Source organism: Cynocephalus volans, chromosome 12, assembly GCF_027409185.1.
Source record: "Cynocephalus volans isolate mCynVol1 chromosome 12, mCynVol1.pri, whole genome shotgun sequence".
Classification (NCBI taxonomy): Eukaryota; Metazoa; Chordata; class Mammalia; order Dermoptera; family Cynocephalidae; genus Cynocephalus; species Cynocephalus volans.
The window spans coordinates 67,138,447-67,210,535 of NC_084471.1; the positions used below are offsets into that span (position 1 = coordinate 67,138,447).

The following is a 72,089-nucleotide window of genomic DNA, read 5'->3' on the forward strand; positions in this document are numbered from 1 at the left end:
CTCGCTCCCTCCACAGGGTGTATTTTGAATTGGGCCTGACCCCAGAGTCAGGACCACCCGTGGCCTGGCTTGGTGGGGCTAGCGCCATCTACACACCCTGGCGCCAGAATCAGGTGAAGACACTGGTGTTACTTGTGTCCAAAGTCGCTGGACACCCTTCCCTAGTCCTCTGTCCTACAGGAGACTCCTGTGCCATCTGTTCTCCCCAAAGGACTCACAGCTGAGGACCTCCACCCCCAAGCAAGTCATCCCATCCGTTGCCCTGCTTTGCAGCTGGGCCATCATCCCAGTCCTACAAGACTTCTAAGAGGTCTTCCTTACGTTTAACTCAAGTCCCAGACTTCTCAATGGACATGGAAGTTCTTTCCACGGTCTGACTTCATTCCCTTCTTTTGCAGTGTCTGGATCTGGTACTGGATAGGAACTTCCTGGAATTGAGCTAATGGGCCATGGGCTCCTTTGAGTTGTGCTATGCTGAAGGGGAACGGGAGGGTAGCGATAAGCGAGGGGATGTCTTCCTAGAAGCTCTGAACCTATTGCAATCTCCCAACGTTCTAAACTTTTTTTTTTTTTTTTTTTGGTGGCTGGCCAGTACAGGGATCTGAACCTGTGATCTTGATGTTATAAGGCTGCGTCCTAACCAACGGAGTAACTGGCCAGCCTCCCTAACGTTCTTTAGCAGTGAGCACTTCCTGAAACTTTCTCCATCCTTCACCCTCCCCTCTGGATTTTCCATGATGAAAACTGGGGGGTGGGGGGAGGAGGATCTTGAGAAGCCGGTGCCCAGGGCTCAATGCCCAGTGCCTGCCCAAAGAGCTCTAAGGCCTTCCCTCCCTCCCTCCCTGTCTCATGTCTGAACTGAGTCCCTTCTGTGCTCATCTCATCTTTGGCCAAGGCTGGGAAGTCTGGTTATGATTTTGAGGGTGTGGAGCACCTGATTCCAACCTGGTAGGAGGGAAGAGGCTGTGAAGCAGTGTGTGGTGACAATATGGGTCCCCCCAGAGACTGGCATTTGGGAAGGGGTGAAAGTGGTTGGGACTGGGGAGCCTTGATCTTAACTGCTATTGGTTGAGTTGGTATCCAATAGGCAGTTTCAGAAATGAGAGCACTGGGGTCCAGAGAAGGGCTGGAGGTTTGGGGGGTGAGGTGGGGGGCGTTCCCAGGAGGGAATGGGTAGGGAGGCACTGGGAGAAGAGGAAAGGCAGGAGTTAGGGGAAGACCTGAGGAGAGCAGCAGGGATCAGAGGCTACTGGGGAAAGCACAGGGCTGAAAGTCATTCTATGTATTTTGGCAAGATTTGATTATGTAATGGAGACACACAAGATAGGGAAATTTTCTCATTTCTTTGTAGCCTGCATCTAGCTCTTAACATCTTGTCCTTCCCAGTATTCATTAAAGTCTTTGGCTGGGCCCTGGAATGCATGCCATGGGGGTAGGTTCTAATCTCTAAAGGTGCCAGTGGAGAGACTGGGAGTCAGAGAAGAGGAACCTGACTGGATCCCAGAGAGGTGGGTAGGGCTAGAACCTCACACTCAGGCTGCTATTGATGCCCTGCCTGGGGCAATGTGGGGAAGGAGGGGAAGGAGTCTGCAGGAAGGAAGCTGATGAGAAAGGCTGAGAGTGAAAAATTATACAGGAGGTAGATTGATGGGGAGTGAAAAAAGAATAGGTGGTTTATGGAGCTAGCCAGGCATCCTGATGACCAGCTCAGAGCAGCAGGAACTTCAGAAGGGAGGAGGATAGAGCACGGTGTTAGAACTCCAAAGTCGGGCCGGCCCGTGGCTCACTCGGAAGAGTGCGGTGCTGATAACACCAAGGCCCCGGGTTCGGATCCCATATAGGGATGGCCGGTTCGCTCACTGGCTGAGCGTGGTGCTGACAACACCAAGTCAAGGGTTAAGATCCCCTTACTGGTCATCTTTAAAAAAAAAAAAAAAAAAACAAAACTCCAAAGTCAAGGAAGGGATCGGATCCCCCCGCTGGCCAGCTGCCAGGAGGGAAAAAGGGGAGATAGGGGAAGAGGAAAAGGCCAGGCTGATGTTAATAAGGGTGAAACAATTTCAGGAACACCCTCTGACCTCCCTCCATGCAGGTTTTCTTACCTTGACTATGCAGAAGGCAGCCCATCTTGGTACCAAAGGCAGAATCCCCTCTTCCATTATCTGGGGTGATCCCATGCCTGAAACTGAATGCACTAAGATCCCTTGGGTGTGGAGACTATAGGAGGGGCTTTGAGGGTGTGGGGCTGTCCTGGCTGGACGACCACTGGGTCAGGAGAACTTGAGTGGAGGGTTTGGGCGCTGGGAACCAGGAAGAGCAGGGCAAGGGGCAGAGCCGATTCGAGAGGCGGGTCTCCTGGCCACGAACAGAGGGTGTATTGTCCAACGTGGAGGTTGCTGCAGCTGGGTGGGGAGCAGCACAGCTCGTCTCTTCCAAACTTCTTTTTGGGGAGGCGGGAGAGTGAGGAAAGACAAGTCCCCCTCTTCACTTGTGACCCTGGGGGCTACAATGGTTGCTGAGAAACGAAGCTTTATTTGACAAATAATGCTTCCCAGGAGATGTGTAGTTCTCTTGCTTCCTGAGAAACCAGATGCTGTGAGCTCTCGTAGCACTTGAGGTAACACTGTTACCTCGAACGGGGACCCTCATTGCCTTAGGATCCAGAGCACAGTGCTTGATTTCATTTAGGAGAAACTAGATTATAGAAACTAGATTAGATTATAGAAACTAGCTTATATGGACTGGAATGCAACATGGGATAGGCAGATTAAAGTCTACCCTTGTGAAGTAGGATGCCACTCCTGCACTCTTCTACCTTTCTGATTTTCTGAACCAAGATTTACAGGGGGTTGGTAGTAAGGACTGACTGGTCCTGGGATCCATTCCTGCAGCCAGGCTTCTGGGAGGGTCCACACAGCTTTATGGCCAAGGATGTGGCCACACCAGAGCCTAGCTTTTTCTTGACTTTTAGAGAAACTTTTTGGGACATAGTACATAGGGAGTTCCTTCCTCTCTACCATTCCAGTGTACAACCAACATAAACTTCTTTCAACAAACTTTTCCTACGTGTCTGCCCCCTTTCTATCATTTACCCAGACCTGTGTTGCCCAGCCAGGGGAGCGGCTAGAAACGAAGGCTCGGAGAATGCCTGAGACCAGAGCCTGTGGTGGAGCCACAGCAGGCAAGCATCACACCTTTTTCTTCCCACCTGAAGCCACACCGAAAGGCTTTCACATCATAGCAGTCACTGAGCCTCTTATCCCTTAACTTTGCCAATTTTGGAGAACAGAGATCAATGCACCAGCTAGAAACTAGAAGAGCAGCTGCTCCAGTTGGCTTGGGAAGGCCATTGTGTAACTGGCCCCATCTCCCTTCACACCCCCTCCTTCCCCTTGGCTCCAAGTTCCCAAAATTGTTGACTGAGGTTTCCTGGGCTCCTTTCTATGCTCCACCCCCTTGTGACCTTAGGGATTCTCTGCCACTGTTCTAACCCCTTTCCTGCCTTGCAACAATGACCTGTCTGTCCCTAGCTGTTTGGAAAATTCCCACTAAACCTGAGGTATGATTAAGAAAGAGAAAAGTGGCCTCTGTTGTGCTAATCCAGACTGGTCTGCCAACTGGAACTCCAATCCACCAGTGCAATTTGACTCAGGAGAGCAGCACCTCTCGGGACTGCTGAAGTAATGGTGGGGCTTGTAGAGGCACTGCCCCAAGGATGTCAGGATTTATTCTGAGTTCCCGTATTTTGTGATTAAAATAAACAGTGCAGGGCTGGCCCGTTAGCTCAGTTGGTTAGAGTGCCGCCTTGTAACACCAAGGTCCTGGGTTCAGATCCCTGTGCTGGCCAGCTGCCAACAACAAAAAATCTCTTAAACAAAATAAACAGTGCAGGAAATGGACTACAGGTACACTCCAGGTGATAAAAATTAACTGAGCAAAATGTGCTGGAGTGGGAGATAGGATGCAAATCCTGTTCCTGGGCCTCAATAAGCAATGAAATAGATTTCCCTTGTAACTCACCCTCTGATCTTGCACAAAATGATATCCAGTGCTGAATGAGAACTTCTGAGATGGTGGAGGAAGGAGGAACAGGCTGTCAATGGAGAGGCCAAGAAATAACAGGGAGTGTGGAGTGCATGTAAAAAAATCTCAGCATTAAAATGAACTTTAAAGATCAGATTTATTTGGAGAAAACAAAAAACCCACAACCCAAAGGATGGGATTTTACATCTCAAGACATCTCCCAGATATTAAGTCTACAGATTACAAATCATTTTCATAGAAGATATTTTTGTACAAATTTTACACGTATTCAGGAGCGGGACATAAATCAATCCTTGTTACTATTTTAACAGGAGGGCAAAGTAAGGGAGTGGGACAAAACAGCTGTTTTGAATAAACTATTTGGAAGGAGTAGACATGAAGAGGGCAAACCCTACCTTTTATCTACAACCAATGGTTTATAAGAAACCCCTTTCAACCTTGGATATTTCTCTCTAAAAGCCCACTTCCTAGCTACTAGCCACCCATGCCAATTATTTAAAGTTAATTCACTTGGTATACCTTTTGACCACTGGGTAAATGATTCATTATGCCCACTGCTGCAGCACACACAAACCCACATTCCTTGAATGGCTGGATAGAGTCTAACCTAGGACTGCTGGGGAAATGGGCTTGCAAACAAGAGAACACGGTGTCACTTCTCTGCAGGTACCAATACTGCCTACGATGGGGAAGGATACCATCTACCAAGTTGACCCTTACAAAGATGCATATAAAAGCAGGCAAGTTAAGCTACTGTGTTACAGAAGAAACCAGGACCTTGTTAAATAGTTCTCTCCATTATTGCTTATTCTCTCAAGGGAAGCTTAAAAACAAAACAAAAACCACCACCACATATTGGTCTAGGACACATTACAGATCCAAGCACTGGTGTGGGATTTAAGTGGAGAAAAAAACTATAAAAAAATAAACAAAAGAAATCCAATCAAGGGTGTAAGAAAGCTCCCAATTTAACTGTCCCTACTTATCCAACCTTATTCAACACACAAGACGATCAACTTGAGAGTATTCTGATCTATAAAGGGAGTCAAAGCAGCAGGAGCAGGCACGAATGGAGGGAAGGAGTGAGTGTCAAGAGCCATCAAGGAGCTAGCTGATTTGCCTGAGAAAAGCACTGATTTCTCATTCCACAGCTCCCAGTGGCTGATATAAAATGCCTAAGAGATCAGGTATGTGACAACTTAAATAGATTGCTTTTTGGGAGGTAAGAGTAACATGAAGAACATAAGACAATGACAGGAGTCTAAATTTTTAAAGGTTCAAGGTTTCAACAGATTGTGGATATATTTGAACTTTTGGCAAGGATAGTGTTTGGGAAGGGTAAAACCAGGACACTCTAAAGATTGGGAATTCCCACGACCCTAAGTGCTTCCTGCTCCAGGAAATTACCATTCATGTGTTTATTTGAGGTCACACCATTTTCCCCTATTACCTGGTACAAAAGAATTGACTCCCAAAAGCCTCTTTTCAAACCACGATTTTCTCATTTATTTTGGTCCCCAAGCAGTCCTATTCTTTAGCGGCCTGTAGTCTCACTCCCAACTACCCCCCTGGGGGGTAAAAAAATGAAGGAATTCCCCCTAGGCTGGCCCCAATAACTCAGACTTAAATAGGAGGAGGGGCTGGCAGCCTCCTGGAGACTAAAACAACTTGAGAGACTAAATCTACCTTTCCAAAGATGGAAAATTTATTCAGATAATGTTTGAGAATTCATATTTGCCACAATAGGATAAGAATAATCAAAAGGTAGAAACCTCGCACTCTTCCTTATACTTCTCCTACTGCCCAAACAGATTCCAGACGTTGTATCACTGTCATTACCATTTCTGCTAAATGGAGGCCCCTAGGCACTAATCACACAGGCAACTGCATGGTGTCATGAAAATGCACCACAACTTTTCCATTAAGAAGCTGTACTCTCTTTCTTCTCTGGCTACATTGACGATTCTCCAGTTACTTCAATACTTTAAAAGGCTGCAGCAGCATGCAAAAGAATTTCATTTCATTAAAAAAAAAAAGTTAAGAAAGGTCTCCAGGAGATGGTGAGTTTTATTTTGTCTTGTCTGGATAGAGGTTTGATTTGCTCTCGAATGTTCCAGGATGGAGAGAGACTTGGAGAAAGCACAGGATGTAGAGGTCTATTCGGTGTAATCTTCCCCCTCATTTTCGTCTTCACCATCAACGGAGAGAGCAGCGTACTTGCTTGCAGAACTGAACTTCTATAATGGATGAGAGTGACAAGAATATGAAGGCCTTGAAGTCTCACATCAAAAACCAAGAAACAGGAAACTGATACTTTGGCAGATGGGGGATGACAGTCCAGACTAAATCCACTTCCATGCTCATCAGCGTTCTCCACTGGAGAGAAGTTAGGGAAAGAGGGCCAGAGGCACATGTGTTCACATCACTGTCCCACACCACCTTTTAAACTTGCAGAAAGGATGAGCATGGAGAAAGGTGGAAACGGAAAAAAGCAAATCTAAACTTCTTTCACTACTTCGAACAAATACCAATGCCTTATTTCCAAGCACTCTGCAGTCCCAAATGTAAAGGAGGCCACTGACAAATGTGAGTTATGGGAAGTTGAGAGCAAGCCTTTAACACTTACGGAGGCTGGATTTTCTTCAGATTTCTTTGGCTCAGGTGCAGATCTGGAGTCTTGATCCTTTTTGCCATCTTTCCTGTAGAGATGTAAGCATAAAACCACATCATTGCATTATTTCTAGATTCTCAGAATTGTAGCTGTCTATATGTTGTTCACAGTGAGAGATGTGGCAGTGCTTGGAGAACCAAGAACTTCCTAGACATGTGCATCTAACATCAGATAAAGATCTACAAATGATCGGAAAAAGAGAACATGCATACCTATCTGACTCCTTCCAGTGGTCTCTGTTCCCTCCATCTCCTGGACCACGGCTGATGTTCCCAGTTTGGCCTTTTGGGACACTCATCCCATCTACTTTATTTTCATCTGCTTGGGCAGAAATGTAAACACAAATCAAAGGCAAGTAAATTAATCACTCTTCCTCTCCTAGATGTCCCTTAAGCTGAAGAAAATTGCGCCCATATGTACTGAGAGGTATTAAACTTCACCCTAACCCATATTGGTTTCCTAAAGCCCTTCTTTGCATGACCTCTATATATCACACATACACATAAAAACCACACAAGAGCCATGAAAAAGTTCCACTGTAGAGTTACACCATCATGATAAACAAGCTGGAAATGAGGGCTATGACGCTGTATAGTGACCCTGGCCTTGCTGATGGTGACATTTCTAATCTGGGCTGAACATGTTTATTTCCTTCCGATTTTTTCCCCCTTCAAAGAAATGTTCTACCAGGAAAGGGCAGGGCATCATGCTTTCTCCAAAGAGGCCACTCCTGCCCTCTACTGGCAGGGAATGGTAGATAATCCAAGAACCTTTAACAAAATCTGGAGCAAGATATACTGCAGTTCAAAATTTCTTGATTCTGGAAGACTTTTTATATAGGCCTTTATCTAGGCAAAAAACCTGTTTTCCTTGGTATGGTCTCACCTTTCCTTGCTGGTCCTTCCTCAGATGATTGAGCTGGAGCTACTTTTCCACCACCACTAGAAGGAAAACATGTAATCACACTCAGTTGTTTCAGGGAGAGAATAAGAAACTTATCACTCGCCGAACAGTTAAGCTTTATGGAAAACAAACACACCTGTATAACATTACAGAATGTTAAAAGATAAGAAAGACAATGAAAATAATAATTGAACACTCAGTAAATCCCATATACTTGAGAATCATCACAATCATGCAAGCTTAGTATACATCATTCTCTCTATAAATGAGAGAAGACTAGAGATCTAAGACTTAAAGAAGTGAAGTAACCCCCAAGGTCATACTGCCAACATGTGGCAGGGGGATGCCTGATTTATAGTGTTTGCAGATTTCTGTGGCATTAATACTGTCATCACAGCTGATTTCAAGCCACCAAAGTCATGTCAACTGGCTATCAAAACTCCAGAAAACTGAACAATTGGCTCTCACGAGCCAGTTCCAGCACACCACTGAATCTGAACTATGAGAACAAAAAGACAACATAACTTATAAGATGTTATATAAGGCCAACACTGCATAAGTCATTTCCCACCGTGATACCACAATATTTAAGATTCTGTGGCTACCCAACTGATATTTCCATGCTGACTCACCTTGTAGGGGACTGCTGCTCTGTGTCTGAGCTCTGAGATCGAGCAGGAGGGTTAGAACTTCGCTTCACCCAAGCATTCTCCTTTGGTGGAGGGGCTGGCATTACCTTTAGAGGTTGATCAGGTTTGGGAGGTTTAGAAGTTGGAGAGTGACAGTCTTCCTCCTTAGTGAGTGTTTCATTTTCTAGAGACTTCTCACTCTCTCTCCTTCGTGCATCTGTGAAGTCAGAGTGGGAAGGTCAAATGATCAGGAAGAAAAAAACAAAAAAACTTATTGCACAGGAATCTAGGAGGCTCTCAAAAGAGTGAAAAATGGTCCACATCCAGGTTTACTGCTTTCCATCATTATTCTTAAAGGGAACCCTAATTTGACTCCCCATAAATGAAGTAACCCCTAAACCAGTGGTTTCCAAATGTCAGTGAGAAAAATGTCTTACTGATACACAGAGAAGAAGGAAAAATAATGTGTACACACTCTAAAGGATAGCATCTGACCTTTCCTAGGAATGAGACAGCATCCTTTATTTTAGGATTTATAGCCTTTCCACATTCTCAGTGTTTTAAAAAGTCCTTACTGGGCCGGCCTGTGGCTCACTTGGGAGAGTGTGGTGCTGATAACACCAAGGCCACGGGTTCGGATCTCTATATAGGGATGGCCGGTTAGCTCACTTGGGAGAGCGTGGTGCTGACAACACCAAGTCAAGGGTTAAGATCCCCGTACCAGTCATCTTTAAAAAAAAAAAAAACCAAAAAACATCCTTACCTAAAGAGTGGTATGTATATGCGTATGAAGGGACCTACGATGAAACCCCAAACATAAGTAACCACTGCTCAATTCCAACTTAGAAGCTCAACACACACACATGGATTGTGATACAATGACATTTATACACGTATGGAAAACAGAACATACGTGTGTTTTTTAAAGAGAGCACTTTCCCTTACTGGCTAGCTGCCAGGAAAAAAAAAAAAAGGCATTAAGTATCTCCTTAAAACTATGAGCCTGTTTTGCCAAATTCTTTTGATATTTTAAGTGCAAGCTCCATAGAAGTAGGTATACAAATCAATCCAACAATATCATACTTCTACATAGCCACAAAAAGGGTCATTACATTCTGTTACTAAGAGACTACTTCAGTATGAATAACTTCCACAAAACTCCTACAACACTTGGATGAATTTCCCAATCACTTCAGCCTTGAACTGTATTTTGAAATGCTCAAGTACAAATCAATTTAGAGGTGGGAGGAAAGACCTTAAAAAACAATGGATCACAGCAAGAGAGAGGAAATATTACCATTGAACCATTCAGGTACCCAAAACACTAAAAGTGTTTGTGATCAATCAGTAGTTACTGAAGAGGAATGAAAACCAAAATATTACTCATAGAGAACACTGCTCTGGTCATATACAACATCAAAAAAGGCTGGCCCTAATTCTGTTGGTGGGGAAAAAAAAAAGGCTGGCCCTGGGAACAGCTCACACAGAACTCGAGGTCTATGACTGCTCTGAACAAACAAAATTCTAAGATGTCAAGACATAAAATGTAGGAAAAAAATCTAACAGTCAAGTATATTCTTTAGTGCAGATGATTAAAAAGATCATCTAAGTCTATTCCATTTCTCAGATTTGTCAGAGTAGGAGAAGTGAAACTCTGAACACCCAATGCTAACTCAAAGAGTTCATAACTGTCCTCAATACTGCAAAGTCTCTGCATAATTTGGATATGAATAGTTTATGGAAAATGGCAATAATATGATACCCACCCTGGTCTGACTTACTTCTGCCAGATGTGGCTGAGGTCCCAGTCTGCGATGACTCACTTCCTGTCCTTGACCGTTCCCGTTCCTGAGTTTCTTCACTTCGCCAGCTTGGGTGTCTATACAAATGAAATTTAATAAAATATATTATGTCCGGCTTGAAGGTCACCTGGACCCATGATGATCCCTCAAGAACCATCACTTATTATTAATATTTTATCACACTTGCTTTTATCTATGGGTGCATGTGTATATACATTTATCTTTTCCTGAAATGATTTGAAAGCTGCAGACATTAAGATACACTTTGGTCCAAATACTTCAGCCAGAATCAGCTAATAAGGTTAAGAACACTCTCCTACATAATCTACAATATTGCCCTCCCTTACTTTTAGCATAATTCTACAAGTCATTAATATCAAGGCCTAGTTTTTCAGACATTTTATTATAGGAAGTTTCTACCCTATTGGATATAACGTCACCTTTTAATAATAAATACTTTAATCCTGAAATAACACTTATTAAAGCAGGGGCTGGCAAATTTTTTTCTTAAAAGGCCAGGTAAACTTTATTTACAAAAACAGGCAAAGGCCATAATTTGCTCCCTCCTGTATTAAAGTGTCACCAATTTGTATTTGTGGTTCGTTTAGCCCAGTAGGCCTTTTGCAATTTGTGAGGGACAGGGAACAACTCTTCATTACGTGAAACCGTACCATATACTACAGACTGCCTAACACCCTAGCCCATTAAATGCTAATCAGCAACAACCAGTAATAACCATATAAATTTCCCAAATGCCCCCTGGGGATGCAATGTCCCTATTAAGAACTGCTGGATTCACAGATGGGAAATCCATAATTGAAGATACCCTTACCTCTCCCGAGGCCGTCGTTCTAGTTTTGGCTCATCCAGCTGACGCTGCAATTTCTCTTGTTCCTTCTGTAGCCGTTCTTCTACTTCTCTTTCTCTAGCAGCTGTGTCAACAGGCTTTGCCCCTCCAAAGATAGAAGCCGCTCGACTGGACTGGGAGGTGCTAGCAGAGGAATCATCTTCCTTAGGAGTACTCCGAGGCTTTAGATTCAGTTTGGGTCTTTGGGGGGGACCTAAGTTAAATGAAACTCTAAGTAATGGTTTTCCAAATCATCAGAAGCTGATGGCTGAAAGGCAGATTCCCAGACATAGCTCTTATGAGATGCTATATGGGATAAAGGTTAGTGGCATAGCCAATCCAGCAGAGAAGGCAGATGAGAGATCATTACAAAATGGGTAGCTTAATTAATCTTTCTTCTACCACATCCATGTGGCAGCACCAACACCATGGGAAAGACTAAAAATGGTAAAAATTTAAGTGGTAAATTAATCATTTATCATGATTACTTTTACTGGGGAAGAACATTTCGACTATGATAAACTATGGACCAAAGTATATTGTTCAAAAATCTGGTCTGGGAGATGGGTATCTTCAGTAGGTTCAGAAGAGCTTGTAAAAATACAATAGGGGAGACTCTAGTTGTTATACTCATCTGTGTGTAATATAAATCTGAAAAGCAAGTCATAGGACAAAGCATGCAACACTGAACATATAAACCTAAAGGAGTATGATTTCTTTTTTATTTTTTATTTATTTTTTATTTTTATTTTTTTTATTTTTTTTTAAATTTTATTTTGTCGATATACATTGTGGCTGATTATTGCTCCCCATCACCAAAACCTCCCTCCCTTCTCCCTCCCCCCCTCCCCCCAACAATGTCCTTTCTGTTTGCTTGTCATATCAACTTCAAATAATTGTGGTTGTTATATCTTCTCCCCCCCCCCCGGTTTGTGTGCGTGTGTGTGTGTGAATTTATATATTAATTTTTAGCTCCCACCAATAAGTGAGAACATGTGGTATTTCTCTTTCTGTGCCTGACTTGTTTCACTTAATATAATTCTCTCAAGGTCCAATGATTTCTTTCTTAATCCAATTGTCAGAATACTTTAAAGATAAATCTAAGGAAATTATATTTCTGAAAATCATTGTTTAGCAAGATTTAAATTTTCTATAACGGCTTCAAATTGAGTTTATAGAGTTTTTGAGACACATTTTTAATCTGTCTTTGTGAAGGGGTATTTGTCTTCAATTTTATAAATAAAATAGGGGCTCAGAAGGAGTTGCTCATATAAGGTATATAATATTTTGGTAGACCAGAGAATAAATCCATTACTGAAGCAACTCTACAGCTCCTCCCACTATGTCCCCTTCTTCCTTTAAGAATTTCATTTATCCACTTAATAATTTATCCAGCACCTGTATGTTAGATACTGTGTAAGGCCAGAAATATGATGGTTAGGTTTCTCCCTGCCTACAAGGAGCCCAATTTAGTGGGTGAGTCAGAGCAAAACAGTGTACATTATGCTAAGTTCTACAAAACAGATTAATCTATATGAAAGATACCAAATTGGGACTGTGTTTGGGGAAGCCTGAGAAGGGTTCAAAGTGGTAACACTTGAGCAGTCTTGAAAGCTGAGCATGTACCTAACAGGACAGATGTGGAAGGAGTGGGAGATAATGCCAAGGTAGTAAACTGTAGGCAAACAGCGAAGGCACCTGTACATTAAAGGTAGAGAAACAAAGGGATATCTTTCAGGCCATGGGAAGACTAGGAAGGTCTAAAAGGAGGAGAATAATCTTGATCTTGTTCCAGAAAGACAACCAGGGCCAATGTGAAGAATGGAGCAAGGCAGGGAAATCTGCTAGGAGACAAATGCCCAGTAATGTGGGTACAGCAATGAGGCCCCACCAAAGGTAGTGGCAATGACTCAAGACTAGTGGGGCTGATCTCAGAGGGAGTGTGTGTGTGGGGTGTGTGTGAAATCATACAAGAAAAAAAAAAAATCAGGCATGCAACTATTAGGGGAGGTAAGGAACAGTGTGAGAGAGGGAAGGGTCAGGAGTCAACGAGGTCTTGAGCCTCCATTTTTCTCACTTGTAAAGTAGAGATGATAACATTATCTATACTGTATAGAATTAGGATTAAACAATACTTGTATGAGCATTCAGTTTATTGTTGGCACACAGCAAATGCTCAATAAATGCTAGCTATTATTTTTAGGCTTCTTGCTTGTGGAAATAGATACCAGCCATGCTTTTTTTTTTTTAAAAATTTTTTTAAATTTTTTTTTTTTTTGTCTTTTTCGTGACCGGCACTCAGCCAGTGAGTGCACCGGCCATTCCTATATAGGATCCGAACCCACGGCAGGAGCGTCGCCGCGCTCCGAGCGTCGCCACTCTCCCGAGTGCGCCACGGGCTCGGCCCCCAGCCATGCTTTTTAAGAATGAATTAATGTTAAAAAAAATTAAAACTTTTTTGTTTTGTGTCTTTGAGGGAGAAGAAAAGACTTTACCACCGTAGAATTTCCATATGGCTCTCATAAATTTGTCACCTCACTGTCATCCAGGTCTAGCTTCCTTTCTTGGGAAATTAAAGGAGATAATGGAAATAAAGCCCTTGGCACAAAGTTCAGGACTAATAACAGGGGTGTTAAATAATTAAAGACATAAAACATTCTAGGCCAAATACCTTAACCTTTTTGATGATATCACTAAAGTTAGAACACAAATGGTGGACATTTACCAATAATTTCTGATGGCTCAGTTTTGTAACACAGTATATGTTTTATATGTTATAATAGCATTAGGGGCGTAATTTTAGAATAGGTGCACTGAAATCTCACCATTAATGAACAAACATCTATTACTGTGGTATGATGGCACTGAAATCAGTAACACTTGGCATTTAAACCCCATAGTGCCAATTAATGGCTATGAGACTGTTTAATCTGAGTTTCATTTCCTTTACTTGAAAAATGGGGCCTGACACCATCTATTTTTTTAAGTGTAATTTATTAATTGAGATCACACTATAATAATGTCTGGCAAATTTTTTTTTCCTTTTATACTGTTTATTCAATAAATTTTAACTGCCTCCCTTAATCGTGTAAATTATACTTGTGCCCATTTCAGGAACCTGAAACAAAACTGCAAATTTTTTACTCTCCCAGTGTTTGCTTCATTGAGTAAGCAAAAGAAAATGATTACCTCTATCATCACGTCTATAATCATCCCGAGAGTAATCATCTCTGGAACTCCATGACCGATCATCCCGTCTGTCGTATCGGTCTTCATAGCGGTCCCCACCTCCTCTGTAGTCGTCATCCCTACGGTACCCACTACCAAATGCTCTTCTGCCACTGCCTATCCTGGAATCATAGCCTGTAAATATATCCCAAATTGCAGTCATCACACTAGAGGGGAAAAAAAGGCAAAAAAATGAGTTCTTGAAAGAAAACAATTTAACTTAATTGTTTTATAATTACCTCTATCATAGTCTCTGCTGCCTCGGTCATCATAGCGATCCCGACCCCCATATCGATCCATATCCCGGCGTGGGCCATCCCGGTACCCATCCCGGTACCGGTCTGAATCATAACGATCTCGATACTCTAGAGAGAAAAGAGACAGGTAAGACCATCCCTTTTTCTTTGACACCATTAATAGAAAGAAACATGGTAACCCATTAGATCAATTTGGTTTCATGAGTTCCTATTCACCACTATGTCTCAGTTTTTATAAAGATAAACCATATTATTTCCAAAATGGAAAAATCTGTGTTGAATTAAATTTTTCTCAGTATTTATTTGATTTCTTCAAAAAATTTCCCTGGAGAAATAATGCTGCTGGGCTAACAACGTTTTTTTTTTTTTTTTTGGGGGGGAGGGCGGGGCGGCAGTGAAGGGGCAGGATGGACAGATGGAAAGAAAACCTCTCTTGGGGCCAGCCCATGGCTCACTCGGTAGAGTGCGGTACAGGTAACACCAAGGCCACGGGTTCAGATCCTATATAGGGATGGCCGGTTGGCTCACTGGCTGAGCATGGTGCTGACAACACCAAGCCAAGGGTTGAGATCCCCTTAATGGTCATCTTATATAGGATTTGAAAAAAAAAAAAAAGAAAGAAAACCTCTCCATATTCCATAATAAATTTCCAGAAGGATGAAAGTTTAAATATAAAAAAAAAAATGCAAGCACAAAACACAAGAAGAATATAGTTGGAATCTTCTGTGCTTGATGCCAAAGAACCCAAAACTACTTTCAAAGTTTAGCATGCAAAAACCATATGTACACCACTAATGGGAAAAATATATGTGACAGGTGACTAAGAATTAATTGTCTATTACCTAAGCAACAGAAACTAAAACTAATAGGATCTCATTTTCCAAAAATCAAAATGGCAAAGATCAAAAATACATGACTCATCTAGTGCTGGAAAAGTTTAGGAGCATAAGTCAATTCCTGCACTACTGATCAAAGTTTAAAATAGTACAAACATTCCAAGTTGTTTCAGAACTATGCATTAAAAGGTTTAAAATCATGTATACCCCCTGGGCCAACAATTCAATTTATAGAAATTTATCCTCAGGAAATAATGGGATTTATGATAAAGATACATGTACAAGGACATTCATTGCAATATTGTTTATAATAGCAGAATTGTGAAGCACACAAGCTACAAAGCAAATAAATTATGGGGCATCCATACCAAGAAGCTATTATAAAATGACTGGCAAACTGTACAGTATAGTTATTTGTAAAAAAGGTAGCTGCTATTTAGTTCCAGGTGACTATTGCTGTATCTTTTAGAAACTCAGATTTTTATGTGAAAAACCTCAATTTCTGAATATCAGCAGACTAATAACCTGCAAACATTTGATGGGTAATAATTTGTGTGCATGGGCCAAACAGAAATCTTGTTTTTATGACTGCTGCCTTTTAAACAATTATTTCACTTTGGAAATTACATCCTTTTTTTCAGTGACCAGATATAACATTCCCTGGTATTTTAAATTTTATAAATTAAAAGACATGTGAGTTTGACTGGTTAGCTCAGCTGGTCAGAGCATGGTACTATAACACCAAGGTCAAGGGTTTGGATCCTCAATCCCTATAGAGGCCAGGCCAGGTGAGAAAACAGTCAGTCAAAACAGAACCTTTGGTCTGGCTGTCTGCTTCGTCGTTCAAGAGCCATTTCTTCCTGTTAACAAGAGAATTTCTTGCATAAAGGCTGAAGTGAAGTACCCCAGATAGCTCTCTCCAAGGGTTTGTTGGGTTGGAAAGATTTGATTGTAAAGTCAGATTCTTCCTTCCGACCTCTGCCCCATTCCTTTTTCTTTCCTCTATATCTTATTAGGTTGAGGAGGACTTTCCTCTAATAGAAATTACCCAGATGCTCCTTGATTTATGATGGGGTTACATTCCAATAAACCCATCATAAATTGAAAATATTTTAAGTAGAAAATGCATTTAATAAACCTACCAAACTCATAGCTTAGCCTAGACTACCTTAAATATGCTCAGAACATATATAGTCTAGAGCTGGGCAAAATCATCTAACACAAGAATATTTTATAATAAAGTGAATAACTCATGTAATTTATTGAATACTGCATTGAAGGTGAAAAACTGAATAGTGGTATGGATACTCAAAGTAGTCTCTATTGAATGCATATGGATTTCACACTATCATAAAGTCAAAAAATCTTTAAGTCAAACCACCATTAAGTTGAGGACCATCTATATATCTCTTACTGCTTCCCCAATTATATTTGGTATAGAGCTCACTAGGTGTCTCACAAAATCAAAATGTTTGTGAATTTAAGTTGTTTTTTCCATTTCTTTTTACTTAAAATATTTCAAACATAAAGAAAATTAAAGAAGCAATTATAACAAACTTAAGATTTACTGAATGTCAATATCTTGTCATGTTTATTTCAGTTTTTAAATTTAAAAGTAGTATGTTACAGAAACAGGATTCTCCTCAACCCCCATCTACAATCACGGGAGTGGTTACATTACCATGCATATCTTTATATTTTTACAACTTAGATATTAGGGTTTTGTTTGTTTTTGTTGGTGGTGTTAGTGGTGGCAGTGGCTGCTGGTATGAGGATCCAAACCTGTGACCTTGGTGTTACCAGCACCATGCTCTCCCAAGTGAGCTAATAGTCCTTGTTTTAAAATTTTTACCCTTATTTGTTTCTCCTCCTCAATATGACAGGTTCTGAATCTTATCCCTACTGTTACATGTGTTATAAAGTATTCCATTATAAAGACAAACCACTACTTACTCATTTCTTTACTGAACATGTTCTTTCCATTTTTCTAATAATTATAAAGTGTTTAGTCTTTTTCCAGCTTTCCCCACCTGAACTGTATTTTACTTATTCATATAGTCTCTCTCCTCCACTATAATGTAAGCACAATGACAGGATTTTTTTGTCTGTTTTTGTTCATTGCTGTATCCTGAGTCTAGAATAGTATCAGCACATGATAGACACCTAGTATTTAAGTGAATGAATTTCGTTAACTTTAAAAGTTATTTAAAAATTACTTTTTGATTGTTCGCTGTTAGTTTATAGTAATGTAATTGATGATCTTTGTATACTGTTCTTCCCAGCAACCTTGCTGAACTCTTACTTGGTTCAAGTAGCTTCCTTTGCAGAATTCGTTGGGTTTCTTTATAAATAATCATCTCCAAAAACGGGAGAAATGCCCATCCCTTTTACTCTGTTTTGTAAGGTTTTCAAAAAATTATGAACTTATCAAATTCTTTTTCTGTATCATCAATTCTTTTGGATATTACCCAAAATATTTCTACTCTACTATATTCTCCCTTCTATCTGCCAATGTGATCTACAATAATACATATATGCTATTACTAAATAACCCTACAGAGCAGAGAAGAAACTAACTTCATAAAAATGAACTTACTGTCTCCAAAGCTATCATCACCTCTTCTAGGTGGGTAGTCGTCAAAGCTGTCTGTGGCAGGACGGGCTCTCCAGTCTGTATCTGTTTTGTCAGAATCTCGATTTCTGTCTCGGCCAAAAGAGCGATCATCCCTGTCTACAGACGTATTAAAACGAAAAACCACAAATTAGCTCCTAATACTGTGTCCAAATTTTCTCACACACATAGAAAAACCTCCTCATTGTACCATATTTGTCTCTTTTATATCATATCATCCTCATGAAGTTGCCCCAGTCCCCATAAGTGCACTCTCCACCTCAACTGGGTGATTCCTTTCCTCACACTTAGATTCTCCCTGGAGGGAGTGCTGATAGCAGCAGCACACCCTCCAGTTGTGACAATCCAAATGTCTTCAAACATTGCCAGAAGTCCCAAGGGGCAAAATTGGTTGAGAACTGTCACTCTTGATTCAGGCAGGCCCACCACTACCTCTGACAAAACTTTCTGGGAAAGAACACCTGTGCTTTGTCATCCTAGGACCATTACCAAACATGAAATTTCTTTTTTTTTTTTTGTCTTTTTGTGACCGGTAAGGGGATCGCAACCCTTGGCTTGGTGCCGCCCGCACCGCGCTCAGCCAGTGAGCGCACCGGCCATTCCTATATAGGATCTGAACCCGTGGCGGAAGCGCCACTGCGCTCCCAAGCGCTGCACTCTCCCGAGTGCGCCACGGGGCCGGCCCCAAACATGAAATTTCTACCAGTTTCCTTACCTTTATCCTGTGCTTGATCAGCAACGTCCACTCGAATTCTCCTGTTACCTAGAGACTGAGAGCATAGGACCATATTAACCAACCTGTTGCCCTATTATGCACAAATCCCATGAATGACCTTGAACGTCTAGGCATAGCGGAAGCACTGGGGGAAGGAAGACAAAGGAAAACCACTGTAATCTAGCCAACACTCCAATTTGTTGGCTAAAGAATCCTTTATAAAGACGTGAAAACTAAAATAACCACTTAGAATTAAGTTGGCCTTAAATGAGTATTGGGCCAAGTATCTTACTATTTTTACAAAGCCAAATTTCACAGAACAAAATTAACTTTTTAACTATCCAGGGCAATTTATCAAGTGTAATAAATTACAAATAATTCCCAATTAGCTAAATAATAGGCATGTCTGGGGCCATGGCAATTATTTATCCAAACATTTACACAGCCCCTATTATGCACCAGCAAAATTACATAAAGCATGCTCTCAACCTATACTCTCAGGTTATTTCACTCAACATTACCTCTGGATAAATCAGTTCCTCCAGAGATACCCTTTGATTTCCCTTCCCCCCTTCATTATTTATACACTTTGAACCCAATTAATTCTACTGCTGATTTTTCCTCATTTCACAGTAGAATATACAGTTGAAGAAGGATAACAATCAATTTTAGTTAAAAACACCTCAAAATATATTAAATATCACTCTGATAAAAATCTTTAAATAATGAAGTAATTCTAAATCTGGACCACAACAATATGTTAAGTAATAGTTAAACAGCAAAAATACAAGGGTACTTCAAAAAGCATGTGGAAAAATAGAATTAAAAGATAATACAAATCTTTCCAGGCCCCCCCCCCCCCCCCCGCCGCTTTTTCCTTTGATGGCTTGCCGATATGGGGATCCAAACCCATGATCTTGGTGTTATAAGGCTGCACTCTAACCAACTGAGCTAACGGGCCAGCCCCTTTCCATGAACTTTTTGAAGACCTTTTGTATTTGTAAGAGGTGTTGATTTCAATCATGTCAAATGGCAGATCTGGACTACAGAATTATGGCATAAATGTCATGGGAAACTGCCTGCTCAACAATCAAGGACAGATAAAAGTTGAGGGGAAAACAGCAACAACAAAAAGACTTCCCCCCCCAGGTATAAACCTCTCATATATCTGACAGGAAAACATTTATGTACAGTGTGTTTTTTGGTGGCCAGCCTGTATGGGGAACCAAACACTTAACCTTGGTCTTACAAGGCTGTGCTCTACCCAACTGAGTTAATTGGCCAGGTATGTGCAGTGTTAATAAACATAAAGACTAAATGTTTACTATTATTTTCATGCAAAACATTTCAAGAGTATAATACAAATGATACCCTAGTAAGAAATGTTTCCAAACCCTCTTAAATTACAAGTATCAAAAAACACCATTACAATACTTCTCTAAAAATAAGATGCCTTTTAATAATAAACTGATTAACTTGATTTTTCTATCTGCCTTCATTGATCAGATTACTCATTTTGAAGAAAGCCATAGGAGCCATAGGAGCTAAGGCAAAGCTGTGAGTGAACCAATGTGAGATTTTATTAAAAGACTTGGTGTGTGGTAGGTCTCTTCTACAATTTTCCATTTCACTACCTTCTTGAATTACTGGGGCCTACTAAAATTGCTCAAGTTAAATGTGACTTGCTAAACTGCTGAACTGTAAGTGATATAATCGTTAAATAATCTAGGGCTTTTTTTGAAATAGCTACAGACTCAACCTAAAAAGCATCAGTCTGACTGATAAACATGAGATGTGTGAGCTCCCATCCCTCAAGTCCCCATCCTTATTTTCTTTACCTCTTCATTGAGACTCAGGGCACTGAGCAGGGAATCCAGGTCCTCAAACTCAGCATAACCAAAACCTTTCAACCTCTCTGGATTGCTGGGTTCACGTGGTAAACGCACTGCACTGATCTGAAGGAGTAAAGAAACAAAAAAAAGGTTTCCCAATGTTCTTGTTCCTTTGCTTTTTTTTTTTGACCACACAAGCATCACTGCATGTGCAAACAATTCCTCTGAATACTTAAGAACCTAGTTGTTGCTTGGAAGAAAATTGATACAGGATAGAAGAGAGACTTCACTATATGCCTTATTTATACCTTTTGCTTTTTAACCTATATGAATTTAACCCTTAAAAAAAAAAAAAAAAAACTAACACAAAGTCAGTGTATTCTTTGTATCCCTGACTTTGCTTAATTCTACATTTCATTTCTAGTTTTTAGATGTTTTTTCAATTAAGAGCAATTGTCCATTCCACAATTAGTTTATTTTAGTCACTATCCTCAATATCTAGTTAATGGCCTAAAACTTATACACTTACATTTAACCCTCTAAAGAATTCCTTAATGGAGTCTTCTGTCACATCATAGGGCAGGTTCCCTAGAAAAGCAGTGTAGGGTGGTGACTTGGGAAGACGGCTCCGGTCAATATTGGGTTCCCGAGCAGCCCGTGGAGCAGTGGGAAGGATGGAACGGTCAATTGGAGGTGCCCTATACACGTCATCATCGTTACTGTGCCAAGTGGTTGAAACTAGGATAGAAGAGTGAACATAAGAAATTAGAGGAAAGTTCTCTTACTACTGTCATAGAACAAGAGGATCCATGCTAACTGCCAAGTATTAAACACACTTTCTCAAGAAAAGAGACTAAAAAAGGAGAAAATGCTTTACAAAGAAAAAAGTGCTTCTGAAATGTTAGAATCAGAACAGTAATGAGGAAAAAGAGTACTCAGTATTGTCTCTGTTTCTAAGTATTTCAAGGCCTTTATCTTTATTTATTTTTTATTGAAACATAATTGATTTTACCTGTCTGTGGGTACAGAGTTTCATATCAATATCTATGTGACACTCAAAGCAAGATAATTAGCATATTCGGTATTATACAAAGTTATCGTTTTTCGTGGCCCTTTAAAGATTCCTCCCTTACCAACCCCCCCTCTGGGAACCTCAGTTGTTCTCTCCTTTTGAAAGTTCAACGTATTATTGTGATTGTTGTATCTTTCTTTTTTTTATTTATCTTTTTAGCTCCCACTTATGAATGAGGACATGCAGTATTTCTTTCTGTGCCTGGCTTTTTTCACTTAACATAATAAGTTCATCCATGTTGCTGTGAATGGCAGGATTTCATTCCTTTTTACAGCAGAGTAGTATTTCACTGTGTAAATATACCACATTTTCCTTATGCAGTCATCTGATGATGGACATCTAGGTTGGTTCCATATCTTGTCTATTGTAAACAAAGCTTAGATAAACACGGCAGTGCAGGTATCCCTTTGACATGATGATTTTCATGCCTTTCGGTATATACCCAACAGTGAGAATGCTGGATTGTATGGCAGGTCTACCTGTAGTTGTTTGCGGAACCTCCATACTGTTTTCCATAATAAGGCCTTTAACTTTAAACACCCAGGCTTTTGTTAACAGAATCACAATGATACCTTACTTCTTATGCAGCAAAGAAATATCAACTGTTTATGGTATGTTACTATGTGTTAGGTACTTTATATTAATTATATCCCACCTTATCTTAACAATCTTGTGAGGTTGGTGCCCATTGTACAGAAAAGTAAACTGTAATTTTCCTAGGGTCACAGATAGTAAAGCAGTAGAGCTAGGATTCAAACCAGGATCCCTCTCACTCCAAATGTATTTAACCACTAATGATAACTCTCATATTCCTACTATTAGGCAAGGAGAGTATTTTCTTCACGGTTTATCCTCCCTTTAAAAAAAAAAACAACAACCAAACAACAAAAAAAGTATTCTTTCAACCTGCAATAAAAGTTTTTTTTTTTTTTTTAAAGATGACCGGTAAGGGGATCTCAACCCTTGGCTTGGTGTTGTCAGCACCACGCTCAGCCAGTGAGCAAACCGGCCATCCCTATATAGGATCCGAACCCGTGGCCTTGGTGTTATCAGCACCGCATTCTACTGAGTGAGCCACGGGCTGGCCTAATAAAAGTTTTTAGCAACAAAAGGATGGTAATCATATTTATGTCATACCTGATAATTATAAAAAATAGCTCCTGCCTGTTCCTATTCTCTGAAGGCCACACACAGAACTTCTCCAAATGACACCCTAAAGACTCTTCTGTATTTTCCCACCATAATTATAATTCTCATTCTTTTTCCTCTGACCATTTTCATTTACACAGGGATACCCTGACTTCATACTAATAACTAATAATTTCTAGAACTAATTATTCCTTGGCTCTTACAGCTTACAGATTGTACTGCAACATCGCTTTACGATGACACCATAGAATTTTACACCTAAAAAGAATTTAAAAAGATAATCTAGTCCTTACTTACCAAATGAAGAAAATGAGGCCTAAGACAGTAACTTGAGAAAGTCTGTTAATACAAGAGCCAGAACCAGCTTACTAAGCTCTCCTGAATGACCACTACTGTCCCTACTGCAAAGTCTGATAGCCTAAGCCTGAGATTAAAGCTAACATTCTATAAAGTATGATAATATCTCAGGTTCTACAAAATGAGTAAATTTCTTTCAAATTACAAATGATATGAATTATCATAGAATAGATTCTGTCTAGAAAATTTTGTCAATGAAAATTCCAAGTATGGTGACAAGCAAAAGAAAAATTACCATCTCCTTCCAGGTCATCTGTTTCATCAGCCCAACTCACTGGTTTGGGGACATAAGTGCTTCCTCCTCCAGTCCCCCCATCCTCAGCCAGAAAGTCTGTTAGGGAGATAGTCTTCCCCTTCTTATTCTTCTTTTTTGCTGTTTTAAAAAGGCAAGAGAAAGATTACTCACCAATACTCGGATATTTAGAGAGTTGCACAATGTAACATTGTTTAATGAGAAAGCACAATATAATGGTACAGAAAGAATTCAACAGTAAGGGGAAACATTTAAAAGTTGTAGAATACATATTATGTGTAAACACACGTTATATACATATGTCTAGAACAATGTCTAGAACAGTCCCTCAGGAGAGTATGATTTTGTTGGGGGGGGGCAACCTTTTATTCCCTACTACAGTTACTCATTTACCATTTGAGATTTTTAATTCAGCAAGTACTTCTGTTTAAGATAAGATTACCACATTAGGTGCTCCTTGCATAAATAAAATAAATAAGAAAATTCCTACCCCACATAAAATATTTAGCACAGCACTTTTGAGGATTGTTTGATACTCGTAAAATAACCACAAAAGGAAGGAATCATAACTATCAATTTACAGAGAAGAAAACTAAGTCTCAGAGAGCTTAAATGACTATCCTAAAGTTACAGAGCTATTACATGGCAGAGCTAGAATTAAAACCCAGGTTTTTTCATACCACGTGCATGGCTCTTCCTGTTATACCCCAAGGACCTCTGCTTATTATTAGTTCTATGGCAGGTTATCATAACCATGCTGTACTCACTGTTATTTGAAAATGCTGGAATGGGGCTGGCCACATTTGATCCTTGTACTGGCCAGCCCCGGACCCAAAGAAAATGTTGAAATAGTTAAAACTCATATACGCAAGATCTCTCTGCTGTCTAATAAAAAATTTACTTCCTCCCCAACCTTAACACCACATACGAAGATGAGATACTATACTAAAAGGAAAATATAAGAACACCCCAACAACCAACACATTTAACTGTTTTCTGTGGTTATAAAATATTCAGTAATCTCCAAATGGCTCAATTCAGTGTACTGACCCTGGGTGTTTCTATCCAGTCCTCAGAACTTGAGATGGCACTGATCAACAGCTAATTCAGAAAAGCAGAAGGGACTAAAAGAAGTTCTAGAATTGACCCCATAGCAGCCACTACATGATCAAGAAAAAAGTAAGTAGGGGCTGGCTGGTTAGCTCAGTTGGTTAGAGCCTGGTGCTGATAACACTGAGTTCCAGGCTTCGACCCCTGTACCGACCAGCCACCAAAAGAAAGGAAGTAGCTTTGTTGTAACAAAGATCAGTTTCATGACTTTTATAATCATAAATTCCTCCTCCATGTTCCAATTCTCATCTAATTTTCAATCCAAAGAGACTAAGTATTTGTAACTTGATTCACCGCTTGCTTAACTGAAGGTTGTTCTCTCACTTGGTGTCTGCCTTTCTTTTAAAATTCAACTTTCAGAAAATAAAGGTGACCTGTTTGCTGTGAATGTTACTCACAGAATTCTGGACATAGTAAGAACCTGAAGTACTATGGTCTCAATGTGCAAATCAGATAAATGTGGCTGTAATAATACAAAGAAAAGATGGCCATGAATGTAAAATTTCCACATTTCTCTCAAATGATTTAACACCAATTCTGTTCCAAAAGTAACATTTATGATCAATCAGATCACATTCTGAATCTATTCTACAGCTTTGAAAAAAGTAGTTATGCAGAAGTTGGGTCCTATAGCACTGATATTTCCCCTCAGCTCAATGCAAATATCTAGGAGAAATTTTAATTAAGCTAATTTGAACGAGATGAGGTAGAACACTTGTAGCATATAGGCTTATTTTAGTCTTTTTCATGTCCTTTAATTCAAAAATAGTGTTTGAGATTAGTATGATGCTAGCTAGAGATCCTTACCCTCATAAGGCTTAATCTAGTATCATTAGCTAATATCCAATTATGAATCTGTCCTGCCATTGAGAGAATAAAAATAGAACTAGTGGTCAGATCAAACAACAAGGTCAAGTTCAACATAAGAACAAGAATCTGAGTAAGGTATACCTTTCCCTATTGTTCTGTATAAATAGTTCATACCAGAAGAGTAGAATCTGGAATTAGGCTGCCCTATGGTATGATTGGTATAACTCTGTAGCTCAGGGTTTCTCAACTCTTACCCCTTGACTCTTTTGACAAAAGTCTCACACACTCTTCTTTAATGTTATTTGAAATTTCAAAATAAACCAAACATTATGTCTAAAAAATACTAAAGCATTGTTAATTTTAAAATGTCTTTTCAAATCATATATCCCTGTAGGAAATATCCCTTGTAAAACAAACAAAAAAAATCATATATCTCCTCTTCCTCTCTGATTGTCACCCCGCCCCCAATTGTCTGGTTGTGAAATTAAGGTTGGGTGAGGTGTCCAACGACAGGCTAAATTCTCTCACAAGATCTCTAACTTATTTAAATCTAATAGCACAATTTATTCAGTCACAATATAAGGAGATTTAAAGAAACTAGCCCTTAAAAAGCAAAATCAAGAAACCTATAGTGGGTGCCAGTGTTTGCCCCAGTCCATTTTATTCCAATAAGTGAGAAAAGATGTTATCTAAATCCTCCACGACCTTTGCTCCTCTAGTACCTAAGCTCATTGCATGTCTAGGATTTCAACAGTGTTCCCCGCAGCTTTATAAGAAAAGCATTGTTTAATGCTCTAGGTATATCAATCCCTTGTCACGATGACTCAATTGGTACAATTCCTTAATTTTCTCTAAATATGTGAACGGTTAAAAAGTTAACAAATCAATCACCTCACAAAACAAAATTGGTCCCAATTATTTAAGGCCAAACCCACATGGACTAAGGAGCGGAAAAACCACATCCCTGTTTAGCTCTTTGTATAACCAAATAGGTTAAATAAAAAATCTTAAAAAGAAAGCATTGTTCAAAACTTTTAAATCTAGAAGTCCTTAAACAAGAGTCAATACATTTATGTTCTTAATAAACAAACAGGATTTGTTATAACAGATACAAAAGTAAATACAACTAATCAGCTTAATTCTTAATTTCAGCTCTATTGACATTTTAGGCTGAATAATTTTTTGTTGTGGGGGGCTGTCCTGTGCATTGCAGGATCTTTAGCACTATCTCTGGTCTCTACTCAGACATGAATACCAAAAATGTCTCCAGACACTGCCAAATGTCCCTGGGCAGAGTTTGGGATCACAAAATTGCTCCTCAGTTGAGAACCACTGTTCTAAGTGATGTTTTCACTTCAAAAAATAAAAGGACAAATGAAAAGGAAATGTTAGTTCTGAATAACGTACACTAGCAGAGAAGTGACTACAAAAGCATCTTCAGGATTATCAGGCTGTAGCATGTATAAAATATGCTTCCTCCTACTTTTCTCTTCAGAATGTTTTCTTGTCATTACTCCATTGTATTAGTAATAAAAGCACCAAATGACAGATATTGGGAATGATAAAAATCTACAGATTGGCTATTTCTTTATTTCCAAACAGAGGACCCTTAAAGTACCGTAAGCAATAAAGCTTATTTGTCGTAAAATGCAGCCCGACTTCTGCATCTTTCTTAAACTAATATCGCTTATCTAGGAAGGGAAATTCACATAGCTCTTAACATTCAAATGAGGCTTTGTCAAAAAATTAAGTTTATTTTAGATCTTGCTAGCCTAAGTCCCACTTATTTTATGGGTTTATCTATCAACTCCTCTGAATGTTTTAGTAACTAAGTAAGCTAAGAAAGACAGAAAGTGTCACAAAAGCCTGTACAGGAATGTTCATAGCAACATTATTCATAATAGCCTAAAAGGGGAAGCAGTCCAAATGCCTATCAACTGAAGAACAGACAAACAAAATATAGCATATACATACAATGGAATACTATTTGGCAATATAAAGGAACAAGTACTATAATATGGAAGGACCTTTAAAACATCAGGCCAAGTCAAAGAAGCTAGTCACAAAAGACCATGTATCATATGACGCCATTTGTACAAAATGTTCAAAATAGGTAAGTTCACAGAAACAGTAGATTAGTGGCGGGGTGGGAGGGAGAAAATGACTGCTAATTGGTAAGATGTTTCTTTTTGGGGTGATGAAAATGCTCTGAAATTAGTGATGATGGTTGAACATCTCTGTGAATATACTAAAACCCACCAAATTGTACATTAAAAAAGGATAAGCTTTATGGTATATGAATTATTATCTGAATAAAGCTGTTATTAAAAGTGAGTCCTGCCAAATTCTCCAGAATTAAAAACTAATTTATAACTAACAAATGCTTCCCTAAACAATATCATATAAATGCAATCAACTCACCCAAATGACAGAGAATTACACTAATCAAACCATTGTTTACAACCCAGCCATGAAAAGACGTTTTGTATAATGCAGTATTATAATGCTGAGAAGTCTCACCTTTACTGCACATAGTTTAGCATAATAGAGAATAAAGACTAAGTCAGGACTAATAATGTCCACCATCTCAATGCCTATGTTCAGTTACATGACCTCTCTTCTCTGGGCCCAGTTATTCCATCTTGACACAAACAGGAAAACGCCATATTGCCTATTCTTTACCCTTCCAGGGACACTCAATTTGATCATTTACATAATTAAAATAAGTGCCCAATGCACATCATGCTAGCCATTACACAAAGTACTTGGAGCTTCTCTGTAAGAGAAGAGCTATAAATTCAAGTTAAACTTCTTGCTTTGGGCATTTTCCTACCATTAGGACTTAACAAAACCTACTTAGGTGTGTATACTCATAAATGTACCTATACACACTTATTTGCAAATAAGCATTTGGGTTTCTTTTGAACACTCAAGTCAATTCTTTCCCTTACCATCATGAAAATAGAATCAATTCTAGGATGTTCTGAGGCTAATAAAAAGTAGTAGAGTATTCTATCTCAAGCCATACATGGCTTGTGAATTATATCTCAAAGCTGTTATTTAAAATATGTATACATATACAGGGGTACTTCAAAAAGTTCGTGGAAAGATTTGTATTATTTTAAATTCTGTTTTTCCACAAACTTTTTGAAGTACCCTCACATATAACCACATGCTTATTTTTTTCGGTGATGTAACGTAGAAACACTTTTACTTTGACACTACTCTCTGTATTTGTATTTGAATTTTCTTTCTTTTTGGGTGGCTGGCCAGTTAAGAGATACAAACCCTTAAAACTGGTGTTATAACACCATGCTCTAACCAGCTCAGCTAACCAGTCAGCCCTGAATTTTCTTAATGAGTTTTAGTCTTGGCCTTCTGACTCTGGGTATCCTACTCTCAGAATAACAAATACATGGTAGAGAATGGGATCTGAAAATAGGGAACTTGTGAATAACACACAAGGGGTCTTCAAAAAGCTCAAGGAAAGATTTGTATTATTTTTTTTGGCAGCTGGCTGGTACAGGGATCTAAACCCTTGACCTTGGTGTTATATCGTATTGTACTATCTCTTCATTCTATTTTCCCACAAACTTTCTGAAGTACCCTCGTATAACAGCAACCCTTGAAACCATTTCTTAACTATGAGGGTCGGCACCATTTGACAACCAGTGGTCACCATGTTCTCCCCATTAAAGTAAACAGATGTCATATATAACAGCATTTTGAAGTATGCAAGTGGAAGGCCCGTGCATGGGCTTACAACACTATTACCAATTTTAAAGCATTTAAATGTTAATTTGTATCAAACACATTTGATTCCCTATAAGAGGAGAGCAGATAAACTATGTCCACTTTATAGATGAGGAAAGTGGGAACTCAAGAGATAACTGGCTTGTAACAAGTCTACTAAAATAGTCACAATGAAAATTTAAGAAAAATGAAAACCTCATATTTTTAAGGAGTATTCTTTCTAAGAAACCAACCAAGGAATTAAGTGCCCTGGCTCAATGTATCAAGTTTCCCAGCAATTCAAACCATCCTAATTCAATAGCCCTGAAGGTCAATAATGGATCACACTGGAAATTGGTATGGCTGCAAAGAATTTCTGGGTCTCATTTAATAGTAAAAGAAGCCTAAGAAGTTGTGTCATGTATTTTCAGAGAAAACATAAGATCCATTTCCAACATCTGGGAACTGACTCAACAGTCAATGCAGTTGGAAAAGATTCAAAGAGGGGGAAAAATTTGATAAATCCCAAATTCCTCAAGGGCTGACAGTCAGATATAACCTTGTGCTCAGACAACAGCACAAGCTAAAGAGATGTACTGAACTGAATTAAAGGAGATGAGGGTTTCCAAGGAGGCAAATATGGAAGAACAAGAGAAGGGGACATCACTGATGAAATCCCTTGAACCAGTCTGGATTTCATGCAACTCAGTAAAACAAAGGACATATATTGCTATCATGTCTTCCACCTCTAAAAACTCCATAAAAGTTACAGAGAAAGGAAATAGACTTTTCACTAATGATGACAGTAAACTGTCAAGATGGCAAGCCCGGGGCAAATAAATACTTTACACAACGATAAGTTTAAAATATATTTAGGAATTTACTAGCTTACAGGAAAATAAAAATGAACATTTTTGTAAACTGCATATGCTTTTTGGGCAGCATCCCAAACTTAGGATGACACCGTGGTACTTCCAAATTGGTAAAGAGTCAGGAGTCTCCAATATTTTGACCTTGTTCTGCCACCTGCCAGTGTGACCTTGAATAAATCATTTCATTTTCCATAGCTGGGAGATACCACCATCTCTCTACATTACCTCACAGAGGATCAAATGAGACAACATACACAAAAGTGCTTGATCAACTGTCAAGTGGTACACCAATAAAGGGTATTATGTTCAAATGCATCTCAATTCTCATTTTCCAAAGACAACCATAACCCTTAGCTCCCTTGTAATATAGAGAAGATGAATTCCTGGGTGAGAAATGAATGTCCAGCGACAGCAGGAATTCGAAAAATGTTTTGCAGAATGCAGGGTCATGTCAGAGAAAAGTAACTATACCCCCAGGACTTAAATAGATGCTACAAGACGTTACACAGCTCACTGCTGCTCTTGTAAGTCTGTTACAAATTCAAGTCGATTTGCATAGCAGTGATGGTCCCCCTCAAAGTCTAAAAAAGAGTCCAATTCCAGGCACTAGTAAGCATTATTTTAGGAGCACTTCCTAGCAGTTGTACAGTTATTTTTTAAGAAAAATAAAAGTTGAACCCTACCATTGGAACTATCAAAATGTAACCAATATGTAAGCACCGTAAAAGGAGAAACCTGATCTTTTTCACCACTGCATCTCCAACACTTAGAACCGTGGCTGGCGTACAGTTTGCGCTCAGTAAAAAAATGTCCTGATTGAATAAGAGGAAAAAAGTCTAGAGGGAAATTTATGTGCCCACCACTGCTTCCTCTCCTCCAACACGTGGACGGACCACACGGGGTTCTCTATCCCCAGTTAACTCTAGTAGCTCTAGCCTCCACACCTAACACATGTACCTTGGAAGAGTACAGGTGCCAGGCCACACACCAAAAGGAGAATAGAATAAAGCAGGACATAGAAAAGCGCAATACAAGCGCGTAAAAGCTTCCCATCTGGGATCTAGCGCACGCTTTTAAGACACGCCGGTCTCCATACCCGCGTCCCTCCTACCGCGCAAGCGCGCCGCCGCTTCCCCGCCCCTCCCGCGACTCGCATTCGCGTTCTAACTGCACCCCCCATTCCTCTGCCCCCACTCCCCTCCGCAACGGCCTCGCGCCTCCGAGACCTAGTCTAATGTGCACCAGGCCGCGCGCCAACCGCCTCCTCCTTTCCTCCACGCCTTCACGCGGGCACAGTGCTTCACCTCTACGAGAAGGCCTCGCGCCGCCCGCAGATTTTTCTGCGCCTCTTCCTCACTCCAATTCACGCCACAGTCCACCATTACTGCCTACTCCAACCTCGCGCAGCGGGGTGAAAAGGGTGCGAGGGGGAGGGGAAGGTGTTCTTCCCCTCCCCTCCAAACACCCCGAGGCGATAACCTATCGTGGCCAAGCCGCCAGACTGCTGCAGCCCCCAAGTCCGAAGGGAACCAATGCCGCCCACTCCCCAACTCCAGGGAATCAATGGATCAGGTTCCGAGAGTGGTTTCGCAGCCTGGTCCTTGGCCGCGCTCGGCCGCTCACTCACCTGAGGCCGCCATGTTGGGAGAGGGAGAGAGAACGCAAAGGACCCGGATGAGGCAGTCACGTGACTCCAGCGGGCGCGTCGGGCTAGGAGACGCGCAACCGGGAGGGGGCGAAGAGATGAGGACAGAGACAGGAGGCGGGGTGGTGCTGCTCTAGGTTCGTAAAGCAGCGCGAGGAGGTGGCGCGGCGTCCGACGGGAAGACCTGCGCGACATATGGCCAAAGGGGTGGGGCCTGGGCTGTCGCGAAATCCGTGACGCTTTACGTAGGGCTAGGCGCGGACGCGGGTGCGTGTGAGCGCGGGGCGGTGTCTCGCGGTTCGCAGTCGTCCTGCTGTGGGGTGAGCTGGGAGGGCGGGCCCGCGGCTGCTGGTTCCACTTGTCCACCCCCGACTGGAGGCCGGCTGGAGCCTCGGATGGGTGTGCCATAATTGCCTCTCTGAAAGGGAAGATATTGAGTTTCTTTTTAAATCAGTTCTTTTAGGGCCGGCCTGTGGCTCACTCGGGAGAGTATGGTGCCGATAACAACAAGGCCACAGGTTCGGATCCCATATAGGGATGGCCGGTTAGCTCACTGGGCGAGCATGGTGCTGACAACACCAAGTCAAGAGTTAAGATCCCCTTCCCTTCATCTTTAAAAAAAAAAAAAAAAAAAAAAAAAAGAAATCTGGTCTTGTAAAGGCAAAACAAGCCCAGCATTCTGTGTAAGGATGGTTTTAATTAGGCGTTTTTAGAAGGAATAAGAAAGTAACAGATACTGAATACATAATTGCCGTGGGCTTTTACCTCATTTACTCCTCCAATTTACTGATTAGGTTCAGGCAAACTCAGGCCGTTATGATTTCAGAGCCGAGTGCTATCCATGCTAACGCTAGCTAATGCTCTGTTTTATCGTATCTCATTCAATGAAAGTTTTTGTTGAGCACTAACCAAATGCCAGGCACGGTTATAGACATTTGTGAGTGCAGCGGAGAACAAAACTGCCCCAAAGGAGGTTATATTCGAATGAGGGAAAGACCACCAATAAGCAACGAATAAATAAGGTGTTAGAAATGATAAACACTTTGCAACTAATTAAAATAAGATGACGTGATAAAAGGTGATTGGATGAAACTTTGATTGCCTGGTCAGGAAAGGCCTGTGAGGAAGTTACGTTCTGGCTGAGATCCAAATTGTAAGCAGTCAGCTCTGGGAACCTCTTCAAGAAGGGCTTTATTTATTTATTTATTTATTTATTTATTTATTTATTTATTTATTTATTTAATTTTTTAAAAAAATTTTATTTTGTCGATAAACATTGCGGCTGATTATTGCTCCCCATCACCAAAACCTCCCTCCCTTCTCCCTCCCCCCTCCCCCCCAACAATGTCCTTTCTGTTTGCTTGTCGTATCAACTTCAAATAATTGTGGTTGTTATATCTTCTTCCCCCCCCAGTTTGTGTGTGTGTGTGTGTGTGTGTGTGAATTTATATATTAATTTTTAGCTCCCACCAATAAGTGAGAACATGTGGTATTTCCCTTTCTGTGCCTGACTTGTTTCACTTAATATAATTCTCTCAAGGTCCATCCATGTTGTTGCAAATGGCAGTATTTCATTCGTTTTTATAGCTGAGTAGTATTCCATTGTGTAGATGTACCACATTTTCCGTATCCACTCATCTGATGATGGGCATTTGGGCTGGTTCCAACTCTTGGCTATTGTAAAGAGTGCTGCGATAAACATTGGGAAACAGGTATACCTTCGACTTGATGATTTCCATTCCTCTGGGTATATTCCCAACAGTGGGATAGCTGGGTCGTATGGTAGATCTATCTGCAATTGTTTGAGGAACCTCCATACCATTTTCCATAGAGGCTGCACCATTTTGCAGTCCCACCAATAATGTATGAGAGTTCCTTTTTCTCCGCAGCCTCGCCAGCATTTATTGTTCAGAGTCTTTTGGATTTTGGCCATCCTAACTGGGGTTAGATGGTATCTCAATGTGGTTTTGATTTGCATTTCCCGGATGCTGAGTGATGTTGAGCATTTTTTCATATGTCTGTTGGCCATTTGGATTTCTTCCTTAGAGAAATGCCTACTTAGCTCATTTGCCCATTTTTTAATTGGGTTGCTTGTTTTCTTCTTGTAAAGTTGTTTGAGTTCCTTATATATTCTGGATATTAATCCTTTGTCAGGTGTATATTTTGCAAATATTTTCTCCCACTCTGTTGGTTGTCTTTTAACTCTTTTAATTGTTTCTTTTGCTGTGCAGAAGCTTTTTAGTTTGATATAATCCCATTTGTTTATTTTTCCTTTGGTTGCCCGTGCTTTTGGGGTCGTATTCATGAAGTCTGTGCCCAGTCCTATTTCCTGAAGTGTTTCTCCTATGTTTTCTTTAAGAAGTTTTATTGTTTCAGGGTGTATATTTAAATCCTTAATCCATTTTGAGTTGATTTTAGTATACGGCGAGAGGTATGGATCTAGTTTCATTCTCCTGCATATGGATATCCAGTTCTCCCAGCACTATTTGCTGAAGAGGCAGTCCCTTCGCCAGTGAATAGGCTTGGTGCCTTTGTCAAAGATCAGCTGACAGTAAGTGTGTGGGTTGATTTCTGGATTCTCTATTCTATTCCATTGGCCAGTGTGTCTGTTTTTATGCCAGTACCATACTGTTTTGGTTATTATAGCTTTGTAGTATAGCTTAAAGTCAGGTAGTGTTATGCCTCCAGCTTTATTTTTTTTGCTCAGCATTGCTTAGGCTATGCGTGGTCTTTTATTGTTCCATATAAATGTCTGAATAGTTTTTTCCATTTCTGAGAAAAATGTCTTTGGAATTTTGATGGGGATTGCATTGAATTTGTATATCACTTTGGGTAGTATGGACATTTTCACTATGTTGATTCTTCCAATCCAAGAGCATGGGATATCTTTCCATCTTCTTGTATCCTCTCTAATTTCTCTCAGCAGTGGTTTGTAGTTTTCATTATAGAGATTTTTCACCTCCTTGGTTAACTCAATTCCTAAGTATTTTATTTTTTTGGTGGCTATTGTAAATGGGCAGGATTTCTTGATTTCTCTTTCTGCATGTTCACTATTGGAGAAAAGAAATGCTACTGATTTTTGTGTGTTGATTTTGTATTCTGCTACTGTGCTGAAATCATTTATCAATTCCAACAGTTTTTTTGTAGAGGTTTTAGGCTGTTTGATATATAGGATCATGTCATCTGCAAACAGGGACAGTTTGACTTCATCTTTTCCAATCTGGATGCCCTTTATTTCCTTCTCTTCTCTGATTGCTCTGGCTAGTACTTCCAACACTATGTTGAATAGGAGTGGTGAGAGTGGGCATCCTTGTCTAGTTCCTGTTCTTAAAGGAAAAGCTTTCAGCTTTTCCCCATTCAGGATGATATTGGCTGTGGGTTTGGCATATATGGCTTTAATTATGTTGAGATACTTTCCCTCTATACCTAACTTATAGAGGGTCTTTGTCATGAATGAGTGCTGAACTTTATCAAATGCTTTTTCAGCATCTATAGATATGATCATATGGTCCTTGTGTTTGAGTTTATTAATATGGTGTATCACATTTATTGATTTGCGTATGTTGAACCAACCTTGCATCCCTGGGATGAATCCCACTTGATCGTGATGAATAATTTTTTGTATGTGTTGCTGTATTCTGTTTGCTAGTATTTTAGTGAGGATTTTTGCATCTATATTCATCAAGGATATCGGCCTGTAGTTTTCTTTTTTGGTTCTATCTTTACCTGGTTTTGGTATCAGGATGATGTTTGCTTCATAGAATGAGTTTGGGAGATTTGCGTCCGTTTCAATCTTTTGGAATAGTTTGTAAAGAATCGGTGTCAATTCCTCTTTGAATGTTTGGTAAAATTCTGCTGTGAATCCATCTGGTCCTGGGCTTTTCTTTGTTGGGAGCCTTCTGATAACAGCTTCAATCTCCTTTATTGTTATTGGTCTGTTCAAATTTTCTACGTCTTCACGGTTCAGTTTTGGGAGCTTGTGTGTGTCCAGAAATTTATCCATTTCCTCCAGATTTTCAAATTTGTTGGCGTATAGTTGTTTATAGTAATCTCGAATGATTCCTTGTATTTCAGATGAATCAGTTGTAATATCGCCTTTTTCATTTCTAATTTTTGTTCTTTGAGTCTTCTCTCTTCTTTTTTTTGTTAGCCATGCTAATGGTTTGTCAATTTTATTTATCTTTTCAAAAAACCAACTTTTTGATTCGTTGATCTTTTGAATTGTTTTTTGGTTTTCAATTTCATTCAGTTCTGCTCTGATCTTAATGATTTCTTTCCGTCTGCTAACTTTAGGTTTGGATTGTTCTTGTTTTTCTAGTTCTTTAAGGTGAAGTGTTAGGTTGTTCACTTGCCATCTTTCTATTCTTCTGAAGTGAGTGTTTAATGCAATAAATTTTCCCCTCAATACTGCTTTTGCAGTATCCCACAGATTTTGGTATGATGTATCATTGTTTTCATTAGTTTCAATAAATTTTTTGATTTCCTGCTTGATTTCTTCTTGGACCCATATGTCATTAAGTAGAATGCTGTTTAATTTCCATGTGTTTGTATAGTTTCCAGAGTTTCGTTTGTTATTAATTTCTAGTTTTAATCCATTATGGTCTGAGAAGATACATGGGATAATTCCAATTTTTTTGAATTTATTGAGACTTGATTTGTGACCTAATATGTGATCTATCCTGGAGAATGATCCATGTGCTGATGAGAAGAATGAATATTCTTAGGTTGTTGGGTGGAATGTTCTGTAGATATCTGCCAATTCCAATTGGTCTAGAGTCTTGTTGAGATCTTGTGTTTCTCTACTGATTCTTTGCCTAGATGATCTGTCTAATATTGACAGTGGGGTGTTCAGGTCCCCTGCTATTATGGTATTAGTGTCTATTTCCTTCTTTAGGTCTAATAGAGTTTGTTTTATAAATCTGGCTGCTCCAACATTGGGTGCGTACCTATTTATGATTGTTATGTCTTCTTGATGGATCAGTCCTTTTATCATTAAGTAGTGTCCCTCATTGTCTCTTTTTATGGTTTTTAGTTTAAAGTCTATTTTGTCAGATATAAGAATAGCTACTCCAGCTCGTTTTTCTTTTCTGTTTGCATGGTAAATCTTTTTCCATCCTTTCACTCTTAGTCTGTGTGAATCTTTATGGGTGAGGTGGGTCTCTTGTAGGCAGCATATAGTTGGGTCCTGCTTTTTGATCCAGTCAGCCAGTCTGTGTCTTTTAATTAGGGAATTTAAGCCTTTTACATTAAGAGTTGTTATTGAAAGGTGTTGATTTATTCCTAGCATTTTATTGGTTGTTTGGTTGTCTTAGGTGTCTTTTGTTCCTTGCTTTCTGATTTACTGTTTGGTTTCTTTGTTTGTTGGTTCCTTAGGTTGTAGATAGTGTTTTTGTTAGCTTGTTTTCTCCATGAATGCCATTTTTATTATACTAGCGGGTTTAGATTTTTCTTGGGTTTTTATGGCAGTGGTAGTTATTTTTCAGGAACCAAATCCAGTACTCCCTTGAGGATTTCTTGTAAGGGTGGTCGTGTGGTAGTGAACTCCCGCAGTTTTTGTTTGTCTGAGAAATATACTATTTGCCCCTCATTTCGGAAGGATAGCCTTGCAGGGTAGAGTATTCTTGGCTGGCAATCTTTGTCTTTTAGTATTTTGAAAATATCATCCCATTCCTTTCTAGCTTTTAGGGTTTGTGATGAAAAGTCTGATGTTAACCTGATTGGGGCTCCCTTATAGGTGATTTGATGCTTCTCTCTTGCAGCTTTTAAGATTCTCTCTTTGTCTCTGAGTTTTGCCAATTTGACTATGACATGTCTTGGAGAAGGTCTTTTTGGGTTGAATACATTTGGAGATCGTTGAGCTTCCTGGATCTGAAGATCTGTGATTTTTCCTATACCTGGGAAGTTTTCTGCCACTATTTTGTTGAATATGTTTTCAATGGAATCTCCATTTTCCTCCCCTTCTGGAATACCCATGACTCGGATATTTGATCGCTTAAGGTTGTCTGATATCTCTCTCAGATTTTCTTCAATGTCCTTGATTCTTTTTTCTTTCTTTTTGTCTGCTTGTGTTATTGCAAACAGCCCATCTTCAAGTTCAGAGGTTCTCTCTTCAACTTCGACAAGCCTGCTGGTTAAACTCTCCGTTGTGTTTTTTATTTCGTTGAATAACTTCTTCAGTTCAGCAAGTTCTGCTACCTTTTTTTTTCAGGACATTGATTTCCTTGTACATTTCCTCTTTCAGATCCTGTATACTTTTCCTCATTTCATCATGATGTCTAGCTGAGTTTTCTTGTATCTCATTCAGTTTCCTTAGAATTATCACTCGAAATTCCTTATCAGTTATTTCAAGGGCTTCTTGTTCTATAGGATCTAGAGTTTGAGATTTATTAACTTTTGGTGGTGTACTTTCTTGATGTTTTGTATTTCTGGTATCTTTTTTTTGGTGTTTATTCATTATGGCAGGGGGTTTCACAGTCCACCGGTTTGAGACTAATGACTAACTAGGATGTTGCTGTGGTTGCCAATTTCGTATGGCTCCCTCCGTGACTGCTCAGTTGGCCTCTAGTGCCTTGTGTGTGTGGTTGCCTCGGGTCTTGGGCTTCTCCGGGGAGCCACCTTTCTGGTCAGCTTGGACTCTGCTGGGCTGGTGGATCATGTACCCCAGGGTGTGTGATCTCTGTTGAGCTTTCACTTCCTGTGCAGGACTTCTCCCTGTTCCGTGTGCTCTGGCCCAGGCTGTTAGATCGTGCAGTGGCGACCCCACCGGGTGTGTGGTTTCTGTTGAGTCTCCGCCTCCCTGGCCGCACGTCTCCCCACTCTGTGCACACTGTGCTGGGCTGGGGCGTGTCTTCTGCACGCCTCGTCTATCAGCTGGGCCTTCAAGACCCTGCTCGGCACCGCCTCGCCCAGGAAGTCTACCAGGTTTCTGCTAGGCACAGACGACCGGTCTCTCTGGGTGCCTTTGTAGCACTATGTAGATCTTTCTCGGGTCTTGTTCACCTTTGTATCCCCCCAGTATAAACCGAGTCTAGCGCCCACCTGCAGCCTGGTCTCCGGCAGGTTCAAGCGGGCCTGGGAACTCTCCTACCACACTATTCCCAACCAGAAATTTGTTAGGCTTTTTTCCAAACTGGTGGCCGCAGAGATGGTATCTGCCTCCCAGTAACAGGGAGTTTACCTGGGGCCGGAGTCCAGGGTGTGGTGGAGTGACAGTCGGCCCGCCCCTACTTCCTTGCCCTCCCGACACTGGCCAGGGACGCCCCCTGCCACCAGCCCCGCCAGAGAACCGCGGAGGGAGTGGGAGCGGAGGCTGGTCCGCAGGCTCTGGAAAGCCCCACGCCAGGCCAAGCAAGTGGGAGGGCTCAGTGATGGCCGAGCTGGGCGGGGCTGCCCGCACCTGGGAAAATGGAGGCAGCACCGGGGCGGTGAGTGGCCTGGTGGTGCAGGTGGGAGCCGGGTGGGCATCCACCCCCCAAACAGAGCTGTGCCAGGGGTCACTCACAGTGCTGTGCCAGGTCAGGCACTCACTCTGTCTCTGGTTTGTTGCCTTCCCAGTTCTCAGCCGCTGCCGCCTCGGGCTGTTCAGTCGTGGCGCAGCTCGGGCGCTCCCAGGAATCTTCTTTAATGCTGGCCTGAAACCTCGAATCCTGAATAGGGCAGCTGGCCGCCTTCAGCGCGGCCCCGGCCTCCGGGATCCTGTCTGCACCCACAGCAGCCCTGGTGCCGTGTTCCCTGTTTAGAGACTCGCTTTTGCAGCTAAGAAACAGTTCTTTTCCTGCTCCACACTTCAAAGCTGTTGCCTGTAAATGAGGCAGCCTCTCCTGCCGGGGGTAAAGTGGCGGTCACCCCCCACGACCGGCCAGCAGCAGCGGTCCTCCCTTAAGAGGTGGCAAGAGGAAGGTCCACAAATTTCCCGGCTGCCTGAGGCCCAGTGGCCACCTTTTCCACCTCAGCTACTCCGCACCAGCCGCTGCAGCCGCCGCCATCTTGAAAACCCAAGAAGGGCTTTAGAAGACAGAAGATGGATGTACAGCTGGATCAAAGGCTCCAGGTTACCAACATCTTTGCAAGTTCAGGAATTTAAAGGCTGGAGTATGGTGAGGGAGGGGGAAGAGTGGTACCAAATGAAGTTTGAGAGGTAGGGGTTGGGTCATGTGAAGCTTTGTAACCCAGGTTTAGAAGTTTGGGTTTTATTCCAAGTGGGTTGGGAAATCGTGGAATGATTTTAATTTATTAATTTTATTTCAAGTCACGGGGAATGTCGTGACTTGAAATAAAATTTAAAAAAGGATTACTTAGTATCTTGATATGAGTTGTGGTTACATGGGTTTATATCTAGTAAAAATTCATCAGCTTGTACACTTAAGATTTGTGTACTTTATGCAAGTCTTTAATTAGAAAAAAAAAGATTACTAAGGCTACTAAATGGAGAGTGGATTATACAGATGTAATAATTGAAGAGAAAGAGCAGATGAAAGGTGGTTGCTGCCAGGGCCACATAACTTTTAATGGGCTCCAGGTAGTTTTGCCTACATAACTAGTTATCAGAGATAACTCCCAAGTTTCTGGCGTGAACATGGGTGATGCTATGTACCTGTATGGCAAAGCCTGGGGTGGAGCATGATTGGAGAGGGTATTGGGCTCTGTTGTGGCATTATTAAGTTTGTGGTATGTACAGTGATTCCCAGATATACTTCTTTTTGGTGGCTGGCCAGTATGGGGATCCAAACACTGACCTCAGTGTTATCAGCACCACACTCTAACCGAGTGAGCTAACCAGCCAGCCGATTTCTCAGATTTGAATGTGCCTACAAGTCACCAGGAAAATTTTTTGAAAGTCAGATTCCAATTCAGTAGGACTGGGGTGAGGCCTGAGATTTTGTATTTCTTCTGAATGGTTAAAATGGAATGATAATCTGAGAATTAGGGAGATCATTGAAGTAAGAATTAAATTGACCATCGGAGGCAGATTTCAGAAAGTTCAGAAAAAAGCTATGGGATAGGGAGAGACTCGAGAGCATCTAAAGTGTCTCAATATTATGCCAAACACTTGATGAACTAGCTTATTTAGTCCTCACAGTGGTCCTACTTGGTTGATATTATTAATCTTGTTTTTAGATAATAACCTCGAGACTCAGAAACAATAAGCACCTTACCGAAGGGCACACAGCCAGCAAGTGGCAGAGCTGCAGACACAGAGCTGTCTATCTGTCAGGTCCATGTTCTTTCCAATTTCCCAGAGACTTCTTAAAAAAAAAAACCACAAAAACGACAAACAGAAAAAAAACACACTTTTGGGGCTGGCTGATTAGCTCAGTCAGTTAGAGCACAGCCATGTAACACCAAGGTCAAGGATTTGGATCCTTGTACCGCAGACACCAAAAAAAAAAAAAAAGAAAACTGTTAAAATTGCTAAATAAGTTTATGACAACCACTTTGTAGCATTTGTTCGAAGAAATCCAGAGGAAATAAACTGTTAGTTATCTTTTGCTGCATAACAAATTACCCTTCAACTTTTGGCATAAACAACAAACATTCATAAGCTCATAGTTTCTGTGGGTCAGAAACTGGTTATTGAAAATCATTTGCCAATGGGCTGGCCCGTGGCTCACTCGGTAGAGTGCGGTGCTGATAACACCAAGGCCACGGGTTCGGATCCTATATAGGGATGGCCGGTTTGCTCACTCGCTGAGCGTGGTGCTGACAACACCAAGCCAAGGGTTGAGATCCCCTTACCGGTCATCTTTTTTTAAAAAAAAAAAAAAAAAAAAAGAGAAAATCATTTGCCAAGTCCTGATTTTTGCAGTCTCATATAACCAATCATATCCTCTTCTCTCTTTTTCCTATTATTTTCCATTTTATTTCTCACCCTTACCCACCTAACTAGTCTTCCTGCCTACAGTCTTTCCTTGCTCCCATGTATGTAGTACATGGCTGCCAGATTTATTTTCCTAAAACATGGGTCTGAACACATTCATTCCCTTGCTGACAAATATTTCATGACTCTACATGGCCTAGGCAGACATTCAAGACTATGTATATTCCAGCCACAAATTACTGGTCCACACTTATTTTCTATTTATGTTTCTTGTCTGCTTATGTTCCAGTCACATACACTTTGTGCTCTCCTAACTTTAAGTCTTTTTTCATCCTTTGTACATCTCTCTATTTGGAACATTCTTTCCTCCTTCACTACCGAATGAGTCAATAATAAAATCTTTCCTTCAAGGGATCTTTTAATGTCACCTTTTCTAGGAAGCTTTTTCCTTTCTCTGATCCCCCCCCCCCCACCGGGTTATTGCCTTCACCTTCCTTTTTGCACTTGTCCCCATCCTCCTTAATTGTCTTCCCTCCTGGTCTATCAACTCCTTAAAGGCAGGATCCATATTGATTATCTTTGTGTTTTCCATGCATCTGGAACATTGCTGGTGCTCAATGTATATTTCTTGGTGCTAAAAGTCAGGGCTAAAGTCAGACTTTTCAAGAAATACACATTCATTGAGGAGGTTTTCAAAATGTCATAGTGCATATGTCTGGATTCATTTAGTGTTAATTGAACTAGGAAATGTACAGTGGCTTCAAGGGGCTGGCCGGTTAGCTCAGTTGGTTAGAGCATGGTGCTGTTAACACCAGGATCCAGAGTTTGATCCCTGTACTGGCCAGCTGCCAAACAAACAAAAAACAGTGGCTTCAAGACATGGAAACAACCGGTGTCTCTTGACAGATGAATGAATAAAGAAAATGTGGTATATACAATGGAATATTATTCAGCCTTAAAAGTAAAGGAATTCCTGCCATTTGTGACAACATGGATGAACCTGGAGGACATTATGCTAAGTGAAATAAACCAGACTCAGAAAGACAAAAACTGCATGATCTCACTATACGTGGAATCTTAAAAAAAGTCTAACTCATAGAAATAGAGAGTAGAAGGGTGGTTGCCAAGGGCTGAGGGGTAGGGGAAATGGGGAGATGTTGGTCAAAGGGTACGACTTTCAGTTGTAAGATGAATAAGTTCTGGAGACCTAATGCATGGCATGGTGACTTAGTTGATAATACTATATTGTATACATGAGATTTGCTGAGAGTAGATCTTAAGTATTCTCACCACACACACACACACCCATATCCACACACAAACAAGTGACTTTGAGGTGATGGATATATTAGTATGCAGTATGGTAATCATTTCACAATGTATACATATATCAAAATATCACATTTTATACCTTAAATATATACAATTTTTATTTGTCAATTATACCTCGGTAAAGATGGAAAAACAAAACAAAATAATGGTGGTCTCTTTCATAGGAATAAAGCAAAAAAGATTTCTACTTTTAAACTATTTGGAACTTAGAAATGTTTGGAAACTAAGTTAAAAACGAAGCAAACAAGCAAATGAATGTGATCTTACACTTGTTTTTCAGAGTTCGAATTTACTAAGCTAATTTGCTTAAATTAGTGTTTGAAGTTCTTACAGTAATATGGCTGAAATTGTCTAAATTTTGACAATTACCTTGTTTTTTGAAATATGTTTATTTTTAAAATTATAAATAATTATACTTGGCAGTTTAAAACATTTAAAATTTCAACTATGTTAATTAATAATTTTTAGTTAAAGCATCCCTCCTTCCTCTTGTAAAATGGGGGTATTAAACAGATTATTTCAAAGATTTTTTTTTTGCCATTTTATGAATCTTTGGTGCTAATAGTGGATATTATGATCTTCCTCTTAGTAAAGCTGGCAAAGATATTCCTCAGGTAACCAAGACTAAGCTAATCCATTAATAATGGAATATTATCACATACTAGTTACTTCTATTTTGTTAAGTTTGGGTAGCTAAAATAATCAGTTTATTATTGTTTTCTGCTTTATCTCTCCTACAATCCAAGAAAAATATTTTACTGCTTTAAATTTGTGTATTTGTCCAAAATAAAAGTCTTTTTATCACTGAGTTTTGAATGTGTGAGGTTAATTTTAAACATATATCAAGATTATATAGGGGTTCTGTTTCTGGTATGGTAAATAAGTAATAAGTTCCCAGTAGATCAACCTTCCCCGTAGATAACAACGATAAACTTTGTTTTAAAAATAAAACAAAACAAAACACAACTATCTGACAGCTGTGGAGAATAAACAGATGCAAACAGATTTGGAGGGGAGTTGAAACTCGGAAGCAGGTGGCACAGTGAGGTGCAGGGTGGTTGAAGCTTTGCTAGAAAACGCCACATTTCTGTCATTAGGAAGGCATTGCCCAGGGCAGTCTTAGCTGTCAGAAAGTGAGGGGGAGATCTTGTAGAGAGGAGAGCCAGAGTTCTGTGTATGGACTCTGCCCAAGTCTGTGGCTGGTCCTTAAACCATGCATGGAGTAGGCTGCAAACAGCTCAGCTGAGGAGAAGAAAATGGAGAATGAACTGAGATCTGAGCCACTGTCTACCTCAAGTGGGAGTGGGTTTGCAGTTTGAGTCTAACCAATTTAATAACTTGTTAAAATAAAAACATCAGGGCCGAGCCCGTGGCGCACTCGGGAGAGTGCAGCGCTGGGAGCGCAGCGACGCTCCCGCGGCGGGTTCGGATCCTATATAGGACTGGCCAGTGCACTCACTGGCTGAGTGCCGGCCACGAAAAAGACAAAATAAATAAATAAATAAATAAATAAAAAATAATAAAATAAAATAAAAACATCCGCATCTTTGGAAGGTGTGTTCGTCTCCTCTTCTTGCTATAACATATTAACACAAATTAGGGGCTTAAGACAGATTTATTCTCTTATAGTTCTGGAAGTCAGACGTCTGAAATGGGTTTCACTGAACTAAAATCAAGGTGTTGGCAGGACTATGTTCCTTCCAAAGGCTTTAAGGGAGAACGTTTTCTTGCCTTTTCCAGCTTCTGTAGGCTGCCAGTATTCCTTTACTCATGATCCTCTTCTGCAGAGGACCTGTACCCGAGGGGAGATGGTGGGGAATTGACACCCTTATGAAATCAGGGGGGCTTTTCCAAGCTGCTGGCCTGAGAAGCCCCTTAGTTTATTTTAGGGTTTTTTTTATAAGCCAGTAAAAATAACATATTATACAGATTAAGCCAGTTATGTCTGGTACAAAGCTGTTTATAGAACACTTTCTGTTGCCATGGTGCTTTGAAGGTTCAGGGCTAACTATCAGCAAAGTAAAAGCGTAAATTCCTCCTTTACAAAGTTCTCAGGGTGTCGCGTTCATTCAAAGTTCAGATCTCAAGGAGAGGGAGAAGGGGGAGACAGGCAAATGGGAAGCCATCTTTTGCTGGTGTAATTCCGATAAGATAACAAGGACCCTGTCAACTTGTTACTTAGTGCCTCACACTCTTCCTCCATTTTCAAAGCCTACAACAGAGGTTTGAATCTTTCTTATAGTGAATCACTCTGACTTTTCTTCTGCCTCCCTCTTTCACTTTTAGGGACTTCTGTGATACATTGAACCCACTTGGATAATCCATTATAATCTCCCTCTTTTAAAGTCATCTGGTTAGGATGCTTAATTCCATCTGCAACCTTAATTCCCCTTTGCCGTGTAACATAACATTCACAGGTTCCAGGGATTTGGATTTGGACATCTTTGAGGAACCATTATTTTGTCTACCAGAGGGGTATAACAGAATCTAGAGTCTCTATGACAAAACATTTACAATATCTTGGATACAATAAAAATTACTCAACATATGAAGAACATAGGAAATGTGACCTATTTTCAAGGGACAAAATATCAGAGGCCAACCCAGAGATGACCCAAATGTTGAAATGATCAGACAAGGACTTTAATGCAGCTGTTATAACTGTACTCATTGAGATAAAGTAAAAATGTAATGAATGAAAAGGTAGGAAATCTCAGCAGAGAAATAGAATTTATAAAAAGAACTCATTGGAAATTTTAGAACTGAAAACTACAGTATCTGAAATTCATGAGATGGGATTAATAGCAGACTAGAAATAGTAGAAGAAATAATGTATATACTTGAAGTTAGATCAATAGAAGTGATCAAATCTGAAGAAGAGTGAGAAAAAAGATTGAAAAAGAGTAAACAAAGCCTCAGGTACCTGTGGACAATATGAAAAGGTCTAGTACACATTATTGAAGTCTCAAAAGGAGAGGAGAGAGAGGTGGGATAGAATAATGTTTGCAGAAATAATGCCCCCAAACTTCCCACATTTGGTTAAGGTTCAAGAAGTTCAGCAAAGCTAAACAGCATAAATATGAAGAAGACTATGCATTGGCTTGTCATAGTTAACGTGCTGAAAACCAGTGGTAACAAGAAAACCTTGAAAGCACTCAGAGAAAAGTTACACATCCCATGAGGGGAAAAAGAATTCAAATGGCTGTGGGTTCATCATAAACTACAGAGGCCAGAAGACAGAGAAACCTTTTAAAAGTGCCAGTAAAACAACAACAACAACAACAACAACAAAAAAAAAAAACAAAAAAAACTTGCTAGCCTGGAATTCTATATCCAGTGAAAATATCATTGGCAATAAAAAGGAATAAATTACTGGTACATATGACGGTACAGGTGAACCTTGAAAACATTATGCTAAGTGAAAGATCAGTCACAAGAGACCATGTGTTACACGATTCCATTCATATGCAGTGACCAGGATAGGCAAATCTATAGAGATGGAAAGTGGATTAGTGGCTGCCTAAGGCTGGGGAGATGGAGGAAGTGGGGAATGACAGCTAAAGGGTATGGGGTTTCTTCTTGGGGTGATGAAAATGTTCTAAAATTGGTTGTGATGATGGTTGCGTAACTGTGAACATACTAAAAACCACTGAATTGTACACTTTACATGAGTGAATTGTTTGTTATGAAAATTATATCTCAAAGTTGTTTTAAAAAATGAAAGCAAAATAAATATATTTTCAGATACAAGACAACTAAAAATTTATTGCCAGTAGACGTATAGAACAGCCAAAGCTGAGGGAAGTTCTTCAAGCTGAAAGGAAATGATACCAGAGAGAAACTCAGATATTCAGGAGGGAATGGTGAGTATCAGAAATAGTAAATTACTGGGTAAATATAAAAGGCTTTCCCTACCTCTGATTTCTTAAAATAAACCTGACTGTCAAAAGCAAATGTTAGGACATTGTTTTGTGAGATTTATAATGTAAATTTAGATGTAATTTAGATTTAAATGTAATACATACATTACAACTATAGCATAAAAAATAGCAGGAGTTAGGTGGCAAATGGACCAATAATAGTTGTAAGGTTTCCACATTCCATATGAGGAGGTACAATATTAATTCTTAGTAGGCTGCCAAAAGTTAAGGATGTATATTCTAAGCATGAAAAAAGATAATGCAAAGATAATAGCTAAAAATCCAATAAATAAATTAATGTGGAATTCTAAAAAAGTATTTAAATAATTCAAATGAAAGCAGAAAAGGAGGAACATGTAAACAGTGTGACAAATAAGATTACTTAAAATCAGCACTTTGAAGGGTAAATATATAAATTGAGTCTTCCCGAATAATGTTTTAAATGGGGATGGGTACTGTCCAGAGCCTAGTCGCACAGGTTCTTGTTGCAGCTTTGTTCCTAGGCAGCTCTGCAGAACAAGGATAAAGAGAAGAAATATAATACAGCATGGACTAAAGGCGATAGAATATAGAAGAGTCTTCTCGACTGTGAAGGATTTGAAATACGCAAAAGGTTGTAACACAAGAACATTTCGAATCTTTGCCTCTGGAGAAGAAGCAGCCACCCTCTCAGCAGCGTGACCAGGAAAGTGGGAAAGATATGGTCAGGTCACCTCCCAGGGGTAGGTTCTGTCACTTATAGCAGCTACCTTGGGGAGGAGAGGAAAGGCAGGAAGACACTTGGCCAGTGTAGGGTTTTGTTGTGGTAGATACTCCCTGGTAGCATTCTGCAAGGTTCTCTCCTCAGCCCTCTTCTCTTTTTGGACCAAAGGCTGCAAGTGCAAATGCCTCCAGGAACCAGGCAGATAACAGGAATGACTTAAGCCACCTAGTAGTTGTGTGGCAAACTGCCAAGCACATGTTCTGTGTGGCAGAGACATTTACTGCTCACCCAATATCCATGAGCTACCCACATTTCTTAGCCCCCTGCTGAGGGCCATGTGACTAGTTCTGGCAAGTGGACTGTTAGTGGAAGTAACTTGTCACTTCAGTCTGAAGGTTGTGAAAGCTACTGAGCAGCCGTCCACTTCCACCTCCCTGCCGGTGTGATCATGGAGACACAAGCTGTAATAGTAGCTCATATGGTATAAGCAGCCTGGATCCCTGAGTCACTGCAAGGAGAAAAGCTGCCCTAAGAGTTGCCTGATTCACCCTGGACTTTGCTTGAAGAAACAAATCTTCATTGTGTTAAGCCTCTGAAATTTGTTATTGTGGCTTAGCCTACCCTACATACTTTCTTTAAAGGCGACTGTCAACTCAGCCCAGATTTTTATTATCAAGTGAAATATGGATGCAGTGTTGCCAGATCTTCCAGTTTTTACAAGATAAAACAGATACATGGATTTTTTGGTATAATACCCCAACATTTAAAAGTGGACAGTTAATTCAAAAAATGTAAACCCTGCAGAACCCAAATAAAACACACCTGGGGCCAATTTAGCCCATGGGTCACCAGTTTTAACTTCTGTTCCACATTTTCTTCCTTAATGATTCTTTAATTTCCAATGCTTCTGTTGTCACTCCTGTTTAGCTAGCGGCAAAGACCATATCTTTGTATTGCAGCTCCTGGAGAGCTTAGTAGATGCTTCCAACTCCGGGTTTCTAGCTTTAGCCTAAATGTTGGATGGCAGCTCCTGAATGCACTTTAAGCTATGAGTCCTACTTGGTCTCCCACAGCCAACAGAAATGCAGATTATTAGGAGCCTAATGTTTCTTTCTCATGGCTTGACCTCGGTCTCCTTTTCCTGACACATTTTCTATTCAACATTGACATTTCTTTGTTAGTTTCTGACCTAGTGGTTTAACTTTCCCATTTGTTGCCTTCCATTACCCTTTGGAATTGACCTCAGTCCTGCTCCTCTGATTAAACTCTCTCATTTTTTCCCTGTTTTTTTTATTTTTTGGAGATTTGGATTCTACCTTCCACTGCCCTATGGGTTTGTCTGGACTAGTCCTGATTTTAATACATTTCTTACACATCTCAAAGTCAACATGTCCCAAGTTGAACAAATTTCTCTTTCTATCCCAACTTTCCTGTTTCTGTTAATGGTACTACTATCTTCCAAGCCAGTCTCAAACTCTTGATTTCATATTAATCTCCCCAACCAAACCCAACCCAATTATTCATTTAGTCCCCACTACATGCTTTGTTCTAGACACTGGGGATACAATGGTGCACTAAGAAAAGTCTGTATCCTCATGGAACTTACATTCCATTGGGCATGGACAGACAACAAACAAATATATAATAGGTCACATGGTGATAAGTGCCACAGAGAAATATAAAGCAAAAGAGACAGGGAATGCTGTGACGGGGGAAGGGTGCTATTTTATATTTGGTAGTCAAATGACAAGAGGACTTGAGTAGAGATGCTGGAAGTAGAGATGAAGGTGTGAAGCCTACAGATATCTGGGGCAGGGGAAGGGTTGCACGGGCACAGACCCTGGGTGGAGGTGTGCCTGGCATGTTTGGGGTGGGTAATGGAGAGGGTTGAAAGGGTTGTTGCCAGTCTCTCCCATCCTTACCCTCCTCTACATCCCTACCGACTCTGCTCTAGTTATGACTCCCCTTGTCCCCTGGACTGCTTCAAAAGTTGTCCTACTCAGGTTCATCTCCACCCATTCATCCAGCACATAGTGCCCATGTTAATCTTCCTAAAAGAAGGCCCTTACCATTCTACCCCATCTCTTTCTCTGGTCCTACTCCCTACAATTGAAAGCACTTCATCATCTGTCCTCAGCTTGCTTCTCCAACTGTATCTGTTGCTCTCAACTTCGGTCTTGTGCAGAGCAGACACTGGGCTTTCCCATATTACTCACTATTCTCCTCACTTAGAATGCCTACCCCCTCTTAGTCTTGCCAAATTCTTTAAAGGAGAAGCCTAACCTACTCCAAAGACACCTTCCCAAGACATCTTATTGGCCTGGTCTCCTGTTTAGTTGTGTCCTTGTTTTGTTTTATCGACCTGATTAGATTATAAACGCTAGGAGGTATTTTATCTATGTTTACTTTTCCTCTTCTTCAGGGCCTTGTAACCTATAGATGTTCTTTTTGATTAGGATTTCTGCATGGGGAGTGCAGGTGGGGCTTTTTCTTGTGTAAGTCCAACCTCCCCCAACAAATATGCCATAATTTCCACTTCCTGGGTTGGGAATTGTTAGTCAATGGAGGAACTGGGGAGGACTTTGGCTAGAGATTTGCCATGCAGTGTTTCAAACCCAAGCCCAACTCTGGACCCAGACAGGAGAGCAGTTTGGGGTTGCTTATTAGAACAGGCTTATTTGACAGTAGCATGCTAAAGTACTGCCTCTTTTCCTTCTTACTTGCCAGTTCAGACTTTTAAATGCTGGTGTGTGTTTGAAAAGCAACCAAAGACCCAACCCCTGCCCCTCAGGAGTTTACAAATCTATTGTTAAATGTGTGCTCTTGACAAGAAAATAATTCATCTGATTAATGCTTTATTGTATATCTGTGGATAAATGAGAAAAGAATATATAAATGAATAGTGAAATACTCTCTGTAAACAAATCAAAGGTAAATGCAATAGCGGAAGGGTCTAGGGACAAACTGATCACAGAGCCTGATTAAGTTATACTCTTTCCCACCTTGATCTTGAGTCTTAGTCAGTTCTGCTACAACAAATTGCCATGGGCTGGGTGGCATAAACAACAAACATTTATTTCTTATAGTTCTGCAGACTAAGAAAACCAAGATCAAGATGCTGGCAGATCTAGTGTCTGGTGAGGACCTGCTTCCTGGTTTGCAGATGGCTGTCTTCTTGATGTATCCTCACATGGCATAGAACAGAGAGAGGAAAGAAGCTCTCTCCTGTCTCTTCTTATAAGGGCACTAATTCCAGTCATGAGGGCTACACCCTCATAACCTGATTATCTCCCAAAGGCTCCGCTCCAAACACTACCACATTATGGAATAGGTTTCAACATATGAATTTGAGGGGTGTGGGGGAGAGACACATTCAATCCATGTCACCTTACCTTGCTTGGGACAGTCTTCTCCTCTTTTCTTATCCAAATCCTGCCCATCCTTCAAGGACCTTCAAAAACCACTTCTCCTCCAGGAAGCCTTCCCCAGTGACTTTGGCCTCCATTAGCCTGTTTTTAATACGAGGATTAATAGCCTTTGCCACACGGTTTAGAGCTTAATAACATAATTAAACTCTTTGCTGCTGTTTTGTGTGATTTTCCAACTAAGTTCTAGGTACTGCAATAATATGTATATATTTTACCTAATTTCATCTACCCAAGAGCCCCATGAGGAGGTACTGTTATTATTGCCATTTTACAGATGAGGAAACTGTATTATAGGAAAATGCTTTAAAAAGTAAAATAATGACTCTGACACAAATATGAAGTGAACACGCATCAAAGATTTTATTTAACTAATTAAGGAAGAAACCTGCAATTTGTTAAAACTGACTGAAAGGTGAATTTTTTTTTTGGCAGCTGGCCGGTATGGGAATGAAAGGAGAATCTTAAGAGCAGACATTGATAGGCAATCAGGAATGCTGAAGGGAATTTTGCTAATAGGTACAAAACCAGTTAATATCCTATAGGTATTAAAATGTAATATTTGGAATCATCTTTTCTACTAGGAAGAAACCAGTTTTATCTCACTGGACAAAATTGATTTGCATTTCTATGGGCAAAAATAATTTGCTATCATTACCGTCAGTTTTTCCAACTTACAGAGCTATAAAAGAGTGCAGCCAAAAACAATCAAAGGTTATACTGAACATATTGATTATCTTATTGTTATATCTGAAAATAAGATGTTGAAATCCAATTGAGGGCATTTAAAATAAACTATTTTTATAAACTTAAAAAAAAAAAAAAAACATGCTCAGACACCTACAGAATTAAATAACACTGAAGGGTCACCAGACAAAGCTCTGCTTTCATTGAAAAGGCACCCAGTAATCTTTTGCTGATTTCAAAGTCTTTCACAATTTTTCTGGCATAGATTGGGTCTTAGAGTTCTTGTATACTTCGGCATCTAGCACAATATCTAGTGCATATCAGGTATTTAATAAGTGCAGGCTGGTTGATTGGTGAGAATTATCTAATGATGGATTAGAAAGAATGTGGTAGATTGAAAAACATGACCAAAATATTTTGCAGCTCCTTCATCAAAAGGTAGAGTCTATTTTCCTACTCCTTGAATCTGGATTGCCTTTTGACTTGCTTTAGCCAGCAAATATATGAGAAATGACAATGTGTGGCTTCTGGAGCTTAGACCTCTGAAAACCTCACAGCTTTCACTTTTATCACCCTGGGACTTGCTGATACCAGTTAAGGAATCAGGCTATTCTGCTGGACAGCCACAGGGAGAACTGAGGCGACCTGGTTGACAGCCCTAGCTAACTGCCAGAGGTGTGAGCAAGGCCATCTTGGACTGTCCTGGTCCAGGTGACTATCACCACATAAGCAATGCAGAAGAACTGCCCAGGTAAGCAGAGCTGTGAGTTGAGAGATGGTTACTGATTGAAGCCTCTAAGTCTTACATCTAAGTCTTTAAGCCTCTAAGTCTTAAAGTAAGTATGCAGCAATAGCTAAACTGATACAGTGCTGTCTGTGAAGTCACAGGATGTCAGCTGGGGGCAGGGGACAAGTGTTTCTTCTTTGAGGAGATAGGCTGTCTCCCCATAATTGAGTTTCCTGGCACATCAGTCCTGTACTGCAGCTGGGTTGGGACACCTGTACTGCTCCCTAAAGAAAATGTCACTATCTGGGTATGTGGTTTGATCCCAAACCTTCTAGGTGCCCACACAACCCATTTGACAGGCTTATTATCTTTATTGGGCTTGGGGCACATAGAGAAGTGGAAGTCAATTCTCTTCAAAAGAACACGCAACACTCTCCCAGGAACTTCACATCTAACAAGGATACATGTGCCCAAATTAAAGCACAAAGTTAACCCTGTAATCAATACCTGTCTTCTCTCTTCCTTGAATCTGCATGATATGTTTACTTTCCAAACATCTTCTACTTTGCTTGAGTCCCAGCATAGCCAGGGAGTAAGAAAGACAAGCGTGGAAATCAAGAGATTTGCTCAGCATCACATAGCAGCTTAATTGTGGCCAGATCCCAGGCCTCCCGCTATAGTGCCCAGTGGCCCAGTGCTGGCTGCTGCCCTGAGTAGGTTGCACGTGCAGCTCTTTCTCTCCAAAGACTCTATTTGAGTCACGTCCATGGGGTCAGCTGACAGTTTGTGACACACAACTAATAAACAGTTCAAACTTTGGTCTGGTCTGACTTTGAAACTCTTTCCACTATGCCATTTGGTCTTGCCCTAAACTCTGGTGTCCTCTTTCATAACATGGGGCCACAAATACTTATCTTAGAAAGCTTAGGGATAATTTATTTCAAATTCTTAGCACAGAAACTGGCACACAGTAAGCACTGAAAGAGTGGTAGCTCTTTATAAAATAGTTGATCAGCTGAAAAGCATTATACAAATATTAGATGTTATTAAAAAGGACATAAAGACCAGGGTAAAAATACCACCTTACTTTAAACTAATATGTAGATGAATACTGACTTATGTCCATGTAAGAAGAGAGTAAGAAACTTGGGAGCCCTGGAGCTGGGAGCCAAGGTGGGATTTAGATGAGAAGTGAAGCTAAGCCCACTGTGTTTATGAGGGAAGAGGAGGAGATGAATTGTACTGACCCAGGTCTGCAAATGTGGCTCTACAGAAGGGGAAAGAGGCACTGGAGTTCCTACCAGGTCCTCACAGTTTAAGGTAAACATGCCATCCATGGGAACATTTACAATGCAAATTACTTTACAAATGGCTAGAGGGAGGTTTATTGCAGTTCAGTTTATGATAGCAGAAAACAAAAAGCAATGTAAATATCTCAATCTAGGTGACTGGTTAAATAAATTATGCTATGTCTGATCATTGAGGGAATAGTGGTCAATCCATAAAAATAATATTATTTTAATAATAATACATGAGTATTTATTGACAGGAAAAAAGTTCCCATTATATATGTTATGCGTAAAGAGGAGATTACAAAACAGTACATACAAGTCTATCTTACTTTTTTGAAGCAAAAAAAAAAGTGTGCGTTAAGAGATCTTGAAGGATATATATGGAAATATTAACAATGGTTATTTCTAGGTGGTGGTATTCTGGAGGATTTAAAATTTCTTATTTCTGCTCTTCAGTGTTTTCTAATTTTCTACAGTGAACATGTCCTGCTTTTATGGTAAGGAAAAAGTAAAACATTTATTTTTTAAAGCGTGGTGAGAGTCAGATGGGCAGAGATCAAAGATTGTGTTAATAGGACTGTGCTAAGGAGAAGCATCAAGTAGGAGGCAGAGGACATTCCCATACAGTGTGAAGGAAGGTGAGAGTTGTGTCAGGGGGAGGGCAGGTGGGGGGCATGACCAAGAAACCTGGGACAGCTTGGGCACAAGAGAGGTGTCAAGTGTTGGGAGCCCCATGCCCGACATTCATATGGCTAGTTCCTTGGCTCCTGGACCACACCTGCAGCACAGCCCTCCACAATGAACTTCAAGCATGGATGAGGCTCCGGAGGGAACTTATGTCCATTGATGTCACTTGTGCTCTTAGAGGCCCCGATTCTATGAACTCTGACAATGGGAAGGTTGAAAAGAAATGGAAAGTGAATGTGGATGAAGCAGACGACTATTAGCAGATTTGGCCAAATGGTGGTGCTATAAGCCAGAAAATCAAAGAACAGCACAGTATCTCAGGGTTAGACTGGAACAACCATCTCTGCATCTAGAAGGCCACCAGGGGGCAGAGGAAGGTAAGGGCTGCTTCCGCAGGTTCTACTGGAGTCCTCAGTCAACAATGCCATCAGCTGTCTTCAACAAAATGGAAGGTTATAATGATGAAGTGCCAGGAATAAAACAATAACTCAAATAGCTGCAGATCTTGGAATGAAATGCTTAAAGGGACAGCTCAAAGTAGCTCTCCGACTTCATCCCTCAACCCTCACCCGCTCCCCCCATACACCTCCTTGCTCTAAGCCTCACCCTCTCACTGTGCCTCTTCCTTTCCTTGCTCTGTGCCCCTTTCCTTCCTCATACTCATGGAGCACCTCTGGGTAGCAGAGCATTTAGCCAGAGCCTGGGAAGGTGAGGGAGAGATCCCTGATGAGGTGGGAGGGAACTAAGTGATGGCAGTGTGTGTTGTGGAGTTTTCAGGAGTGGATGTATGAAGTGTGACTGGCAGAGAGGACTAAGTCCAAGGTTCCTGGGCTGGAAAAATGTGGCTGGTTAGAAGAACCAAGTGGAGCCCAGTGTGGCTGAAGGCTGGTCAACAGGGAGAGACTGCAAAAAGTGGGGCTGGCGGGAGTCAGGGGACCGACCATGTAGTTTGGACATTTCCTAGATCATTGAAGGATTTGAGTAGGTGAGGGGCATAATGAAATTTATTTTTAAAGAAGACCATGTTGGCTGGTGTGTGGAGGAAGGCTGAGGGGTTCATGGTGGCCACAAAAAGACCTTCCGTTAGGAAGGTGCTGCAGTAGGAAGGGGGGAGGTGGCTGCAGCCTGGACACAGCATGTGGATGGGGAGGAGAGGATACATATGGACAAATTTTGGAAGTAGATGTAGTAATTCATTAGATGCTCAGGGATGGAGTAAGAGAGAAGGAGGTGTCAAACACGATCCCCAGGGTTCTGGCGTGAAAGATTGGATGGATGGTTTGTTGTTTACTGAGAAGGGCAATTAATAAAGAGCTGGTGAGCAGCTAAGATCAATAATTCAGTTTTGAACAGGTTAAATTTGAGATGCCTAAGTTATCTAAAAGGAGGCATCAAGTAGCAAGTTTCATAGGCTTGTTCTGGAGCTCAGAAGAAAAGGCTGGGATGGGTGTGTAAATTTGGAGACTTTTGGTATATAGAAGATGCAATTAAAGCCATGCAGTGGATGAGATGACTCAAGGAAATAGTACACAGTACCAAGAAGGCGCAGGACACTGACCTGAGGAGCGTCCGCATTGATAGATCAGGTAGTGGAGAGTGAGCTGGGAAAAGAGGCAGAGAAGACACACCTGGAGGAAAACTTAAAGTGAGGTGTCAAGGAGACCAGGGAAGGAGAGTGTTTCAGGGAGAAAGTGCTCAGCTGCTGGAAGCCAAGAGGAGAGGGGCATAAGGAGTGTCAAGTGTCTGTTGACCTTAACACCGTGGAGGTCTCTGGGAACCTTGGCCAGTGCAGCTTCCGTGCAGTGCGGGCAGTCGGCTGGCCTGGTGGGCTGAAGAGTGTGTGGAGGCAGGTGAGGAAGTGTGTGTGGGGAGGGTGTTAGGGTGTGCAGACAACTTCAGAGAATCATGTGAGAGCTTAGCTGTGCGAAGGAACAGAGAACTAGGGAAGAAGCTGCAGGGAATGGAGGTCCAAGGAGCTTACTTTTAGGTGGGCAACTCTAGAACGTGTTTGGACACTAATGTGAAGGATAGCAGAGTGGGAGTGGAATCTGGTGCGGGAGAGAGCACGAGGGGTCAGCTGCTGGTGTGGGGAGGCATCGGGGTCCAGGCCTGTGCTCATGCTCCTCCCTCTGCCTGCGATGCCTTTTCCGCTTCATTGCCCACTCACCTTCTATGGGTTTTTCAAGAACCAGCTCGAATGTCACGGATTCTCTGAGACCTTGCCTAGTCCTAGAAGACAAGATATTGTCTCTACCCACTCATGGTGTGTTTGTAGCTGGTTCGCAGCTTTTATCAAGTATTACTGAGGACAGAGACTCACAGAAGCATTGTATCCCAGCACTGTGTCTGAGTGTATATTGTAGGACACTGTATATTGTAGGACGGGTGGATGGATAATTGGTGGTAGGGTGAGGGCGATGGTGGGGAGGGCAGGCCGGGAGAATTGGCTATTTCTTTCAGGGGCTATTTCTGATTTTTTTTGTTTTTTGATTCTTTCCTGCAGGCACAGAGTCCTGACAGTTCCCAGACCCTCTCACAGAATTTCTCAAGGAATCCAGTTCAAGGGACCCGCCCAGTGTAGACAAAGAAACAGAAAATGGAGACAGAAGCCCTGTGCCTGTTAATCCACCCACATGGCAAGCTGGGAGGTCAGAGGTGAGGGTGCAGGCCTGCGGGGGTGGGGGGCCTGCATTCCTTTCCCTGGGGATTCTCAGGTATTCTCTACTTAAGCTGAGAAGCAGTACAGGGGCCTTCTGGAATGTAAATATCAGATAAGACCAGGCTACCCTTTCCCCAGGGAGCTTCCGTTTTTTTTCTTCTAGGATGGACACCACATTCTTTCCCAGGACTTAGTTTTGCCCCCTTTAGTCCCTGCAGCCTTTGACCCCCAGTTCTTTTCATGCCCCTTCCTCAGCCCTTGTCTTTGGATCTCTCTTTGCTACCTTTATGGCTTCCTCGTCTTATACAGGGCCTGTGCATTGGAACCTGGGAGGGGACCTCTCATTCTAATCAGTATATGGACATCTCTTAGGTTCAGGCTGGGAGTGTTTGACCCCTGCTATAGGCTTCTCTTCCCTGTCTCTTCTAGGAAGGTAGAGCAGGCACCATCATTGTATCAAAGCAATGTTTACTCAAATCAACCTGTGGGGCCCAGCACCCCAGTACTAAAGGAACAATCTCCATGAGGGTGCTAATAAGAGGTGTCAGAGGAGGAGAGAGCACCAGCAGGTAGCTGGTGGACCAGTTATGGGGAAGCCTTCAGGGGGAGGTATGTGATTTGCACTGAGCCTTGAGGGAAACATGAGATGTAAAAAATAGAGGTCTGGGGGGAACTGGAAAGAGGCAGTTTGGGAAACATTATTTGGGATCAGTTTGGGTGGAGCAGAGGGTTTAGAGAAGGAGGAGATCTGCTGTTAAGTAGGGAAACAAATATGGGGGTGGGAAGGAGATGGAATGTAGGGATAAGGAGATCAGACTTTATACTTTCAACAATGGGAGGCCATTCAAGGTGTTTGGGGGGGCAGAGAAGTGGTGATGGGGGAAAATGTGGTTTTAAAGATAATTCTGGAAGCAAAACGTGGACTGTTGTATCCTCTCTTCTCTCCCGACTCCTCATCCTCAGCTGTTGCCTCTGTCCCAGAGGGCCCAGCAGTACCTGGAATGAAGTTCCAGGGCAGGTGGGACAGAAGGAGCCATGAAGACACTCTCCTCTCATCTCCCAGTCCCAGCATGGACCATGTGCCCACCCACGCTTGGCCAGGGATTCTGTCCACACTGGGGCTTGGACCTCAAAGCCTTCCCTTCCTCCTGGGTAGCACAGGATGGGATGAGCTGTCCTGGGAAAGATTCCATTCACTATGTTGCCACCTGGCTTCCCCATGCTCTCACCTCAGCCCAGCCTGGGGAGATGGGATTGGGAAATGGAAAGCAGGTGGGCAGAAGTTCAAGAGCAAAGGGGATAGTTTGGAACAAGTGCACTGGATCCGTGGGAATATCCCAGAGGCTCAGTCCACTCACAAAGGCTCCCCAGAGTGTCTTCTTTCTCTCCTTGTGACCCCCAGACCCAGGCCTCACTGATCTCCAATGCACACACCCCTGGAAGCCAGGTCCCGGGAAGTGAAGAGCACGGAGTGCAGACCTGCACTGATTCCTGAGGTCTGGGAGAATGCAAGGGGGATAAATGCTCTCAGAGATGGGGAATGGAGCCATGACCTCTTTAGTACTGTTCTTGTGGCTGTTTGACTTCTGTCCAGAGGTATCTCTCTGGGAAGCTGGGACTGGACCACGTGGAGTGCTATTACAGCAGGGGAGATAAAATTTATAAGGAGTGCTAGGATCCCTGGAGTTTTCATTTACCCCCGTCTTTGTTCCAGGGCAGGCTACCTGCCTTTCTTCATGTCCGGGATCCCCTACCCACCCCATTTCTCCTTCTGGACAGGGCTGGAAAGGTGAGGTATGCCACGCTTAGCTCTCAGCTCGGTGTAGGGATGCTGCCTGCAGGCCCTTCAGTCTTGGGGGGATGGTAATCTTGCCCCTCTGTGGCTCAGAAATGTTCCATTCATCCTTACCTATTAGCATGATGCCCACCACCTCCAGGAAGCCCCTTACCCTGCTCCTTCTCCTGCCTGGCCCTCCTTCCCCATAATCCTTGGCATGATCCTTTGTCTCTGGTGACAAAGCAGAGCGGACTCTGCTGGACTTTGGTCCCTTGAGGTTTTCTGTGGATCTCTCTGCCTGGTGTTTGCCCAGACACACTTTTCACTCTTCAGGGGTAGGGGCTGCATCTCCTCCTGGCCACAGTTAAGGAATGGGGTGGGGTGGGGGCGGGGCTGGTGTGAGGGATCAGAAGGGTGTGTGTGTGAGAAACAGAAAGAAAGAGAGATAAAGATAGAGAGAGAGGAACAGGGAGAGACAGAACAGGAGCAGAAATGCCCAGCTGGAGAGTGAAGGGGAATGAAGATATGGTCTCCTCCCCCAAAACCCTGCAAGCCCTTGTTGCCAGTAACCTCACACTGATTATATTCTGCCATTTGATGTATAATCCGTATTTTGTGTGTTATGTACATAGATGACAGTAAGTTCCCCCTCCCTTAATGTGTAATTCATATCACATCCAGATCCTGTGCCCCCATGCCTCCTTGAGGACTGGGACTTGAGTTCCTGCCCTGCTGTCTTCTACAACTGCTGCAAGGATGAAACTAGATAGATCCACTTGGCAAACTGGCCTCACTGGGATGAGGTTGAGGCAGGTAGTCCTCCTGACCATAGGAGAGCACCTTAGAAAGTCTTCCCTTTGAGCAGAAACCTGCCTCCTCTGGTTTCCACACTTTGGTCTGGTTGTACACCTAGGAATCACAAAGATGAGGTATAATTTATTTTCTCCCTAAATGATGGTCCTTCAGATATCTGGCATCGTAGAAAGTGGAAGGGACCTTAGAGATCTAAGGCTAAACCTGTATTTTGTTGATGAGGAAAACTGGGCCCAGAAAGGAAAGGGCCTTGTCAAAGTTGCACAGAGTCAGCTTGACCCAGACCCAGAGCACCTTTCTTACCTCCCAAACTTTTTTTTCTCCAGGCCAAACTCACCTCTGAAATCTTACTTTCATCTGATCAGTCTGATTTTGCTTTTAATTGTACGTGCACATTTTGTCTTTCCTCAAATTCAGACTGTAATTTATACATTGTCTTGCCCAGGGGGCCTAGCACGGTACAGGGCAGTCAGGAACTACGAGTACTTACCGGATGAAGGAACAATCACAGTAGCCCATGCCCACCAAGTTCCTCAAGTGTGCCCTGTACGTCGGTTCCTTTCATCCCCACCCAGTGCGCCCGGGTGGGTTTGTTTAAAAGATGAAGAAATCCCAGTGCAGAGATAAGCGTGTTGCTCAAGGTCAGGCTGCTGGAAGAGGTGAAGTCAGTGAGCAACAGGTTTGCCCCTGGGCTGTTGAGTGGTTGTTATAGCATCAAAACACTGCACCTGTGTGCCACCTGGTAAATAGTCACTGCCCCCGAGCTGTCCGAGTCCCACCGCCCTGTCTAGTCTTGCTGGGACCCCTCCCCCAGCAGCTCTAAGGTCCTGTCTGTTTTCCCTGGCAGGAGCCTGTCCACCTCTGGGTGGAGCAGGCATTTAAACTCAGAATCCTTTCACTCAAAACTTAAACCTGTATTTATGTTGCAGGTCCATAATCCTTTTCTTTAAGCCATGGGTCCAGATGATTCTTGGCATTCAGAATCTTTTAGATTTTACAAATGGAAAATGGGTCATATAAGCTATAATAAGGAAAACCATGGTGGTGTCTGAGGTGGCACCTGGCATCATGGAATCAGTCATATGAATATTTCTGCAGTGAAACGAATGAATATTCACACTAAGTGGGATAGATGAAAACTACAAATAGCCTCATGTCAGGTTTTGCATGTAAGTGAGTTATAAAGAACTTTTGGTTTTCAGAGCTTTCTGAAGTTTGGAATTGTTGGATAAGGGATTGAACAATGTGAGGATACTTCAAAAAATTTGTGAAAAAATAGAATTAAGAGATAATATGACATGTATTTAATTCTATTTTTCCAAGGACTTTTTGAAGTACCTGTACACTATACTACTTTTTAAGGATGATTTTGTATTACTTGGTGGGAGTTTGAAAAAACTGGAGAACTTGCTGGGAGGTGCTGGGCTGGGGTGATAAGAGGCCTGGAAGTGGTAGCAGATGAGAGACAGTTCCTGGAGACCCCAGGAACGAGTTGATTTGACCAGGGCTATGACCCTCTAGCCAACAGAGGGGTCCCGTAGCCCTGAAGAGCACCATGTGGCTGGGCCTACTGCTAGACATGGCTCAAGGAAACACCAAGATGGGCAGTAGGCCTTTGAGACCCTGGCTGGGCGGAGCCATGTTCTTCAGGCAGGACGTTCTCCTTATCTAGGCGTGGGGCCTTGGGGCAGCTGGAGTGTTGGCATCCCTGATAATAGCTGCAGGGACAAGACCTTTTGTTGATGCTTTTGGCTCAGCTCAGCCCCACTGCAGGCCTGGCTGCTCCTGCCAGCTCAAGGTTATCTCCCTGGTGATGGATTGCTGGAGGCTTGGCATTTGCGCACCCATGCTCTCTCACCACTGCTGCAGCCAAGAGCAAAGATTCAGAGTCTCTGGGACCCTAGTTACTCAACCCAAGTAAAGCCTATGAACTTGTATTTATTGAGTGCCTACCATGCACTAGGCACGCAGTTGAGCCCTGGGGCCTGTGTTCTCATTATTCTCTCCTCTGGAATGTATACCTCTCCCACTGCACAAGTCTTAGCATCCCTCAGGTTCCACTTCTGCTATGACCGATTATCACCATCCTTCCCCTAAACGTCTCTAGCCTTTACTGCCGTGCCATTCCTTGGCTCTGAATTAACCTTGTGACCTTTCTTGTATCCTTGTCTTATGTTTTGTTACTTGAGTTTTTATTGGAATGCTTTGAGTTTCGAATCAGTTAGGGCTGAGACTAAGGGTCTGGGCCTGGTCCAAGCTGTCCCCCTGTTAGGTACCTGCCCCTCCTTCTTTGAACATGTGTGGAATGCATGAGTGACCCCAGGGGAGGACAGTAAAGCCCTTCTTTGATGGAGAGGTGGAAAGTGGTGCCTGGGGCCTGTAAATATTTGCAAGAAGCATTCTTAAATGACAGCAAGATTTATAGTTTTAGGACCTTCCCATTACAAAGGCTGTTTACTTGACTGAGGAAAGCTGTGTAATTTCTATACCTGGAAATTAAAAAAAAATTTAGGGCCGGCCCGTGGCTCACTCGGGAGAGTGTGGTGCTGATAACACCAAGGCCCCGGGTTTGGATCCCATATACGGATGGCCGGTTCACTCACTGGCTGAGTGTGGTGCTGACAACACCAAGTCAAGGGTTAAGATCCCCTTACCGGTCATCTTTAAAAAAAAAAAAAAAAAAATTAAAAAAAAACAGCGTTACTTTAGCTTAGTATTCATTCCATATGCTTTAATGTTCATTCAGTAGCTTTTGCAATGGATAGGATTTTCCTCTGGCTAGAATGACTTAGTTGAGGCCTGCCAAAAGGCCCCTGGGTTTCTTAGAGTTGGGGGGGTGAAGTGGGGCCACAGGTTGAGGAAGTCCAACCATTCTCCCACTAGGTTCTATTTTGTAGGACACAGGGGAGCTACAAAGGGAGAAAGATACCTGCTGCCATCTTAAAAGATACCTTTACTTTCCTAGTCCTCCTTCTCTTAGGACTCGCTCTGCATGCAAAGCCCATCTTGACAGGGTATTTGCTCATTTACTTTTTCATTCAAAAGCTAGTGAGAGTGGATTGGTAAATTTGGAAATTTTGCTTGCCAGAATTAAACCGCTAGTAGCTTGAATTCGATTTTGGAAACTGGCAAACACCACAGGTCACGGCTATTTTCTTTTGTCTTTAAAAAAGAAAACCACAACCCACTGTTTATTGGTGACTTAACATGTACTGGAATTGTGCTAAGTGCTGGGGGTACAAGAGGGAGCAAGATAGCCTCATCTCTGCCTGTGGGGAGCTTACAGTCTAGAGCTGCACTCTCATGTCCAAGCTATGAGCTACTACTGTGGGTATTTGAACTTAAATTAATCAAACTTAAATAAAATTAAAAATCATTTCCTTAGTCACACTAGTCATATTTCAAGCCACATGTGGTTAGTGGCTACCGTGTTGGACAACACAGATAAAGTACATTTCCATGACTGCAGAAACTTCTATTGGATGGTGCTGCCCAGAGGCAGGAGAATGAGGAGGAAGAACAGGTGAGGCGGATGGGTCCCATGTCCAGACCCACCCCGGGCCTTCGAAACAACAGAACCAAGTACTCTAGGCTGGTGGATTTTAAGCTTTTTTCGATTAAAATCCTTAGTAAGATTAAAAATATATATGTATGTATATATCTCAAGAGTTTCATGAAACAGAGTAACAGTATTCACCCTTCTCACATGGGATGCACGCTGATCTAGTTTATCCTATCCTACTTCATTAAAATGCTGTATATTTATTTACATGCTGGTTAGCCAACTTTTCTAGCCATACTCCTCAATTTGAAAAATATTGCTTTAGACTTCAATGGGGGGTGGGCAGGGTGATGGGGGCAGAGAACAGAAGAGTGATGCAGCTGAGGAAGGCTTCCTGGAAAAGATGACAGTGGCATTTGGAAGGAGGAAAGGGGAAGGAAAAGCGTAAGTCTGGCAAAGGGAACTCAGCTGGGGTGGAGGGCTCAGGCCACAAGGGGCGACAAGTTTACCCCCTAACCTGGGTGGCTTTGAAGCCTCTGCCTTCCCTCTCTTGCCCACTCGGCTCCCCATCCCTTTGGTCTGGCCTTGAGTATAAATCATTAGCTCTATCAGTGGACACAAAGCAAGATTCCAACACAAGCACGTGTGGGAAGGGCCTGGGGTAGCTCTACAGTGTGAAGGAATGTCTTCAGATCTTCTGAGGGGGTGGGTGATGGGGAAAGGTCAGCTAGTCTGGTGGGGGCCCCTTGACCCTGATGCTGCAGGGTGGGCTGGGGGGAGAGGAAGGAACATTGGAATGCCCTCAGTCTCCCAGAATAACCTCCTGCTGCAGCACCAGCAACTTCATCATGCTCTGACCAGGACCTTCAGGGGGAAACATGCCTTCTGAGACCTGGGTTCACTGTAATTCTAATTCCTTGAGCTGTCCCTGGGGAGAGGATTGCTTCTCCAGGTTATCTGGGGCTGCAGGGCTCATTCCTAGGCAGGTGAGGTTGAGGCCAGCAGTGGAGCTAAATCCTTACACAGTGCTTGAGGCTCCTTTTCACAGGTTAGGAGAAGAATCACTCACATATGAAATCTTATGGAAGAAGGAATTCTGTGTAACTCTAGTGGGCAGAGCTGGGTCTAGAAGGTTAGAAGGAGGCAGATTTCAGCCTAGTAGAAAGAATAATAATATTCCAGTCACTGGAGTGTCCAACGGGTCTGCACTGCTGTGAAGTCTTCACACAGAGACCAGATGTCAGGAAGGCCACAAAGAGGATTTCTACCCTCTTTTGGTATAAATAAATGGCCAAACTTGAGCCAGAATAATCGCTAACTCAAAACGTATTTATTGATCACCTATTATGTGCCAGGTACTGTGCTAGGTGCTGGCGTCACATCTGAGAACAAAGCAGACAAAAATTCCTAATCTCCTGGACTGACATGGGTGGGGGAAGCGGGAAAACAGGCATCAGATGACCTGGAGGGCCTCGTAGAATTCCAGGATTGCAGCATGTGTGGAACTGTTCGGCACTCCATGACTCACTTCAACCTGCATCATTTCAGGTTATCTTCACAACAACCCTTAATATAGTTAGGGCAGGCCAGCCCAGTGCCTTACACCTAAAAAATGTGTGCTCAAGAAAGGAATATCTTTATTTCACTCATGAGAAGAAAGGAGGCCCAGAGGGTGACTGACTCAGGTGGCAGAGGTAGTGACAGTGATAGGACAAGTATTCAGTTGTAGAGCTTCCCAATTTTTCTCACTCTGGTAGGTGACCCAGCCCAGGTGGGGCCAGAACATCCCTCTCCTTACCTGCCAACCTTACCAAGGATAGCTAAGGCTTTCCCCAGGGTTGGGAGTGGGAGATGCCCCTGGAATGGCTGGGTGGGGATGGGAGCAGGGAGGTCTGTGCACCACCCTTCTTATCCCTGATGATCGTGGGCATAACCAGCTTGTGACAGGCCTTCCAGAGAGGGAAGGGGCAGGGGCAATCATAGAATCTGGGACGAGGACACCGCAATTCTGGTGCTCGACTGATTTATAATAATATCAAACCTTATGTAGCACTTACTGTAGGCCACGGAGAGTCCTAAAAGCTTTACATACACTAATTCATTTAATCCTCCCAACAACCCCAAGAAGAATGCACTCTTTTTATCTCTATTTTAGGACTGAAGAAACTAAGGAACTGACAGGTTTGGGAATTTGCCCAAGGTCACCCAGCTAGTGAGTGGCTTGCCAAAGATTTGAGCCCAAGCAGCCTAGCTCGAAATCTGCCTCTCAGGCGCGCTGGCCTTGCCACATCTGCGTCCAGGCGCGTCCTCCCTCTCGATTTCCCTAGGCGGGCACCGAGCACCCCGCCAACCGGCTGCCGTTGGCACTTGCCTCTCCCTCCTCCAGTCTGAGCAGACCGGAGGCCCCCTGCAAGGCCTCACTGCTGGCTGGGCCGGGCTGAAGTGGGGAGGAACTGGAAGAGAAGGCAGCTTTGTGTCGGGGTGGGATTCTCCTTAAAACCACTGCCACGGTGGGAACAGGACGGGGGTGAGTGCAGGAACGGAGAGAAGGCGCCAAAGCCCGGGACCGACGGGGAGCGCGGGGCGAGTTAGAGCCGACGGGCGGGAAGGCGGGACCCTCCTTAACGCACTCGCGGGTGAGCTGCCCCGGCTCTGCGCCGCCCGCTGTCTCGGCTCATCGCCCGCGCACGCCCTCCTTGGTCTCCGCCCCCCCTCCGCCCCCACCCCCGTCAATCGGTGGCGCCTGGGTGTCCCCGGCGCATCCCGTGGCCCGGCCGAGGCTGGGGCCGGCCCCCAGGGCACCGCCTCCGTGCCTTCCGCCGCCGCTTCCCCAGTAGCCCCCTGGCTGGAAGAGTCTCCGGTTTCCAGTTTGTCCTGGGATTCCTGGAGAACCCAGGGCGAGTTGGGGGCACCGGCAACCTCCCTCCAGTATCCTAAAATGGTGGGGGAAGGGAGCTCTTTTCTATCATAATCCTCAAGGAGAAAAATCTCGGGGTGTGTGCATGTTCAGGGTAAGACTTGAATATTTTTTTAAAAACCTTAATTTTTTTGAGAAAATAAAAGCAAAACATTTTACATACCCATTTTTTAAAGTTAAACTTTTTTCTTGAGGTAACTGTAGACTCACGCAGTTGTAAGAAACAATAGGGAGAGTTCCTTCATGCCCTTTACCCAGTTTCCCCCAATGGTAACTTGCAAAACTGTGGGACAATATGACATCCAGGTTACTGACATTGTCAGAGTAAAGATGCAAAACTTTTCCATCCCCACCAGGATCCCTGGTGTTCTTCCTGCATAGCCACATCCACTTACTTCTCTCTGGCCCTATCTCCTCCTTAATCCCTGACAATCACTAAACTGTTCTCCATTTCTATAATTTTGTCATTTCAAGAATGTTATATAAACGGAATCATACAGAACGTATCCTTTTGGGATTGGCTTTTTCACTCAATTTACTTCTCCGGAGATTCTTCCAAGTTGTTACATGTACCAATAGTTCATTTTTTTTATTGCTGAATAGGATGCCGCTGTATGGATATACCCCAGTTTAGTTAACCATTCACCTGTTGAAGGACATCTGGATTATTTCCAGTTATTAGATAGTAAGAATAAAGCTGCTGTTCCTATAGAGGTTTTTTTGTGAACGTAAGTTTTTGTTTTTCTGGGATAAATGCCCGGGAGTGCAATTGCTGGGTTATATGTTTAGTTCTTTAAGAAACTGCCAAACTTTTCTAGAGTAGCTATGCCATTTTACATTCCCACCAGCAACGTACGAGTGATCCAATTTCCCCACATCCTCTCCAACATTTGGCGTTGTGATTTTTTATTTTAGCCATTCTAATAGGTATGTAGTAATATCTCGCTGCGATTTTAATTTGCATTTCTCTTATGACTAATGATGTTGAGCATTTTTTCATGTGTTTATTTGCCATCTGTATATCCTCTTTTGGGAAATGTCCCTTTATGTCCTTTGCCCATTTTCTAATTGGATTTTTTGTTAGTTTTACTGTTGAGTTTTGAGAGTTCATATATTTTATTTAATTAATTTATTTACTTTAAATTGGCAGCTAGCCGGTAAGGGAATCTGAACCCTTCCTTGACTTTGGTGTTATCAGTACCATGCTCTAACCAAGCGAGCTAACCAGCCAGCCCTTTATGTATTTTAGATACTAGTCCTTGTTGGATGTGTGGTTTGCAAGTATTTTCTCCTAGTCTGTTGCTTGTCTTTTTATCTTCTCAACAGCTTCTTTCATAGAGCAAACATTTAAAATTTTGAAGTTCAATTTAATAATTTTTGCATTTATGGGTTGTGCTGTTAGTGTCAAATCTAAGAACTCTGCTTAGCCCCGGATCCCAAAGATTATCTCCTGTAATTTTTTCTAAAGTATTTACAGTTTTATATTTTTACTTGAGTTTGTGATCAATTTTGAGTTAAGGTATGAGACTTAGGTCGTGGGGCTGGTGGTAGTTCTTCTTTGCCTATGGATGCTCAATTGCTCCAGAACCATTTGTTGAAGAGGCTATGTTTTCTCCATTCAATTGCTTTTACACCTTTGTCAAAATCTGTTGGGCATTTTTCTCTGGGTCTCTTTTTGGGTTCTCCATGGTGTTCCATTGGTCTATGTGTCTATTCCTCTATTGGAATGACACAGTCTTGATACTATAGCTATATAATGTCTTCAAACAATGTGGACTGATTCTTTCCACTTTTCATAACTTTTTTTAGCTATTCTAATTCCTTTGCATTTCTATATAAAGTTTAGAGTAATCTTGTCTATAGCTACAAAAAAATCCCTTTTCATTGCTGATATTGGTAATTTGTGTTTTCTTTCTTTTTAAATTTGTCATTCTGGCTAGAGGTTTGTCACTTTTATTGGTCTTTCCAAAGAAATAGCTCTTTGTTTCATTAATTTTTCAATTATTTTTCTGTTTTCTTTTCTTTCTTTTTTTTTTTTAAAGATGACCAGTAAGGGCATCTTAACCCTTGACTTGGTGTCGTCGGCACCACACTCTCCCAAGTGAGCCATGGGCCGGCCCTGCTTTTCTGTTTTCAACTTCATTGATTTCTGCCATTATATTTGTTATTTCTTTCTGTTTGCTTGCTTAGGATTTATTTTGCTCTTTTTTCCCCTAGGTTCTTGAGGTGTTGAGGTGGGAACTGAAATTATTAATTTGAGACTTTTCCTCTTTTCTAATGTAAGCATAAATATCTCTCTCAACACTGCTTAATTAATTCCACAAATTTTAACATATTGTACTTTAATTTTCATTCAGTTAGATGTATTTTTAAATTTTGGGGGGACTTATTTGACCCATGGATTACATAGAAGTGTGTTCTTTAGTTCCCAAGTGTTTGGAGATTTTCCTGTTATCTTTCTGTTGTTGATTCTAGATCGGTTCCACCGTGGTCAGAGAACACATTCTGTATAATTTAAATTATTTTCAATTTTTTGAGGTTTGTTTTATGGCCCAAGATATGTTCTTTCTGGTGTATGTTCACTGGGCACTTGAAAAGAATGCGAATTCTGCTGTTGGTGGAATGTTCTATAAATGTCAATTAGATTCTGTTGTTTGATAGTGTTTTTGAGTTCCTGTATATCTTTGCTGATTTTCTGTCTAGTTGTTTTATCAATTGTTGAGAGAGGAGTATTGTAATCTGCAGCTACAACTGTGTATTTTAGTTCTGTCAGTTTTTTACTTTACATATTTTAGCTCTGTTGTTTGATGTATACACATTAGGATTGCTATGTTTTCTTGGTGGATTGATTTTTTATCATTATATAATATCTTTCTGTCTGTGGTAATAATTTTTTTTGCTCTGAAGTCTTATCTGATATTGCAGATATAGCCACTCCTGCTTTCTGTTGATTGATGTTTTCATGATATATCTTTTTCCACCTTTTCATTTTCTTTTTTTTGGGTGGCTGGCTGATGCAGGGGTCCAAACCCTTGACCTTGTTATAACACCATGCTTTAACCAACTGAGCTAACCGTCCAACCCTCCATCTTTTTACTTTCAACCTGCTTATATCACTGTATTTAAAGTGAGTTTCTTGTAAACAGCATATAGTGGGTCGTGTTTTTTTAATCCACTCTGGCAATCTCTGTTTTTCAATTGGTGTATTTATAACATTTAATGTAATTATTGATATGTTGGGGCTTAAATCTGACATTTTTTAAAAGAAAATTTTCTCTTCATTCTTTTTTTTGGTCTTTTTCATATAGGTTACTTATACTTTTTTAGAATTCTGTTTTGATTAATCTATAGTGTTTTTGAGTGTATCTTTTTGTATAGCTTTTTAAATGGTTTCTCTAGATATTACATTATGTGTGCATAACTTATCACAATCTACTGGTGTCATCATTTTATCAATTTGAGGGAAGTATAGAAACTACCTCTTTTTATGTCCCTTTACCTTCTTCTGTTTATAATCTAATTATCTTAATTTTTTCCCACGTACATTTAGAATCACATCAGACAGTGTTATAATTTTTGCTTCAAACATCAAACGTAACTTAGGAAACTCAAGAGGAAACAGAAGATGCACCCACCTGTACTTTTTTACTCTTCTGTTGTACTTCCTTCCTTCCTGATGTTCCAAGATTACTTCTTTTAATCATTTCCATTCTTTTAGGCCTACTGCCAACAAATTCTCTTAGTTTTCCTTCATCTGAAAATATCTTAATTTCCCCTTAATTCCTCAAGGATATTTTCACTGGTATAGAATTCTAGATTGACAGTTCTTTTCTTTCAGCACTTGAAAAATGTGCCAATTTCTTTCTGGTCTCTATGGTGTCCGAGGAGAAATCCATTGCTGTTTGAATTGTTTTTCCCATATAGTGAGGTGGTTTCTCTTTCAGTGCTTTCATGTTTTTTTTCTGTTTTTAGTTTTCAGAAGTTTGACTAAGATGTTATTTGGTGTGGATTTCTTTGAATTTATCATGTTTGGGGTTGACTTAGCTTCCTGAATCTCTAGGTTGTCTTTTGCCCAAATTTGGAAGTTTTGAGTCATTTTTCCTTTGAGTATTTTTTCAGCCTGCCCTCTTTCTCCTCTCCTTCTAGTACTCCAATGACACAAACGTTAGTTCTTTTGCTACAGTCCCACGGGTCCCCAAGGCTCAGTTCATTTTTTTCCCCCAGTCTATTTTCTCTCTGTTGTTCAGATTGGATAATTTCCATTGTTGATTCTTTTCTGTTATGCTGTTGAATGGATGTTTCCCATCCATTAAATTAAAGAAAAAATTCAGTTGTTGCATTTTTCAGCTCCATTTGGTTCTTTATGTATTCTATTTCTATATTTCTTTGCTGAGACTTTCTGTTTTTTCCTTTGTTTCAAGTGTGTTCATAATTGCTCACTGAAGCACTTTTATGATGGCTGCTTGAAATCTTGGTCAGGTAATTCTAACATTTCTTTTTTTTTTTTTTTTTTTTTTTAAAGATGACCGGTAAGGGGATCTTAACCCTTGACTTGGTGTTGTGAGCACCACGCTCAGCCAGTGAGCAAACCGGCCATCCGTATATGGGATCCGAACCCGGGGCCTTGGTGTTATCAGCACCGCACTCTCCCGAGTGAGCCACGGGCCGGCCCTAATTCTAACATTTCTATCATCGTGATGTTGGCATCTGTTGTCTTTTTTCATGTACTTTGAGATATTGCTGGTTCTTGGTATAACAGGTAATTTTCTGTTGAAACCTGGACATTTTGGGTATTATGTTATGAAATTCTGGATCTTATTTAAATCAAATGTTTCAGCTGGCTGTTTTGATTTTTTTGACTCTGCTCTGGCTGGAGAAGGAGGGGTACTGCCTTGTTACTCTGCCAGGTGGAGGTAGAGGCCCAGGTTCCACATTTGGCCTCTCTTGACACCTGAATGGTGGCGGTGGGGCTCCTGGTTACTGCTGAGAGGGGTTGGGAGTTCTGAGTCCCCACTAGGCCTCCACTAATACCTCCCCGGCTGGGATGGGTAGGAGTATGTTACCATTCCCGGTATGTCCCCACCCCACTGACAGGGATAGGGGTGGTCTTGTTACCACTGGGTAACTCTCCAGTAGGTCCCCTCTGACACCACTTCAGCAGGAAGGGGTAGGGTGTTGTATTATCAGCGTTCTCCAGAGAGAGAGAGAGAACCAATAGGATATATATATATAAATAAATGAGAGAGGATTTATTAGGGGAATTGGCTCACACAAGTATGAAGACTGAGGAGTCCCATGATAGGCTGTCTGCAAACCGGGTGCTAGTAGCCTGGCTCGGTCCAAGTCCAGGAGCCTCAGAACCAGGGAGGCTGATAATGTGATTCTCAGTCTGAGGCCAAATGCCTGAGAGTTGGGGGTGCTGCTGGTGTAAGTCCTGGATCCCAAAGGCTGAAGAGTCTTGAGTCTGAATGTCCATGCTCCAGTGGAAATAGAGCAAGAGATTCTATTCCAGCTCCAGTGGAAACAGAGTGAGAGATTCGCCTTTTCCTCTGTTTTTGTGTTCTCTGGGCTCCCAGTGGATTAGATGGTGCATGTCCATATTGAGGGCAGATCTTTCTCACCCAGTCCACTCTGGCATACATGCTAATCTCTTCTGGAAACTCCTTCTTAGGCACACCCCAAAATAATGCTTTTCTGTGTATTCCTCAATCTAAAAGTAACTGTCATAGGTGTCATGTTACTACCAGATGGTGTATAAGTCTAGGCTCCCCATGTGGTTTCCATTGACGCTATGTGTGATGGGGAGGGTTGTTATCAGCCAAATGGGATGAAAGTACCGGCTTTCTTCTCAGCCTTCTCTAATACCACCTTGGTGGTAGTGGTGGGAGATTGGGGCGCCTCCTTACAGAAGTCTTGGCTCTCTACTCAGCCTTTGCAGGTGTGGGTAGGGTGGGGCCATGGTTTTTCTGTGGTGTTAGCTGGAGCATAGTGGCCATTGTCTAAAAGTTTCCTGTATTACCAGGTTGCCCCTTTCCTGGTCCATTGACTAGAGAAAGCAGGCTTTTGTTAGGGCTTTTCTTGGTTTGTTTGTTTGAGCCCATTGGCATTTCCAAGTTACTGGTTTCTTTTGCTCCAAGACTGGGATATATGAGGCAAAAAGAAAACCTGGGGATCTCACTACCATGTTGTGCCTTGGGTTCCAAGATCTCTAGCTGGTCTTTTTCTCTCCACCTCACAAGGTCTTCTTATATTTGTTTTATATATAATGTTTGTGGTTAGTAGCTGTACTCAGCAGGAGGAATAGGGATAAGCATGTCTATTCCATCTTCCTGGAAGTGGAAATCTACCTACATACTATTTTTTAAATTAAGAACAAAGGGGCTGGCTGGTTAGCTCAGTTGGTTAGAGCACGATGTTACAACATCAAGGTCAAAG

General features: G+C 41.6%; 1 protein-coding gene across 2 annotated transcripts; it reads right to left on the minus strand.

The window, feature by feature from the left end:
• Positions 1–4,161: 4,161 nt before the first annotated feature.
• EIF4B (eukaryotic translation initiation factor 4B) lies at positions 4,162–31,491 on the minus strand. Of its 2 annotated transcripts, none has more exons than XM_063074981.1 (15): positions 31,379–31,491; positions 23,210–23,347; positions 20,926–21,134; positions 20,403–20,519; positions 18,565–18,619; positions 17,814–17,948; positions 14,364–14,489; positions 14,086–14,259; positions 10,882–11,110; positions 10,014–10,126; positions 8,251–8,464; positions 7,601–7,656; positions 6,928–7,033; positions 6,671–6,743; positions 4,162–6,281 (listed from the first exon to the last, which is right to left on the minus strand). In XM_063074981.1, exons 1-15 carry the CDS (start codon positions 31,389–31,391, stop codon positions 6,201–6,203), a joined length of 1,839 nt encoding a protein of 612 aa, XP_062931051.1. In that variant the 5' UTR covers positions 31,392–31,491; the 3' UTR covers positions 4,162–6,200. The 2 variants fall into 2 exon arrangements, with proteins under 2 accessions (XP_062931051.1, XP_062931052.1); XM_063074982.1 differs by having other exon boundaries at positions 10,029–10,126; positions 31,379–31,489.
• Between the last annotated feature and the right edge of the window lie 40,598 nt (positions 31,492–72,089).

Excerpts from the sequence above, each read along its gene's own strand:
- EIF4B (XM_063074981.1), bottom strand. Across the intron at positions 20,520-20,925 it reads AATTCTTTAGAGGGTTAAAT|ATCAGTGCAGTGCGTTTACC; the intron begins GTAAGTGTATAA and ends TTACTCCTTCAG. Across the intron at positions 7,657-8,250 it reads GAGCAGCAGTCCCCTACAAG|TGGTGGTGGAAAAGTAGCTC; the intron begins GTGAGTCAGCAT and ends TTTTCCTTCTAG.